The sequence below is a fragment of the Neopelma chrysocephalum genome, unplaced genomic scaffold (genome assembly GCF_003984885.1).
Source record: "Neopelma chrysocephalum unplaced genomic scaffold, ASM398488v2 Primary Assembly neopelma1_42, whole genome shotgun sequence".
Taxonomy (NCBI): domain Eukaryota; kingdom Metazoa; phylum Chordata; class Aves; order Passeriformes; family Pipridae; genus Neopelma; species Neopelma chrysocephalum.
Window position 1 is genome coordinate 11,309,511 of NW_020897700.1, and position 72,089 is coordinate 11,381,599.

General features: G+C 37.4%; 1 protein-coding gene across 4 annotated transcripts; it reads right to left on the minus strand.

Annotated features, from left to right (window-relative positions):
* Nucleotides 1–9,182: 9,182 nt before the first annotated feature.
* On the minus strand, nt 9,183–38,336 carry NEIL3 (nei like DNA glycosylase 3). Of its 4 annotated transcripts, none has more exons than XM_027676674.1 (11): nt 38,244–38,336; nt 31,916–32,031; nt 26,259–26,393; nt 25,000–25,213; nt 24,500–24,574; nt 21,828–21,994; nt 18,691–18,860; nt 16,175–16,577; nt 14,131–14,305; nt 13,138–13,294; nt 9,183–10,964 (listed from the first exon to the last, which is right to left on the minus strand). In XM_027676674.1, exons 1-11 carry the CDS (start codon nt 38,334–38,336, stop codon nt 10,948–10,950), a joined length of 1,722 nt encoding a protein of 573 aa, XP_027532475.1. In that variant the 3' UTR covers nt 9,183–10,947. The 4 variants fall into 4 exon arrangements, 3 of the variants coding, with proteins under 3 accessions (XP_027532475.1, XP_027532474.1, XP_027532477.1); XR_003533187.1 differs by lacking the exon at nt 9,183–10,964 and adding an exon at nt 13,606–13,760 and having other exon boundaries at nt 13,216–13,294; XM_027676673.1 differs by lacking the exon at nt 9,183–10,964 and having other exon boundaries at nt 12,148–13,294.
* Between the last annotated feature and the right edge of the window lie 33,753 nt (nt 38,337–72,089).

The following is a 72,089-nucleotide window of genomic DNA, read 5'->3' on the forward strand; positions in this document are numbered from 1 at the left end:
TAATATTATATGAAGCAATCATAATATAAGATTGTAATTGCAAAACTGAAGTGAGAAATATAAAATAATTTCTCTCACATAGAATTTTAGGTTCTGGATGTTTTATTGTTTGAAAGTCTGAAGAATGTTTGCCTTCATGTTAATTTTCACAGGTTCTGTTACCACATTCCTTTTGCTCATGACTTTCACTTAAATTGTGGTATATTTTCTCTGTTGTTTTGTGGGACCTTGACAAACTAGATTCTCTTCAGGACTCCTTGTTCAGTAAGTTGTTTTCATTTGTAACCCAAATTCTCCTGCATGCCTTCCTGCCCCTCACTCCTGCTGCATGCCAAAGTAATTTCATCTGTGGCTTAAATTACATTTTAGGATGACTTTTGTTGAGGGTCAGTGTTGCATACTACTGATGCCATTTCACAAAAATTTCAAAAATCAGCTCCAGACCAAATAGATACATAGCTTCCACTAGCTGCAAACTGCAGCAATTTGTATCCTCTGGTGTATCTAAAGCCTTCTTCCCTGTAAAGGCATGCTGCTTTTCCTACCTCTCTCCTCTATAATCAGAAGAATCCTAGTGGTGTTTTTCCTGTTCTGCTGCCATTAATGGTGCTTTATACTTTCTTCAAATGTGGAGTTTGTTTTCTAAATGTATTCTCTATATTAATTTTGCTTTCTTTGCTGTCAGCAGACCTGTCATAACAGCTTTCTTGACACATTCTGACTATACCCATCCAGGTTCAACAGTTGATTAATTTTCTTTCTGAAGTTTACTTCATACATGATTCATACACAGTCTACATGATGTAGACTGTGTTGTATTATTTTGTCAAGTGGCAGAGAGGATCCCAGTTCTGCATCTTTGAATTCTTAAAGGTGGGATAATTACTCAAGCAGTAGATTCCAGTATCGCCGTACTACAGATTTAGAATTACACTTAGCTGGATCATGAATGCTTATTGTTCATAAGTAGATGCTTAATGGTGTATGTGGTTACTTATTAAATACAATGTGACAGGCTATTTGAAAATAAGAATGGTTATGCTTGCTCACAATACTGCTCCTGCATAGTCTTTGTTATGAGATAAATTCCAAGACAAATTATCATAGATCATCTGTGAGAATTATGGTTGGGTTGGCAGGCTGATACATAGAGAAGTATAAAGGAACTGAAACTTCTCGTAAATTAATATATTTATCTGTAGCATTTTTCCTGAGCATTGAGAAACAATGTAGAACTGAGAGTTTCCTACTTTCCCTGTGTAACCAGTTCTTTAGTTATGTGGTTTTTTTCTGAAAGATTTACAGTAATGGATGTAGTAAAATATTATAAATTAAAAGAGTGGATGTAAAAAGTATTATAAACAAGTTTTAATTCATATGCAGTCAAGTGTGTTTTGCTAATTTGGTTGTTACTGAAGACTAATTTGTATGTTATAAAGTAGAAAATAAATTATGTTGGAGTAGCTTCAGTGTTAATGAACTGTAGCTATTTAAGTTCAATCTGTATCCTTTATTACAAATCTGTCAACACAAAACGTCCTGTGATCTCACTTCTCAGCAAGAGTTATGACAGTTTTTGTTACTGCTTTGTGACAGTGCTAGCCCCAAAATGGGTTTTTCAGGGTAACATCACTTTGTCACATGAGCTTAAGAGTTTTTATCAGCCTTTAACTGATTTCTGCAGTGCTACTTCTCCCTGTCTGCTGTGTTTCTTTCCTGGAGATTACTGTTCCGATACCAGGACTGGCAGACCAGGGTGTGCTTCATGCCAGATCCAGCAGTTTAACCTCTCTGACCTCCATCTGCACCTTGCACTGAGAATAGCAGTTGCCTGCACCCCATTCCATCAGCTCTGCTGTGGGGTTTATAACTTCTGAGCAGCAACAAACAGCTCCAAGGCAATTTGACTGTACTTGTTTGCTGGGGGAGTATGCATCAGGAGTATGTATCATACCATCCTTATTCCCATGACTTGAGTTTCAAGACTCGTAGTTACAGCAGTGGTAATAAAATCCACAGAAAGCAACTATAATGAACAAGGAACAATTAACTAATAGTGACGTGCTGAAGACAAGGTTATATTTTAAGATTGTTCATCTCTCAAGGCTGGTTTCAGCTGGATAAAGATTTTGCTGCCCCAAAAGTGTTGGTACTACTCACATCCTCCAGTATGTGTTCTCTCTTCAGTTATGCAGGTGGTTCTGGTGATTCTGCAGCTCCACAAAATGGATCAGCTTGCTGTCTGGCTGAAAACTATTATTTTTTTTCTTTTTCAGAATGCGAGTAAGCATGCTGTTCTCTTTTACCTTACAGCCACACAGCTGCTAATACCAACACAGGGTAGACTCAGGAATATGCAGTAGGGCACTGAGGAGCATGGGAAACAATCCAGCTGGTGACAGCGCATACTTAGTTTGGCAGAAGACTGTTCAAAATTTTCCTGTAGACTACAGTAAGATGCCTGTCTCTCTGCAGGTTTCATGATTTAACCCTCAGGCTAGATGCCTATTTACTATTTCTCCCCAATAAAATCGGTAAAAGACACGAGAGTCAGGGAGTATTTTTGTGAACAGGCTATTGTCATGTTCCCCATATTCTCTCTTCTGTCATGCAAATACTTAGTTATCTACTATAGGTTTCACATTTTCAGGATGGGAAAGTGCAAAGTCCCCATTCAAGTTTTTTCTGATCACCACCTCTTAAAATGTGATTTTGAATTTCTGGTGCCTGAGGAGGCTTTACAACTTAATCTTATACTTAGAGCATCTGTTACTACAATGCTTTATAAAAATGAGCACCATGAATTCAGTCTTCTTGACTGGCTATTTAATTGAAAGTCACTGTGAAATGTGCTTTTTGTTAATACCACTGTGTTTTGGACAGACTATGATATTGGACTCATGGGGATTTCTGTCACAGGGATGCCTGGTTACTGAATCACAAAGAATTTTAGGGAAGAGACAATCACCAATATACTCAGTGGAGCTAAAATAACATCTGCAGGCACATTCAAGAATAGAGCTATAACCCTGTAACTTTATTTGAAAAATCAAGACTCTTTCAGACTTGAGAATAGAAGTTTGATCTTGCATAAAGTTTTACTTTTATAACAATAATGTAGTGCCTTACTATGAGAAATGTAAGTGCTAATTCCAGATAAATATTCCAACTGTCATTTATAGTTATCATTTTTGTACTTTGGTCAGGCAGCTATTCATAGTATGCCAATCAGTGTCAACCATTACGCTCTGCTTTGTAGCTGTGATTTTTCCAGACTTCACATTTGGAAAGAACTTCAAGTGCATACTAGAATTGGAGGCAATCCGGTCATATAATAGACCATCTCATGTAAGTACCTCTAAAGTATTATTCACAGCGAATAACAAAATCACTGAACAATACAGAACTACTGATCAGTGTGCAAAGATTAGAGTACTCCATCCTTAAAAAGGAAAAAGTTGCCCTTTCTTGGGAAAATCCAGAAGAGACCTAGGTAACAGAGTCCAACATTTTAAGCTTTATGAGAACCTGTGTGCTTTGTATCAGGTGCTGCTTTCTATCTTTGTAGGTATCCCACATCTGTATGTGTTTCTGTTAGTGGCGTTGCATAAAATCAGTAGCTTCTAATGCTAGGAAGCTAACAGGCCCTCAAGCTCCAGTCGTTCTCTTCTAACCCCAGGGCCTCATTGGATGGACTTGCTGGCACGCTGAGTGCTGATCAGCAGACAGTGAGTTTGTGCATCTGAGCCTTGTTGCATTTGTTTGTTTTAATCACTGTGCTATTATATGTGAAACATGAAAATCTGTGTTCAAATAATAAACCTGCCTGATTCTCCTAGAACACTGAGGCCAAAGAATCTTTTCCTCCTTATTTTCCTTTAATAAGCAGCAATTCATTTATACAAGGTGAAACACGAGATGGTGAGGAAGATAGCTTGTGAAGATCTGCTTCACTGGGAAGATGGAAGTAAGATTCCATGAGGAAGGACACCCTGACATATGTCTTTTCCTGTCAGTACTGGTTAGGTAGCATGTGGTACCAAGCATGTGGTAAGCATTCCTTGAGTACCAGCAGAGCTGAGAAAACAGAGAAGGTTCCTGAGTGGTTCACTAACAACAAGACATTAAGGGCAACTTTCTAGTGAGTAAAAATAAATGTAGATTTCTGACATCAAGAATCTTCTATCAGTGTGGTTCCTTAAATTCCCATCTATTAAATTTTCATAGTAACAACTGTCTGTTCCAAATGATGTTATAAAGGCACATGACTTAATACTGGATGACTAACAGCGTACCTGTCTCATGCTGAACCACCACAGAATTACAAACTAGGCATTCTCTCATACCTATGAAATGAGTAAATTTTATTCTCAAACCAAAGATGTGAGATTGCCACCCTAGGCACAACCCTTCCCTTTATGCAATCGAAATGTCAGGCCTGCCATCCCCTGTGTGTGGAGAATGATACAAACCTCTTCCTCTTACACTGTTATCAAATTTCGATATTTGCAATGATGTTCTGGCAACGTTAGCAGCCTATCCATAGGAGAACAATTTAACAGTTATCATTGTAATCCGAGTAATTAATTAATGATCAGTAAATCTTTCTTACATTTGAGAATGTTTACTTTAGCCTTACATAGCAGGGTTACCAGGACCTATGTTTAGATATGATGCTCCAGGGTAAGCTATCTGGTAAAGCAGTGTTACAGCCTGAAGAGAAAAGTGGATGTACTGCACACTGGTTTAGGTGAGAGACTGTAATTGCTATGAATGGTAATCATATAATCATATGGCTAAGCACATGAAATGTATATGTTTCATATATTTTATAACTGAAAGAGCTAAATTCGTTAGTTCTTATTGCAGGGAATAAGTGGGAATTGGTTTGTTTTCTTCTGCAATCTGAGTAAATATTTTCTTGAATCCTGACTGCCTTAAACTCACACCTTATTTGGAGAGCCTTGTAAAACTTCTGGAAAAAATTTTAGCTGTTACCAGTTAAAAAAAAAAAAGAAATTAATATTAAAAAAACCCCAAAAAACAAAACCACAAACCAAAACAAAAACCTAACAAAAACAACAACAAAACAAACAAACAAAAACAAACAACTCAAAGCAAAACCCAAAAAAATTGCTGGACTTGCCCATGTGCCAGAGAAGAGAATTAGGGGCATCGGGCAGGCCCACAGAGAAATTATAGAATAAATTACTATTAGTGATAATATATTTACCATCATGGCAAAAGTTATATGTGAATGGACATAAAGGACAATTGGAGGTCATTTCTGTTGACCTTACTGTCTGGTTGCAATGCAAAAGCTTTTTATTATTTGCAACACCTAGGAAACACTATTTTCACTGGATACAAGCAGTATTCTTTTAACTTAGAAGCTTTCAGTAAAGCAAGGTAATTCTAAATACACTTGATTTTAAATAGAGGAAGTTTTACTTGAGTATACTTTCATTTTCAAAGTTGATGTAGTTGTGCTTTTTTAGCACATAACAGCTATGAATGGTCGTGACTTATTCATCATGAGCAGATATAGCCTGCTGCCAGTTGGTGACTGAGCCCACAGTTCTGCCACAGGAGTAGAAGCCAAGAGCTGCAGATTTTGTGTGTGTCCAAGTGTCATTCTTGTTCCTAGGAAACAACTCCAACCTCAGTTACAAGTTTTTCTTCTCTTATTTTTTCAATCAACCAGCCTAAACAATCTCTAAATATAGCTTGAATATAATCACCTAAGCTGTCATTAAAAGATTCATCTCAATCAGCAGAGCCTGCCAGGTGATTGTCACCAGAAACCTTGCAATTAACTCACTATTTTTGACAAAATTGCTGAGTGTGACTTGATTAATATGCTATCTCAGGAATGGTCTTTTCCAGTATTTATTACCATCAAAGCTGTCAGTTCTGCATGCTGTGTTAATTTTAAAGACTTCACAGCAGATACAGCTAAATGAATATATCTAACATAGGCTTTATCTGGCTTCTGGAGATTTAAGTAACAAAGTTCAAGTGCTTGAATTTTTTCATGTGCTTCATGTATTGGTGTAGCAAAAAATTAAATAAAGTTAATCCATCATGTGCAATGAATAAGGCTTTAAACTAAATTTGAAAGTAATGTATTCTAGATTACATGCAAGCCTAGACTGTGTAGAGCAGCGAGGAGTTAAAAAAAGTTGTTTGAAGTGCAGCTGATAATTGTTATCAGGGACTGAGTTCAGTAGTACCTAATTCATTACATTCTAATTAGCATCACACCTGAGATTCGCGAAATAAAGTTTAAGGTTAGTAATCATGCCACTTTTTCTTTTTTTGGCTTCCTTTTGTGCACTATCTTTTCATGGTTTTATTTACCCTGCCTGAATTCCACCTTCTTTGTTGTCCCATAACTGCTCTTCTCCTTTTATTTTGATATTGAACTTATTGAAATAACTTAAAATTAGAAAAATATAAATAGCTGAAACTTCTGTAGATAGTGTAGTATCTGCATACCTGAATAGGTCTATGGCAAAATTTCTTTTATGCTTATGGCTCATTCTGCATTGCTATGTATGAACATGCGAAGTCAGGCTACAGAGGGATACTTTGAATGGTTACACCTTTCTTTGATCACCCGATCTTTGTACTGCTCTCTGTGGGAATCCAAGAACCTTTAGTAGCCAGAGTCAAAATTACATGTTTAGTACACTTCCACTGCAAAAAGAAAACATTTTTTTTCTTGTGTGTTTAGGTACATTTTTTGACTTCTAATTCCTTTTTAGTAGTTTCATATCTCATAAAGATATAAAAGTTTCAAAAGTAAGTTTCCAAAACCTTCTGTCCTTACTATGAACTTCCTCTGCAACATTGTTGCTACTTTTAGCGTCTGACAGTGGATTAAGTTACTTATAGTCATCATTAGTAATTTATGGGGAAAAAAATTGCTCAATTTTTTTAATCAGAGAATTCAATTTTATTTACACACGACTTTGAGAAGTTGTGATGCTATAATCGTAAATATGTTTGTTCTGGTCTACTTGAAGTCATTTCAAGTTTTTAAGAAAAGCATTTGCTGCAAGGCTGCTTTTATATAAGGGTGGTTATTTTGTATTTGTAAAGCCTTGTGGTATTTAGACTCTTTTAGACACATTAAAAATAATAACGTTTTATTTTTCTAGTGAAGATGAAATGTACCATGAGACTTTGCATGGATTTCTAGTTGAAGTTGTATGGTATTGCAATACTAGGTAATAGCTGAACTTTGGAAAGAAGCTGAGAAGTGGCAAATGCAGTGCAAGTAACACAAGCTATCAGAGAAAGCAAGAATAAACTATATATTCTATGTGTACAGTAAGGTAAAGAAAAAACAATGGTAAGGGGTTTTTTTATTTTCTAAATTTCCTGTTTGTACAAATGGATTTTAAGATTGTTTGTGCATTCTAATGTTGAGTGTATTTTTTTACTTTTCTACAGTTCATCTACAAAGCCAACTTGTTATTTCTCATTTACAATCAAAGCAAATTACACTATTATACTCAAGACCACTTAATGTGAAAATACCATCCTTAAGAAGTTTACCAATAACTTTCCCTTGAGTGGAACTTTTGCTAAATGTTTGTTTCACTTTCATAGGCTCTGCAGTGTTGCTATAGTAATGAGTTTAACTTTTATCTTGCAAAGTTGCTCTTCAAATGTAGTCTAGATTTAAAATTGAAATTTAAATTTTAGCTTCCATTTGTACCTCGTAACTTGAGTGTTTTTCTAAAGACATTTCAAAACTTTTATTTGTATGTTTAAGATCATCCTGAAGTTCTTATTTTTTATTAGAGCCTTTGGTTTTTTGCTGGTATGGAATTATTTATGGTTTGAGAAATGTAGTCTGAATTATTTTGATGAGAGGTTATACTTTTTTTTTCTCTTGTTGTTCTTAATGGACATTGCCTTAGGTTTGAAATAATGTTAGCCCAGGCCAATGGGCCTTTTCAACAAGGTCAACTAGCTAGAGCAAAAGTGCCTTGCAAATGCTACTTAATTGGGTGAGGGTAGCAGAGCTGGTGATCCCTGTGTGTTACTGCAATGCAGTTTTTTCGATAAAGCTTAAAATACATTTCCCAGTTTTCTCTATTTCAGGTGTTTTTTTTTCCTTTTCCATACTACAGTGTCCTAGTCTCTAACAGATTAGGAAAGGTTTTCTGCATATCAAATCATTACTGTCACTGTTGTCATGATTCCTGTGATAGGAGGATTCCTGTTTGAAGGAAATAGCCACAAAGAATTTCTAAATATACCTGTTTCCTGCCAAAGGGTAGAGAAGATGATTATGTAATCATTTCTGTATTTAAAGATGTGTGAACAAATACTTCTGAGGAATATGTGATGCTCAAGCTGCTGTGGTAAGGCCCACTTCGAGTACTGTACCTTTGGAGCTGGCTGGAATCTGCCTGAAACACAGACCAGTCAGCAGCATTTACACATAGGCCAGTTTTTAGTCTAGTGAAACGTGCAGTTGGATTTACTCATAATCTGAGATTAAAGTCTGTTTAATCTGAGCACAGAGCAGTTGGATTGCAGTTAATTTGTTTAGATGATCTAAAACACAGATGGAAATAGTACAGATTGGTGTGAAAGACCACACAGACATACATCTGACTTAGGTGTCAGCTCCACCTGTAGCTGAACCAGTCAAATGGGCCTTCTCCTGCCAAACCAGAAGAACTCTTCCTTCACTTTTCCCTTCAGTGTTCCTAACTACGCAATTTTGTCCCATCTTTAAGTCGAGCTCTGCTGCTTTCAGTGCCTTCTGACAGGCCTCTTCTTACTCTGCCATTTCTCTGTTAAGGTCTCATCTGAAACTTTAGTATTAAAAGACAACCAGTGTTAGCATCTTTTCACAGTATGATCATATCACGTGACTAACAGCAGTCATGTTGTTGAAGTTGATTTTACAATAAAAAAATATTAAGCCTACAAACTCTGCAGGGATCTGCACTTTCTATAGCAACAGCAACTCAGTAAGTTAAATAACTAAAGCACTAACTATGTTTAGACCATACTGTGTACTCTTGCCATTCTACTCACACATAAGTATACTTGATGCATTTTTAATAAGTTTTTATTTGGAAAATGGTTCTCTCGTTGGGTTCTCTCCTTAGATTGGATTTTACGTTGTTCCACTAAGATAAATTATAGCATATTTCCACACTTTTCTATATGAGTTTTGAATGCATGTTTTGAATATTCAAGTAAAAATTGGACATAAGTAAAAACCTTTCAGGCATCAGAGAAATAAAAAACAGACGTACAGCATATTAAGTTACACTAGATCCTGAACTCTGGCTGTCATCAGCAAGTTGAATTGCAGAAAGGTACGAGAGACATTGAAAAGAATTTTAAATCTTCCAGGAATTTTGTTCAGAGATTTTGTTCACAGTTGCTGTGAAGTCTTTTAGAGACTTTACAATACCTTTTGATTTCATGTGAAAGATGCTTAGCCGCTAATGATGAACATTCATACAGATATTAAGGAAGGGATGGCATCTTCTGCTTCTTTCACCATCAATCTAAAAGATTCTTACTTATGTTTTCCATTCCAGAAAAACAAGTGAGAACTTGCACCCTTTTACACAGGAAGGTGGATACAGAAATAGTTGTGTAATTGTAGAGGTCTGTAGTCACAGCTGTGACATAGTAATGTCTCAAAACTTGAGTGCATATTTTCAGTGTAAATTTAGTTCTCCCTCAGTGAACTACTAATGTAAGTATTATGCTGTTCATCTATTTGCTGAATTTGCATTGACATCAAATGTTAGTTGTGCGTGTGTAGATTAAGAAACATGCATGTCCGTCTTTACAAATAGCTGGTTATAAAAGTACTTTAAATAAGGGTATGAAGACATGAAACTGGGCATTAATTCTGTTGATTCTAAACTGAATGGCACAAATAGGAAAATAAACATTAGTTTCAAACTGAAAGATATGCTCTGCCTAAACTTACTTAAACTGTAATAGTAACTGAAGTGCTACCATAAACCAGAAACTGGGCATGGCATATGGAATTAACATTTTCTGAGTTTAAAATTTTTACTTCACAACTTGTGTGACCTTGATTTGATCCTCTAAAAACTGTTTTGCATACATCTCAGCTGAGTGCAGGGGCTTTATGAAGTTACTTTTGTGGTATATAAAACCAGAAAAAGTGGTTTCAGCTTAAGGTGAGAGACAGGTTTCTGTTATGAGTCATGCTATCACTCTGTAGTGTTAATGTCTAAAAAAATCTCTCTCAAAGTTGTACATAAGAGTACTAGAAGTCAGCTTTACTGAAAGTCTCCTTTATATTACAGAACTGCCATCACGACCTCGTTTCAGAAACCATGTATTCAAAGGAGCTTATGTGAGCCCGTCAGTCCTAACAGCCTCCTGTAGACACTGGTAATAATCCCATTTCTCTTAGTTGTCTTTGGGTACAGGTCAAAGTAACAACTGTGTCAGAACCCTAAGGCCTTGAAAAAGGACTGTATTTCTTTAAAGGCAATTTACATGTGCTTTTGTTAGGAATATAAATTACAGAAAATGTTTGGGATAGACAGTTCCCTCTTTTAACTTAGATCTTGTTATTCTTTTTAGTCTTTATAGTTGATTGAGTGCAACATAAGCCATTAAAATGTGTAAGCCAGATACAAATCTGAAAGAAGTGCGTTCCATCACTTGCACTGAAATAGATGAATCAATGTGAAAAAATAAAAACACATTTGTAAACTATTGGGACAAAAGCTGAAAATCATGACTTTTATCTTGAGCAAAGAAAAGAGAGCTTTTCAAGAACTGTCTTCTTTTTTTGGCACCCTTGGTTGCAGTTTCTTTTTGAAAGGTTGAGTGGGGATCTATTCCAAGATAAGTTTTGTTGCCAGCTTTTTTTGGTTAAAACTTTTTTAACCAGCTATCAGCCATAGCTTGTTAGGCAAGTTACAAAGTGCTGTCCTCTGCAAGAGAAAGAGAAAACAAAAGCTAAAAAAAAGCCAAAAACCCCAGTATTTGCAAAAGCAGTAAGGTTTGTAGAGGCATCTAGTGAATTAGAATTCACTGTCTCTTGCTTAGTTTCCTACTTCCCTTAAGTGTAAACATGTCAAATTCCTCCAGATGCTAGTTCACTGTGATAAGCTCAGCGTATCCTTACCCTTTGTTATTTCCCTGTCTGCCTTTTCTCTCCTTGTGATGTTATACAACTAGGATATATAGCATATAGCAAAATTAGGCTGATGCAAATATACCACCACTTCCAAACAGATTTTAAAAAAAAAAAAAAAACAAACATATAACATGTTCAAGAAATACAAGAAAAGTAAAGTGATTGCAGTAGCTAATAAAGGCAGTTAATCCTTTAAAACTTGTATGTGTTATATATAAACAGATGCTCACTTCTTGTCTGGCTATTAAACTAAAATAAAAACATATAATAACCTAATTGCTATTTTTCAAGTGTCAAAGTTTGAAAAAGTCATTTAGCTTACAGCTTTAGTGAAATCTTAATATTTGTAGAAGGCAAGTGATCAAAAATGGTTGTATTTCTTTTTTATTTTTCAAGTTTAACTGAACTACTGAGGATTTATCCCTGTGCAAGACATCCAAAAGCATGTTCAATTTAAAAATAATCAAACACTTTATCAATGTAAGGAATTGTACAAATACAAGTGAGGAACTGGTTAGATAACAATTTCAAAATTTAGATGTATAAGCACAAGCTAGCAGCAACATATTATTGTAACAAGAAGCATCATATAGAAAGATGGTAATGGGAAAAAATCAGTAGTCACCATGTGCAATAGCTTGTTTTGTTCTCAGGTGGAGTTGTGTACCTCATGAAACAGATATATGGAAAGAGTCCACTGAGCAACATAAGGAGTACAGTTTCTACAATCTGATTAAAGACTTGCTTCACGTAAGGAAAGTTTTAAAAGATTTCAAAAGTATCAAAAGCTACTGAAAAGAGGAATAAAAAAGCCTCTGAATTTGTGCTGATTAGGGGAAGAATTAAAGTTTCACTTTCAACATGGAATGGAAGGGGTAAATTGGACTGAAGTTCCACAACTTTCTCAAGAGAACCAAGCAGTCCTTCCCCCATTAAAAAAAAAAAAAAAAAGGGAAACAATTCTGAAGTATTTACATAGACCATAGACTGAAGGACCATTTCCAAGGTGCTTTTAAACCTATTTCATCCAGATCATTTTTGGTGGGAAGCAATACTATTTTCCATTACTTTCTTTAAAGACTGATTGTGAATCAATAACCTATGAAGCTATGGCCATTATCTTCATTAGTCTCATTCTCCTTGTTATCTATAGTACATGCTCCAAAGATGTGAAGAATTCTGTTTCTGCTTTATTTTTCATTTGATAGCTTAGCATAATTTTTTTACTTTTCCCCTTGCTTCAGCAAATAGTGGTAAGACAAACAAACATAAACTGAGTTTTAACCACCTCAGACGTATGACTTTATTATTCATTACACATGGATGTGGGGGCAAAAATGTTCAGTAGCAACTAGAATAAAACATTCAGACCTGAATTTAGAATATGTAATTTAGAAAACAGAAGTCATGTTCTTCATTTTAAGGCAGGGTTTTGTCTTTGTTTTCCAAATCTAAGCAAGGTCAGACAATTAACTATTGTAACATTTGAAGGGTACAGTCCATTGCTGATTCATTTTAAGCTCTGAGTAAGTAAAGCATGAAGTGGTATTAATAATATATATACATAAAAATACATATATATATAAAATAATATTTTTATTCACTTCTATTAAATACATTTTTACACTTACGATAAAGTCTACCAATTTTGTAGCCCACACTACATGAAAAAAGAAAACAGTTAAATTTTTTTATTAGAAATACAACAGTATGTCACAATATATTGCAAGCTAAGTGTTTATTTCAAAATTGTAGGCAGCATACAAGCAGTGTTAAATTTTTATAGGACTATGTCAAGTTACTCTTTCCAGATCTGCTGTTCTTAATGTTGGAGCTATTTTATTTATTAACCAGTGAATAGATAGAAAGTCAAAACAAAACAGAAATCACTACAAAAATTGTATGCGCTTAAGACATCCTGAGGAGCAGGTAACTATAACATCAATATCAAGGAAGAATCTGCATACCTGGCCCATTTTTTGCCCATTGGAAGAAGCCACACTGTTTTTCCTTCCCGAGAGGGCACACAAAAAAGTTCTTTCCGTTATTGGGACCAATCTTCAACACAGTCTTCATAACACATCGCTTGCCATGGTGACAAAATGGAAAATCCAAGTCAGCCCACTGCCAAAAGAAACAGGCTTTAGGCACATGTGATGGCTATTAATTCCGTATTTTAGAACTGACAATAGAAACAGACCTACAGGGCATTCTACCGTAGAAGAAACTGTTCCTAGTAGTTAGGATAGTTTTATCTCTTGTGATCACTATTTTAGATTTTTTCTTTAACCTCAGTTGCAACGGCACACACTTTGATTGGTGCAACTTTAATTGATGTTAACACATAGTTTTCTTCAAATTAAGGCGTTATAGTCATTACTGTCTTAACTTCATCTATTAACTACCTGATAGTAAGTGACTGCCAGGTCACTTACCAGGTCAAACTCTTCTCAGACACATACATTCATAGCAAGGAGTGGTGGCCACCAATTGCAGCTAGGAAGGTCAGGTTAGGTATTGGTGCAACAGTGGGAGCAGTTGCCTAGGCAGGTTATAGAATCTTCATCCTAAAAGGCTTTCAAGATTTTGGCTAGACAGAAACATGGCTGACAATTAGATCTAGTTTGCCATAGTCCTCCTTCGAGCAAGATGCTGATCTGAACAACTTGTACAAGTCCCTTCAAACCAATATTTCTGCTATGCATATGTTTTACATCACACAGAAGCAGATTAGGAGCATTTGCACAAGCAGGTCTCTTTTCAACAGTAAGAGAAGTTAACTAAAACTCTAAGTTTATAATTACTATTATGGTCTTAGTTTCAATTCAGCGTGTGAAAGGATTTAGAATTACCTCAAACTTTAAATGCAATCTATCTGTCCACAATTACACATCACTGGGGCGAGGAGGCTGCAGGAACAACTGCTTATTATAAAACAAGCCCTTAAGTCTTATACGTACTTGAAAGTAGTCACACCGAGTTTCCCTGGGTAGAGGGCAGGAATAGAACTGCCTGCCCTTGTTTTCTCCATCCTTTCTCACCACTCGGAGGCTGCAGAGACGGTTGTGTTTACTGCAGCGAGGATGGCCCATGCTTAATGTACAAGTATCATCTGTCACATTAGCTTGAGGTGCGCTGTAATGACAAGTTACAAAATGACTCCTGCGAAAAGTTAAAGGGGTTACCAGCCAAAGAATTCTCTCCTACCATTACAATAGCTCACTCAGTGTACTTTTACACACAATGACAGCCAAAAAGCTTGCTTTTCTAATGCACCCTATTGTGTCTTTAAAGCTTAATGATTGCTAGGAGTAAAGAGACAAGACTATGTGCTTTTCTTGAGGTATTATACTAGTTCTCCCAATCACTTTTTAAATTATTCTGAAGTATTCAAATTCATCTACAAAACAAAATAAATATTACCACTGCTATTATACTCCCCAGTCCTAATTCTGACATAGTTTAAAAGAGTATGTTGCTCTCGGTGGGAAAAAGACCAATACCAAGTCATTACTCCAGGTTGAAGGCATTTGTATGCTTCACAGAGAAGACTCCCACCCTCTTTACAAAAAAGTTACAGTAATGCTCCAAATCATATTTGGACAAAAAGTAGTCCAGCTGAGGGGATGGAACAGAGTTCTCTGAATGGGATAAAGTTTCTCTCTTTCTTCCTCATGATTGAGATAGTCAGAGATTATCTGAATGCAATACACAAGGCTTCATTTAAAAACAGTAACATGAAAAAGATGAATGCTCTGAAATGTATCTTTTCAATATATTTATAGAACAGAAAAGCAGTGATGGGACCTTAGTGAAAAAAGAAAATATTAATTCATTCTGTTCAAGTTATTAGCTTAGGAATTTTATATTCTCTTCTATGTCTGGAAGATTGCAGTCCTGCAGACATCAGCAGTTTTCTTCCAATGCCTCATTAAAACACAAGAAGATAAAAACGGCCAACAGATTTTTTTGTTGGTTTTGGTTGGTTTTTTTCTGTTTGTTTTTTAATTTTGTTTAAAACATTTAAGTTGATGACTTGCTACAACTGCCATGTTTTTATGATCAATATTGTCTCATTTCTTCTTTGTACTCATCTGTAGTCTCAGTTATCCTGCCTACATCCTCAGTAGTCCTCTGCTGAGAGTGCAAGGAGAAATTATATTCATACAGTCTAGCCTGGCTAGTCAGTGAGATCCCATTTCATAATTGGTGCTTCAACAATGCAAGAAGTAATTTCTGTATTTCAGAACAGACACATGACCAGGAATTTTGTAGCATATCATCAATATTTCACATTCAGCCTGCAAAATTTACCACTGTAAGTGACATCTACCTTGCACTCCCATTACTGCTGTGTATGTGTGCCCAACTTTTCCTTGACAACCCTCATACATTCTCACATTTCTCTTAACTAGAGAATGTGTCTGAACAGGGCTGTGTAAATAAAAATTCAGGATGGGTAGAGCTTTAAAGTGGTTGTATAAAATGGGGATGGAAGTTAAGAGAAAAACAGTGATGGAAAGTTCATCAAGGCACCTGTATAGAGCTTGCTATCATGGAAAATGTTGAAAACTGGTAGTTGACAAATAACTTTAATTAGAATATATTCATTCACCTAGCTTCCTTTTGTAATCTTTTACAATGACTTCAAGATCTCTCTAAGCAGTGACAACTACAGTGCTAAGATCAAACAACTCCTTAGGTAGAACTGTGCTTGTTGACCTATTAAAGCTATACTGTACTGTTCCGTGGGAATAGCTGAACTATGAACAGCTGTTTAGCTAACAGCAGTATTGGCCAAAATTAGGACTTTTCCAGTGACAGCCTAGGTCATTCAGTGCTACTGAAATCATGTTAAATTATAGTTAGCCTAGAATAAGTTACCCTTGGCAGAAATCCAAAGACAACACTGTCTGAGCCCAACAGCCCCGTATTCCATTAATCTTTGGGGATAAAGTTCGTTTATAGGATCATAAAGACTTGTTTTTATTTTAGAATACATACCTGATTGCTATATTGTATTGGTGAACTGAGGGTATATGATCAGTTTTCTGTTTCTTCTGTATGTGTTGGAAAGAGACAGGTTGCTGACAGGAGGACAAAGCCATAGCATTTACGTGTGTTGAGCAGTCCTTGCCTGTGTTTCCCTCTGACTGATAGGCATTGCTTTGGATCTGTTTACAACTGCTTTTTGGAGCAACACACTGAGAGTGTCCATCAGATATTTGGGTATCATTTCTCAAAACAGCTTTGTTACCAAGATCTGTTAAGACAAGGGTTGTAGTTCCAAATGCAGTTCTCCTATTGATCTTTATTTCTGTGCTTGGTTTTCTGAACTCATTACAAGGGTACTTCATTAAATTTACGTCAAAGGCCGCAGAATCTTCAACATTCTCCATCTTTGGAACTAAGGAAAGAACTTATTAGTTATAACCCATCTGCATAGAGTTAGACATTATATTTCTGATCTGTATTCATAAGTCATCATGTGGAAAGTGAAAGAGTAAATTTACAATACCATCTTGAAAGATCTGTCAAGGTTAGATAGAGTACCAAATTTCTTGAAAGAAAAGCTCATGCACTTTTGGAATCACGTAAAACGTGTTTCAAGATAACATCACTATTGCTTAAACAGGACCAAATGTTAATAGTACTCTGTAAATGAAAACTACTGGACAATTAACCTTATAGAATCACAGGGATTAAAATATTTAAATTTTTAAAAATAATCTTTTATAAACGCCTGCAATGGGAGATCACAGGGTATGGTACCTCCAAGTAGCGATGCATTATACATTTTTAAAGTGTTATTTTATTATTAACATGAAAAGGAATATTCATTTGTTGGGTTGTCTAGTGTTTTCAGTTTTCCTGTCCTTCCCTTACTGTAAGAGGCTTTTATGAAGCAAGCAGTTCAGACATGTGCTTTGTGTATATTTCCTGATATGAAGAACAGTTCCTTCACAGAATCAGAGGCCTGCCTAGTGGGACTTATAGTGTGTCTCTCTCCTCTATCTTCCCTCCATACAAAAAAGAGGGAATTAAGCAGAAGAAAAATGGGTAGGTAAGGCATACAGAAGGGCACACTCTCTCCAAAGGCATTCTCACTCAAACAAAATAAGAATCTCTCCAGTTTACTCGGGACATTACTTGGTTCCAGGTTCCTTCCATTTTGCTACTGCTGCACAGTGAAACATACTGGTTTCAGTGCATTCAGACCTTTCAAGAAAGAACAGTAGCTTGGCCTTGTACTTAGCAAAGAAGCAAGGAAATTGTGATATAATGGCAATTATCTGTGTCTACAGACTGAATTATTCTGGCTGTTTGGCCAGCAGCTAATTTTACATACAAAGTACTCTGTCCTCAAAAATTGAAACATTTCTGCTGAGAGTAGTTAATTTTAGAAACAATAAAAAGACAAACGCTGAACAAAGTGAGAAGGCAAGAAATCTTAAGGTTTGAAAAAAAGAGAGGTAAGCAAACTCTTCTTAAAAAAAAATCAAATATCACTCCTATGATGCAAAAATTAATCTTTTTTTTTTTTTAATAATTTTTCCAACAGCATTCCACCAGGTCCAATGCATCTTCAAATTCCAGGCCTGTTTTCAGTAATGACATATAACTAAACAAGTTAAACTTATATAACTTATAAGTCCAGAAGAAGGAATAAGATTTTTTTCAAAGCTTAAAATAAAGCATTTGTGCATATGACATTTTAAGGTCCAGCTGACAGTATTAACTCCAGGGTAAATATTATTTGGTAAATCTGATTCGAGGAACAGATTAAAATTTTCAGGTTTCTGGTGCTGATTTTGCAGAAGAATTATGCAAGATTAGCCTGTGCTGGCAAAAACTGTCATGAAAGGCACAAAGACGTACTTTTATTGATTCGTGACCTGAGGGAATGGACTTTAGCTGGTGTGAGATAAGAATTTCACACATCACTCCATTCATAAAAGGATTAAGCAAGGAAGCAATACTTCATGTAGATAACAGCATTAGAAGCTCCAGCAAGAGACTAACAACAAGATTTAGGTAAGAAGTCCAGAATCATTTTTACTCTGAACTTGGAGGGAAAAAAACCAGCCCCTGAGAAAATTACATCCTTTTAGAAAAGGGTACCAAAATATACTGCTTTTGTTCACATGAAAGAATAATAGTTACTTTTCTGCCCACTGTTGATTTTTCATTCAGACTTATGCAGCAAACTTTGAATGATTTTAAGAAGAGTTGTAAGTATGGTGATGTGTCTCACTCCTTGCCCCAGTAAAAATAAAGGGTCACTGAAGAGACGTATTTATAGAATCCCACCTGCACATAAAGTTGGAATACACTTTTAGGGTGTAAGACAAGACAGTTTCCATGATTGCCTGTGTAAGATTTCCCCAAATCTGACTTCAAGTTAGCTAAAGTTATATAAATATGATTCACAATAAGACACTTCTACAGTTCTCAAAACTACATCAAAACCACAGTCCTCCCCCCTTTCCCAGCATAGATGCCAGACGACCCTTCAGTACCTTCAGGCCTTGAAGTCAAACAGGCATCACAAATTTCAGCAGAAGGCTTGTTTGTTAGGGTACAGCGCGTACACGTCCACTCCTCTTCAGATTTCTGAGCTACATGTTCATTAGAACATGACCTCCTGCCATATGCCCAGCCAATTAGGCTATTTCTAGTTGGCAGTTTGCTGTGAAACAAAAGAATGATGTTAGTATTTTCTGACGTTCCTTCTACAAATTGCCTTACACCACTATGTGCAGGGGGGCACAGGGCCAGAGAACAAACAGTACAGAGTGTTATGCCTGCCTATCATAGCTTGGACAGCATGTCATGGTTCAAGTTTGATTTTTTTTTTCTTTAACTCAAGGGCAAATCTTTCCAGATGCTGCACAAGTAATACAAATAAAAATATTTAAACAAGAAATTGACAGAAAGTTAATTATTAACTGATGTACTCTCCAGCACAATGCTCCAGCCTCTCAAATTCCCTACCATTTTCAAGTACTGCAGCAAAAAACTTGGTGAGAAAGGGAGACTGTTTCAGGGCTCCCTTGTACAGAACACTTACTATCAAATGCATTATTGGATGAATAACTTTTTAGAAACTGAACTGCAGAAAGTCACACAATCTAGCAAACTAATTTTTTTGCTCTCATTTAAATGCTACCTATAAGTCTTCTTTGTTATCGTAACAGCCAACAGCATTGAAAGTCTTAAAAGTTAGAAAGTCTCTTGTTTGTCACTATTTGCTAGAAAGCCTTTTAACATGTAGGAGCCTGTTCAGAATTAAGGACCCTAGCTGTGACATATGAGCCAAAGCCATACTCCAGGTACCTCTAAATATTTAGTTCTATTGATTTTCCTGTAACTTATAATAACTCCTATGTTGATACACTGATTTAGAATCATAGTTACTCTTTTATAGTCACTACATCCAAACATTGACAGCATGTTAAATGTAACTTGAACTTACCTGTTCACTAAGTTATGTACTTACATTTTTAAGTACTATGTTATCAACCAACTCATGGTTGATACGTTGTCAAGTGTTTTTCTCCATAGCTGTTGTGCAATTTTGGAGACTTCTTTTAATCCAAAGAATTTAGGCGCTTCAATTAATAATGCAAATGCTGTAGTTGGGAACATATGTGTGACACTTCCTTGACCTATCACTTTTCCCATAATTAGCACTCTCCATATCAGACTAGATTCCTAAGATAGTGGTAGAGATATCCACTACCTACCACATGTCTTCCACAACAGGAAGACTAAGGAGGATAATGAGAACTGCTGACACACCAGAGATCCTGTGCTGTCAAGAGGTAGAAGAGACATTACAGTAGCATTCACCAAAATACTGTGGCTAGATAACAAAACAGCCAAACTCTAAATGTTAAAATGGGTATTTTCACATTATTAGATCAATTGTTCTACTCAGTTATCAAAAATGCTTTACTAGACTGATATATTCAGCATGTCATGTTTTGGAGTTTAATTCCATGTTGTTCCTCTGGTCTGTCTGTCACATCATGTCATCTCCCCCACTCCCTTCCCATTTTATGAAATATGGGGGGAAAATGTATTTTTAAGACTCAAGGTACATTTGAATTTGATGAGGTAAGCTTATAAAGGGTATTTTCTTCATTTCTTCAGTTGAGCAAAATCATAAGCTACTTGACTTGACCCAAGAACCACTGGGTTAAATTCTACAGTTTATGATCTGAAGCAAGTCAGTCTGATCACATGGTGTCTTTCCAGTCTTCAAATGTGAAAAGCTTGGAATTGCACATAAATCACTTGAGGTACATACACTTTTACATGGTAATGGTTACTGCATAATTGAAAAAAGACCAGTAGAACACAAAGACCTGACCATTAGGATAAGGACAACACAAGAAACAACCTTTGTATTTTATAGCTACCATTACAATGTTTTTCACTGAAATACAGTACAGTTTAATTATTTATTTAAAAATACAATAACAAAACCCCAAATCACTACTTGTTCTAGAACAGAGAGATATTTTTTCCTTGCATCGTTTTCTCATTATCTGACTCAATGGAACATTACTGTCTTCCTATCCTTCTGCAATATATTTCTCATTATTACTTTCTAAAAATACAGCAGATTGGGGTTATCAGCATGTGAAATATTTATCTTCCATGCTGGAATTTTCTATATTTGATCTGTACTCAAAAGTGATTTTTAAGCTTTAACCAAAATCCCTTCAGCCATCTGAGTCTTAAAAGAAGCTTAGAGCTAGGAGAGGGATTTGTGTGTTCCGTAAATCTTATCTAAAAATGTATATATATATACACACACACTAATGAAGGCAAAGTTTGCAAAGTGGAGCAGTATCTTATATTAAATTGACAGAGCTCAGTATAAAAAAGGCAAAATTCTGAAGCCTCAGATGAAAATTTTCAAGAATAACATAGGTATCTAAGCCTGAATAAGATGCTTTTGGAACTTTTACCTTTTGACCCTTTGTGATATCAAATGCATTTTCTGCTTTCCTGAAATAAAAGGAGGAAAGCTGCTGCTAGCACAATTTATGTGGAACTGAAAGTGCCTCTATGGCACACCTATAGCAAAAGCTTTTTAAAACCGATAAGGAGGAAGAAAAGAAAAAATCCTAAGCCCCTACAATATTTGCTGCACTCTGAATTTACTGAAGTTTTAGTTATCCTCAGTATAACTCTAAAGCCAGAACAGCTGTGAGGGGGCTATCCTGTGAAAAGAGAGACACACAAATTCCTGCTTTATGCTATTCAACTCAGTTGTATGTAAACATCCAAGACCATTATATTGATAACACCAAGAACAAGGGGCAACTTTTCCAGTGAATTAATTTCAGTAAACAATTCTCAGTACTCTGAATTGTTTTATAATTCCTACATTTGATTAAAGTAATAGCTACTTCATGACAGATGGAGCCTTTGAAAGAAATAGTATCAAAGAATCAAAGCTTCTAACCATTTTTAAATACCAATGGCCAAAACATTTTTCTTTTGCAAGGTGTCCTGTCCTCATCTGGCATAGAGTTTATTTAGTTATAAAATGCACAGGGATCGATTCTATTTGAAAAGAGATGTCCTCTTACTGTATCAACACTTTGAGGTGCTTAAAAGTGTCACAAAGTTACCATCATACCTAAGATTGACAAGCTGGGGGTCCACCTTTTGACACTGGGAGCAGAAGTAAGTCATCCTGTTATTCTCTCCTAAACGACACGCAGTGATGTTCCCACTGCACTGACCACAGGTTGGGCGCTTGTACACTTTGTAGTGTTTGTAGAGTGGGGACCCAGTTTTGCGGCACTAAAACAGAACACATATAAATCCATGTTAGAGACTCAGTATAATTTTATGTGAGTCTGAAGCTAAAATAAAAATAACCCTACATAAACTGACAGCTCAACGACTAGATGATGATTTAAGGTGCACTCATAAGGGCTATATCTGAATTTCATATTATTTTATGTAAAAAATTGACAAATCAGGTATAACAGTGTCTATAATTCTCCACATAATGGAATAAAAGATAGATGAAAAAAAAACATACTAGCATGGTGCAAGCAAATACATGCTAGGAACTCCCTGAGTTCAGCTGGACTAGCTAGCTCTGGTTTAGCACCAGTCGTCTTTGACCTGGCACCTGTAGGAGTGTTCTTGAAGAGATAATAAGGTCCAATCAATGCAGCATAGAAAACAGAAATAAAACAAAGATAAACCACAAAACCAATACCACCTTCCCTCACCCCCAAAAGAACAAAAAACACACCACAGAGCCAGCTCAGACCTGATGCTACAATCTAGGTTAATCCACCTTCCCAAAACCTAAAGAATTGTGCAATGCAGAAATATTCCAGGAATTCTGTAAATGTTGGTTAGTGCCCAGTAAAGTTCCTCAGCTTCATCTTGGCCCTGGCCATGCCAGACAACTTGGCTCATGAAAAGCCACTTGGCAGTACGGTCCGCTCCCTAGATCCTGGCAGAAAGTCATATTAAATTAAGTACAGTACAAGCCCAAGGGCACAGTAGCCTAAAGAGTCTCCAGACAGCTGACAGGCAGGCACATCTCATGAGACAATTCATATAGCTAAAAGTGGTAAAAAACCAAACAAGAGCCCAGTAGAGATTCAGCCAACTCTTCAGAGCCACAAGAGTTTCTGCACTACAATAGCAATTTCTTTGGGCACAGTTCAAACAATACCACAGCTGGCCCAGCAGTACCAGCTCAGCTCTGGCAGGGTTCAATAGCTCTAGCTCCATAATGTATGAAGACTCTTGGAGTTCTCCCAAAGTACAGGTGTCTCTGAGCAAAGCATATTTGCTTCTGCTGTGCTTTTATTCATCAGCCTTGCTGAATGAGAATGCCCGTGCCGGTACAACCTAGTAATTCAATCAGAAGGAATTAATAATATATATTGGCATGAATATTCACAAGCAGTTTGCTTTTTTCTCAGGGTTTACAGTCAGTTTCTTATGAGTTGTTTTTTTCCCATCCAGTTATGTAAAAAATAAACTAAAGCAACAGCTTTTTATACAAACAAGATTCTTCATCTTTGCACCTGTAATGATACAGTATGATTAGGACAAACAATCTATAACAGTCTATAAAAAATTATTAAGCACTATGCCTCATATTATCATATTTTCATTATGTATTTTAAGGAGACTTAGAAGGAGAGGCTAGCTCTTAAAAGCACTTAACTGTTGAATACTTGCTAAGTGTTGATTGTAAAAGTTTTAAAAATCACTACACTGAGCAACAGAAAGTTTAACTTTTTCTTAAGACTTGTTTATTAATCAGTCTAAAAGCCTGTGACACATTTAGATTTCCTAGTATCATAGTTGTTGCAGAACTACATGCTATCTCTTTACTGGTAGACTTCACTGTGAAGTTTGGAGAAAGAAAAGATTTCCATAGCCAACAAACTAAAAGGAGTCTTCAGTGGGTTGGGGGAAAGAAAACAGTTAAGCAGACTAACTGATTAAACAAATCACATTTTTCGCCTTAATGATTGAAAGATTAGGAACATTAAGTGCTCTCCTCCTAACCTACCAAAAAAGACATGTTTTAGCAGCACTAGCTCCTTGCTTTCATGAAGACCAAGAGAAACAGACAAGAATTTCACCACTGCTGTTCATTTCTTTGCATGCAGCTTAAAGAAATAAAATGTAGAAGGATTAGGTCAAGTTCTCTCTTTTTCTATCGTGGAAAGTTAAAGAGCAATGAGGACTTATAGACTTTACAGGGGAAGAAATTAAATCCTACTGAAGTTGTGACAGTAGAGAGAAAATGTAATTTATTTCACTTTAGCAATGAAAACCATTGTTTCAGTTAGAGAAAAAAATAAGTTGTTAGCAGTTACAATCTATTTAGTCAAATAAATATACTTCCTATTTAAGTTTCATAAAGGAAGCCACATGAATTACCTTCATAATTCCCTGGGGTAATCTCTAGTTCCCAGTTTTAAAAGTGACCTTTATGTTATCTGACATATAAGTTTGTGTTTAACCTACATCAATTTTGACATGTTCAGATTGACGTTAGAGCACATTCACAGAAAAACTGAACTGGCCTTCAGGCAACATCTGTGAAACTTTTCTGGGCCAACCTGTGCATACTTTTACAATCTTGACTCCTTCACTTTTCCATCATTTGACAATTCACAATTAATAAAGAGCACGCAATTCAACATTCCTATTCATGGAAACACTTGTCCTGTTGCATCTTTTTACTGTTTTCACTGGATGATCACATACATCTAATGTGCCAGAGTCACGTTTTGGAGCCTTCTCAGAAACACGTGCCAATACCTTATAAAAAAGCAGGGTAAAATCACGTGTCATTTTCACCAAGTGACGTATACGTTCATCTGTCAGTTGGCAAACCTGTAAGAAAGACAAGAATGATTTCTAGAATATTACAATGCTAAGGGACAACATAAAAAAGACCTATTGAGGCAGGTGCACTTTGAACACTGATATGGAATTGCACTGCTTCATGTTATGATAATTCTGACTTCACATTATATGTATCATCTCAGTAAAACAGTACATGTTCACATTCTATACCACACAAACTCACTGCTTGCATACCAAACAATGTGCATTCCCTCATCCAAGGAAAAGACTTGGTAAAAATTTCAGTTGTCTTCCCCTATATTGACCAAAGAGTTAATGACCACATGAATCACATAGAGTTAACAACTCTACTTCCCTCCTAATATCTTCATGAATTATGATAGACCTAATATCAGAGGCTCTTTCTTAATACTTAGATGTCATTAAAAACCATCTTGAGACATTTCATTCACCTTAACAGCTGGATGAAGACCACTATCAAACAGTGCTTCATTTTTTATGATATTTCCCACTCCAGGTAATACTGCTTGATCCAGTAACACATCACACAACATGCGGGTTTTGTGCTGCTTAATCTCACTTTCTGCTCTTAAAAAGCTAAACTTTGGAGAACAGACATCCAAGCTTTCCATCATTCTCACTTTCCGCTCACACTCAGCTGCATTTCTGGAAGAGAAAAAATTCATTAGGATTTATTTTTATTTTAAAAATATTCCAATATAGCAGCACAGTTTTAAAAAAGAACACAATAAAGTATTATAGAACATTATATGCAGATAATAGAAACCATGAAAATATCAGTGACAGGAAGAGGCACAGAAATTACATTAGCCACCCCATCCTGTGTTTGGACCATCAAATATAACTAACTGGTGACATGGTCCAGTAATTACAACATATTATATGTGTGTGTATATATATATAATATATGGTATATATAAATATACTACAATAATGATAAATAAACTACTATATGTAATATATTTATACAGTAGTAGTTTATCACTAGTAGTTACAACATGACTATATATATTTATATTTTTAAGATACATTTTTATTTTATTAGGTTAAGCATAATCATTTAAAAATAATACAGAACAAGATGTCTCAGGCTTACATAAGCTTTTATGTTTTGTAATTTTAAACATGCATACGTAAGTTATTTGAATTTACATTTTCCTTTTCTCTCAAGAGCCTCAAACACTTTAAAATCAAGCTTGCTGTAATTTTTATTAGCAGTGTGAAGTACAGTGGTGATAGACATAAAGATCCACTTAATGTAAATTAGAACAATTATATCAATTTGGCTCAAAAAGAAATATAAAAACTCAACCTTGGGAGCATAAAAATTTGAAGCCAGTAATCATGACATGTTGTTACTCTTGCTAAGGAAGTGAGACTTTCATGGAAAGTAAAGGAGCAATGGAGTTCAGCATTCAGATCTAAGGACTGAATTAAACCAAACTTTCATTCCCAGTCTTGACACTATCTAATGGGACTACAGCATACCACTACTTTAACTGTATGTAAGCTCTGATACAAAGTAACAAAACTAAATTACCATACCAATAAACATGATATGTTTAGAAAGTTTTGTCTTGATAGTATCCAAGCACTTAACAATTTGTGTGTGATTATTCATTATGTTCTTAAAAGAATGTTATAAAAATAAATAAATCAATCTGTTCAATTTGGTTAGTTTCTGCTTTACCTATACTCTACTGTCACATCAAAAAACCAAACAGTATCCTCTGTAAGCTGTATCTCCAAAACTGGTAGTACTCCATTTCTGTCTTTGCTTCCATCAGGATTAATGCACATGGAACCGTTCATACCAAAGTGAATCCTTGGAGAGAAAGAGAGCTTTTATAGTTATTTTAAGTTAACAATGTTTCCAAGCATAACACCAGTCTATTTTTTGAATTTATGAACCTTGCCTAACCAAGTCAGTATATATGTACATTAATTCTAGTTATTACCAGTAACACAGCAACAAACTATTTGCTTACATAGTGCTCAATTACTAGAGAATAAACAACCCTCCGCAAATCAAAACCACTCCAAAACATGGCAGTTTTCCAGCAGTCTTCAGAATTCATTACACACAAGTCAGATCTGATCATTAAGTAACACACTTCTCTGGTGTGTTGGACTTAGAATTTTCTTTGCTTGACATGCTGGTCTTCCAACATAGGTTCTTAAACCTTCAGGGAGCCTGAAAGAAATGAGGCCACTTTACCAGACAATTTTCTGTTAAATCAGGCAGAATTCATCTTGTATGAAAGGAAAGATTTCAGTCCACACATTGCCAACCCTGTTATCACATCAGAACTACATCCAATAACACCATAAACAAAGTAATTAATATTTGCCATATGTTGTCTTCTGCTTCCCTTTGCTTACAGCCAAGGCAAAGGCTGCAGGTCGATTAAAAATTAATAAAAGAAATAAACCGAAAAACGCACAGATGGCAAAGTAGCAGAATAGACTCTTTCAAGCATTCATTTTACAGATCACTAATGCTTTAAGAGTCTTACATTTTATAATATATTCTACCAGGAGCTAGTATGCTTGAGCAAAGGACAAGTCTGACTATTATCTCATACATTTTACTTATTACAAATTCACCTGGTACATTCAAGTCCGAAAACCCATGTCCTACTACTACACACTGTATATCAGAAAAAGTGGATTATTTTGTAGTTACAAAAAGATTTAACAGATTAAACTACATAAATGACGAAAAAATGCAGCATACGGTGTATATTTCCTTTCAACCCCTCTTTGTTACATTTCAGGAAGGACAGGCATTTTAAATATTTACAGATGGGTTAAGACGTCATTAAACATAGTCTTAAGGGTAATTCTCTAAGTAACTTCCTCATAGCATTTTTTTTTTTCAATTTTTAAAAACCTGTGTCTTTCCAAAATGCTCTTCTTACAAGTCAGTTCAGGTGATACAGTTGTTTCAGCCACTTTTATTTTCAATCGCCATTTTCAATTCTCAAGTGCCATGAACAGTACTGCACAGGCTTAACTAGACAAACTTAGTTTTAAACTTGGACAAATTTCTTTTTAAACCAAACTCTTGCATCTTGCTACCAAATGGTAATGTACTAAATGCTTCCAGAAAGTTATTTTTAAGATATGGCATTCACATTAATAGCTGATGGTTTCATTTACCAAGCTCCAGTATACTGTTTAAAAAGAGCATTAAGAATCACAGCTATTAGCTATCTTAGTGACTTGCCAGTTCATGACTAGAAAAAATAATCGAGCCATTACTACATGTTTACATTCAAAAGCCTTAAGAAATCTATAAAATTTCACTCTGAAGTGTTTCATTACCTTTGAAGTCTTGAAATAGGGCAAAACAGAAGCCTACTAATTTTAATTACAAATAAAAAAGCCATGCTAATTAAACCTAGGGTCTGTTATTCAATGATAACTAATAGTAAGGAGTTGATGACTTTTTTGTTATTTTAAAATAAATGGTGAGACTTTAGAAATATTTAGTGCTACACAATATTGCAAGGATCTGCTTATATTTAAAACATTTTTCCTTGTAAAAATAAAAGATTTCTGGCAGCACAGACAGCCTATAACATAGAGATGCAAAAAAAGTGACAATTCACATTATCAAGTTCTAAGGGCTAAGATATAATTTCAAGTCAAGACAATGGATGTCTTTCCTTTAAGGGATTTGGAGTCAACAATTACCCGTTTCCTAAGAATATTTTAGTCCATTATCAGTTATGTAAAAACATATGTGCATTATCAATTTTCAGAAACTTTTCTAAACCATTCATCACTCCAAATTACATTAATAGCAGACCATAAGAATCTAGCTTAGAGCAAGATCTCTCACATAACTGTATCATTTCTATGGCAAAACACTCAGTTCACAAAAGTCTCTGCTGCACAACTTGCAACTATCAAAGAACCTTTTTCAATTTTCATTGATTATTTAAGTGACTTTCAAGGCAAAAAATCAAAAAGAAAAAAAATTTATTTTCTTCAGTGACTTTAATGACCCTGTTTAAATGGACATCAAAAAGCTGAAGTACTAATTTCTCCAGGTGTCCTTGCTCAACTGTACCTCTAGAAAAAAAAGGCTTCTAGTGCCTACCATGGATTACAAATATACTCAACTGGAGTTTCTAATTACTGTCCACAACATGGCAACATTTCAGAAGTATCTTCCTTGTATGCAAGTCAGGTAAGCAGTAGCCAAACTGCATAAAACAATTTAATGGCCAGGTTAACTTCTCCCACCAGGAAGTCACTCCCCACTTGAGAAAATCCAGGAGAATAAAATTAGTTAATTACCCTTCATGGCCCAGTCTTTCACAAGATGTGTCTGACATTATTCCAGCATGACTACCAGCTTTTTATAGGTAATCTTAGCAGAAGAGAAAAGCTGCTTTTGTTATGTTAAGAAACTGTGTACAGATATAGAATCTATATATCAGTAACCCTCCCCATGACAAGAAAGTTCTATATTTAAGAGTTAACTTTGATAAATAATAATACATCCTCTGAAGGTGTATTTCGTATTTCGTCTCCTGGCAGCCAATCTTAGACTGCTGTAAGACACATTTTCTGAAGCCTTCATCCACCCCCTTTAACATCTTTTAAGATCCACAAGATGCATTTTTAAAACAAGATAATTAAGATCTTCAATATCAGATAATAAGTAATTTCTGCCTTCTGCATAGAGACCTTTCCCATACATAACTTCCCATCAGTGACATGGCTAATGAGACTTCTTTAAATACAGTTTCTAGAACTAGAACAACTATTTCCTATTTGAAACAAAGCATTTTAAAGACCAATTCTCCTTTTCAGATACCTTATCATAGAGGATAATTTCCTGCTCCAGCTGGTAAATTAGCCTACCAGGGATGGGGCCCTGCTAGACCTTGTGTTTTCAAACAAAGAGGGGCTGGTGGGAGATGTGGTGGTTGGAGGCCATCTGGGGCATAGTGACCATGAAATAAGAGTTTTCAATACTCAGAGATGCAAAGAAGGCCATCAATAAAACCTCTACGCTCGACTTCCAGAGGGCAGATTTCGGCCTATTCAGAAGACTGGTTCAGAGTGTACCCTGGGAAACAACCCTTGAAAACAAAGGGGTCCAGGAGGGATGGACATGCTTCAAGAAGAAAGTCTTGAAAGCACAGGAGCAGGCTGTCCCAGTCTGCTGAAAGGCAAGTTGGCAGGGAAGATGACCGATCTGGCTGAACAGGGAGATTTTAAAGGAAATTAGGGTAAAAAAGAGAGCCTACCGATTATGGAAAAAAGGGCTGGCTACTCAGGAAGAATTTAGGAATATAGTTCGGTCATGTAGAAAGAAAATTAGAGAGACGAAGGCACAACTTGAACATAATCTCGCCACTTCTGTGAAAGAAAAAGTCCTTCTACAGATACATCAATAGCAAAAGGAGGGGCAAGGAAAACCTTCATTCTTTATTGGACATGGGCGGGAATATAGTTATCAAAGATGAGGAAAAGGCTGAGGTATTTAACACCTTCTTTACCTCAGTTTTCAACAGTAAGACAGGTTGTCCTGAGGACAGCTGGCTTCTGGGGCTAGTAGACAGAGATAAAAAGCTGAATAGCCCTCCTGTAATCCAGGAGGAAACAATTAGTGACCTGCTGAGCCACTTGGATCCCCAGTCTATGGGACCAGATGGGATCCACCCAAGGGTGATGAGGGAGCTGGTAGAAGAGCTTGCTCAGCTGCTGTCCATCATCTACCAACAGTCCTGGTTCAGATGATTGGAAGTTGGCCAATATCACGCCCATCCACAAAAAGGGCTGGAAGGAGGACCTGGCAAACTACAGGCCTGTCAGCCTGACCTCAGTGCCTGGCAAGGTTATGGAGCAGATTATCCTAAGTGCAATCACACTGCACCTACAGGATGGATCAGACCCAGCCAGCACAGATTTAGGAAGGACAGGTCCCGTCTGACCAACCTGATCTCCTTTTATGATCAGGTGACCCACCTGGTGGATGAGGGGAAGGCTGAAGTCTACCTGGACTTCAGCAAAGCCTTTGACACTGTCTCCCACAGTATACTCCTGAAAAAGCTGGCAGCCCATGGCTTGGACAGGGGCACCCTGTGCTGGGTTAGGAACTGGTTGGAGGGCCGGGCCCAGAGAGTGGTGGTGAACGGTGCTGCATCCAGTTGGTGGCCGGTCACTAGTGGTGTCCCCCAGGGATCAGTGTTGGGCCCAGTTCTGTTTAATATCTTTATCAATGATTTAGATGAGGGGATTGAGTCCACCAACAGCAAATTTGCAGCTGTCACTAAGTTGGGGGGGAGTCCCAATCAGCTGGAAGGCAGGAGGGCTCTGCAGAGGGACCTGGACAGGCTGGAGAGTTGGGTTGATTCCAACGAGATGAAGTTCAACAAGACCAAGTGCCAGGTCCTGCACTTTGGTCACAACAACCCCATGCGGCGCTACAGGCTGGGGACAGAGTGGCTGGAGAGCAGCCAGGCAGAAAGGGACCTGGGAGTTTGGATTGTCAGGAAGCTGAACATGAGCCAGCAGTGTGCACAGGCGGCCAAGAAGGCCAATGGCATCCTGGCCTGGATCAGGAACAGTGTGACCAACAGGTCCAGGGAAGTGCCTCTTCCCCTGTACTCAGCACTGGTGAGGCCACACCTGGAGTGCTGTGTCCAGTTCTGGGCCCCTAAATTCAGGAAGGATATTGAGGTGCTGGAGCAGGTCCAGAGCAGGTCCCTGGTGAAGGGACTCAAGTCCTATGAGGAGAGGCTGAGGGCGCTAGGGTTGTTTAGCCTGGACAAGAGGAGGCTCAGGGGAGACCTCATCACTCTCTACAACTACCTGAAAGGAGGTTGTAGCCAGGTGGGGGTTGGCTCTTCTCCCAGGTAGCTATGAGTAAGACAAGAGGGCATGGTCATAAGCTGTGCCAGGGGAGGTTTAGGTTAGATATTAGGAAGAAATTCTTTACAGAGAGGGTAATCAGGCATTGGAATGGGCTGCCCGGGGAAGTGGTGGATTCTCCATCCCTGGAGGTTTTTAAGATGAGACTGGATGTGGCACTTAGCGCCATGGTCTAGTAACCACAGTGGTAGTGGATCAAGGGTTGGACTTGATGGTCTCAGAGGTCCCTTCCAACCTGTCTGATTCTATGATTCTATGAAATCTTAGACTAAGAGAAAAGCAGTAAATTACCTGAACATGTGACTTTATCAGTATTTCCAGCACTGCAAAGAGGCTGATGAGAAGTTTCTGCATAATGCTTTCAAATCTTTGAAACTGACATTAGCAAAAACAAGATGACCCACCAAATACAATCAGTCTGAATGCATAGGAAGCCTTTTTCTCAGTTCTTACCTCAAGGCTTTCTGATCAAAATACAAAAAAAGTTCCTTTCCCAATGTCTCCACACCCCTGTAAATGTGTCCAACAAGGAAATCATGACCAGAGATTCTCTCCTCACTTGCAGCAGTCTGAAAAATGAGTACATACACACACGAAGATTAAAGAGAATTTATACTGTTTGATTCTAGCATCAGTACACATTCAGCAAGCAGATGTATGAACTAATTTTTCAACTCAGACAACATTAACTATTTTCTCTTTAAGCAATTCTACCAAAAACAATGGGACTATTAACCCAGGAAACAGTCACTGTTGCTAATGCTATCATGACTTAGCTCAATTTTTTTCCTAATTGAAACAATACATCTTTTTTTTTCAGGGTATTTTATGCCTTTTCCTTCAAGTCATGAATTTACAATAAGAGTCTCAGGCTGGTGTAAACTAAACAGATACAGTTTGAATATTAAAAACATATCAGAGTGTCAATTCTGCTATTTGCAGCTGTATATTCTTCTCCAAATGCTGATAATACACTTTCAGTGTTTCACATGGGAAACAGAAAACAGTGTTTCACATTTTCACAGAAAACCCTCCACTGAGCCCACAGAGATATTTCTCTCGTCCTACTAGTTTAAAGTCTAATCTCAGAAGCAGGCGAACAGCAAGAGGGACACTACTAGAGGACAAGACCCTTAGGATGATCATTTGCCAATGAATAGAGTCTGCCCTGAGGTGACTTTTACTGTACAAAGCTATGAACATGAGTCTATCTGAGGCAATGAGATTTCTTTTTCGAAACCTCAGGAACATAACTCCTTAATTTAAAAAGCTTAGTCCTGAGAGATATAAACCTATAAAGACTAATCTTTGACATACCTTAGACAGACATATCTTGAACCACATTCTTCCATAAATTGCTATTTAATTGAAGTACTATCTTACTGGAAGGATAATCGTCAGGGTAGATAGTGGGTTCTTTTAGATTGATGGGGACCCCAGCTAGGCTGGGGTCTTGAAAGGCACCCTAGCCTTGACAGGTACGGGGGCCAGAACGGTTGGTCAGTTGGTTTCTCTGTTTGTCTATTTACCTATTCACTTTTGGCTCACCTGCGGCCACCGCCCAGGTTCAGCATGTTCCGGATATATTTGCTCTGCTCTGATACATCCTGAAAGGATGGGCAGGACAAAGGGCTTCTCCTGGTTGTCTCCTTATGATGGTATATAAATAGGTGTTAGTAAAGTAGGAAATGAATGGCTTACCCAACTCGTTCTAACAGGTATGTAGCCTTTGTACCCCTATGTGGTTGCGAGCTATGCTGGCGAGGGTTCATGCCTTCGGTAGGGTCGCCCATGTCAGACAGGTCTAAACCATAGGACCACATTCTTGGGCAGGATGAGCTCGTTAGCCTTCTGGCAGTCATCCTAGGAGAAGGACAACTCTCATCCCAAACCCGGGCAGATGGAGCTCGCTTAGCCCTGTAAGGCCATCCATCTAAGAGAAGGTCACTCTAATCAAACCTACGTCTTGAGGACCTCGCTGCCACCGTCCAAGCTTGCTTGGCCCTGGCAGATGAACCTTAGGATTAAAGGGTGGGTTCAGTTCCGCGCATACTGCATCTCACCTAAAAAATCCATTGCGCAGGCCTGAAGGCTTTACCCACATGCAAAAGGTCCTGCAGCGACGGGCGAGGGTCGAAACGGTAGGTGAAAGGTGCACTGGGAGCCGCAGACTCAACCCTGCATGCAGACGGTTCAGGATATTGGTCATTTGAGACTGACGGAGATGAGAGTCTCTTGGGGCAGCACCCTGAACGACCAAGCAGCCTTCTCAAGGATAGCACTGCTTGCTCCACTCGGAGAGGGGCCTAGAAAAGGTGGCCTAAACAAAGCTCATCTCCACCTTCACCCGGTTGGTTAACCGCAGACCGACGGGCATCTTCTTCCAATGCGGTCGCACAAAGAACAAAAGTCACAGGCATGCACCTGCCTCCAAAGGTGCACCTAAATTAACTCTAGCATGTTGGAACATCAGAACCATGCTCGATTCTGCGGACAGCGGACGTCCTGTGCGTCGCTCTGCCCTAATTGCCCATGAACTGGCCCGTCTCAACATCGACATAGCCGCTCTCAGTGAGGTTCGCCTTCATGAGGAAGGCAGCCTCAGGGAACACGGTGCCAGTTACACACTCTTTTGGTCAGGTAAGTCCAGAACCGAAAAACATCTCTCAGGTGTCGGTTTCATGATCAAAAACTCTATTGTCCCTAAACTCGAAAATCTGCCGACAGGTCACTCTGACCGCATTATCTCCCTACGCCTTCCACTAAACAACAAGCATCACGTTGTCATCTTTAGTATATATGCCCCAACTCTCCAAGCTGACCCTGCTGAAAAAGATAAATTTTACACTGACCTGCGCTGCCTTACCCAAAAAGTACCAGCAGATGATAAGATCATTATCCTTGGTGATTTCAACGCCAGAGTAGGTAAAAATTTTGAAGCATGGAAAGGAATACTAGGCAAGCATGGTGTTGGAAACTGCAACGATAATGGTCAACTTCTGCTGGAATTCTGCGCGGAGCAACAGTTTACCATCACCAACACTATCTTTCAGCAGAAAGATAGTCTGAAGACAACCTGGATGCACCCCAGATCTAAGCATTGGCATCTCATTGATTATGTCTTGGTGCGTCGGAGAGATGTCCGCGATGTCCTCCACACCCGCGTGATGCCCAGCGCAGAATGCCAAACAGACCATCGGCTTGTGCGCTGTAAACTCAACTTCAATCTCAAATTCAAACCCAAAAAGGGCAATATCCCAAGGAGAAGACTCCAAGTTAACGATCTCCAATCAGCCACAGTAAGAGAAAGATTCCAGGCAAACCTTCAAACTAGGCTTGATAACCATTCCACAGATTCTGCAGATTCCTCTCCTGAAGCAATTTGGCAGCATATTAAAAGCTGCATCCTGCAATCCTCTGAAGAATCCTTAGGGTTCTCCCTCAAGAAGAACAAAGATTGGTTTGATGAAAACAATCAAGAAATCCAGGAATTGTTGAGGAAGAAGAGAACTGCCCACCAAGCACATCTTGCACTGCCATCCTGTCCCGCAAGAAAAGCAGCCTTTCGTCTTGCATGCAGCAAACTCCAACAGAAACTCCGTGACATCCAGAACAAGTGGTGGACCGATTTAGCTGCAAAAACTCAACTATGTGCAGATACAGGGGATCACAAAGGATTCTATGAGGCCCTGAAAACAGCATACGGGCCTACATACCAAGTCCATAGCCCACTACTTAGTGCAGATGGTCAAACGCTTCTGACAGATAAAACCTCCATTCTGAATAGATGGTCTGAACACTTTCAGACTCTTTTCAGTACCAACCGTGTAGTCCAAGACTCAGCAATTCAGTCCATCACACAACGACCGGTGAAAAACGAATTGGATACTGCCCCCACTTTAGGAGAAACCCTCAAGGCCATACAGCAGGTGAAAATTGGCAAGGCAGCTGGGGTTGATGGAATTCCACCTGAAATCTGGAAACATGGGGGCCTTGCACTCCATGCTAAATTTCATGAGCTTGTGGTGCGCTGTTGGGAACTAGGCGAACTACCTTCAGACCTTCGAGATGCAGTCATCATCACCTTGTATAAGAAGAAAGGTACTAAATCAGACTGCTCAAATTACCGTGGTATTACTCTGCTCTCCATTGCTGGCAAAATCTTAGCAAGAATACTCCTGAACAGACTAATACCCGCTATAGCAGAAGAAATTCTACCTGAAAGTCAGTGCGGCTTCAGAGCCAACAGGAGCACCACAGACATGATATTTGTTCTCAGACAACTGCAAGAGAAGTGTAGGGAACAGAACAAAGGTCTCTATGTAACCTTTGTCGACCTCACCAAGGCTTTCGATACTGTGAGCAGAAAAGGTCTGTGGCAGATTTTGGAACGTTTAGGTTGTCCCCCCAAGTTCCTTAAAATGATCATCTCACTTCATGAGGATCAGCACGGCCAAGTCAGATATGGCAACACACTTTCTGAGCCCTTTCTAATAAAGAATGGTGTGAAACAAGGCTGCGTTCTCGCTCCTACCTTATTCACAGTCTTTTTCAGCATGATGCTCCAAAGGGCCACGGCAGACCTCCATGATCAGGATGGTATCTACATTCGATATCGTACTGATGGAAGCCTATTCAACTTAAGGCGTCTGAAGGCCCACACTAAGACCCTAAACCATCTTGTCCGGGAGCTACTATATGCTGATGACGCCGCCCTTGTCGCCCACACAGAAGCAGCTCTGCAGCGTTTAACATCCTGCTTTGCAGATGCTGCTGAGTTCTTTGGGCTGGAAGTCAGCTTAAAGAAGACGGAAGTTCTCCATCAACCTGCACCTCAGGAAGTCCTCCATCACCCCCACATCACCATCGGCCAATCAGAACTCAAATCAGTCCAACAGTTTAATTACTTAGGCAGCCTCATCTCCTCAGATGGTAAGTTTGACGGGGAGATAGACAATAGGTTAGCGAAGGCATATAGTGCTTTTGGAAAACTCCATAAAAGAGTATGGCGTAATAAACACTTGAAGAAAAGCACCAAGATCAGTGTTTACAGAGCCATTGTGCTGTCTACCCTTTTATATGGTTCCGAATCATGGGTCATCTACCGCCACCACCTGCGTCTCCTAGAACGCTTCCATCAACGTTGCCTCCGTACAATCCTGAACATCCACTGGTCAGATTATGTGACCAACACATCTGTTCTCGAACAGGCAGCAATCACAAGTATTGAGGCCATGCTACTGAGAACGCAACTGCGATGGGCAGGGCACGTCTCCAGGATGAAGGACCACCGGCTCCCTAAGATCCTGCTCTATGGTGAACTTGCCAGTGGCTGCCGCAAGCGAGGAGCCCCGAAGAAAAGATACAAGGACTCCCTGAAGCAACAACTCAGCCTCGGGCATATTGATCACCATAACTGGTCTACTCTGGCCTCTAATCGAGAGGCCTGGAGACAGTCCATTTATAACGCTGCTGATGCTTTTGAGAAAGCACGCAGGATCACTCTTGAGGAGAAAAGACAACGCAGAAAGAATCGAGCCTTGCAGAATATACCATCTAAGGAGTCTTTCTGCTGTATCTTTTGCAACCGGACTTGCCTTTCTCGTATTGGCCTTTTTAGCCACCAACGCGCTTGCAAGAAACGTGGGTAGAGCCCTTCCTAAATCTTCGTTCGCGAAGCCTAGCCATGATGATCTTATTGTGCCTTAATCACAAATTCCTTATATACACTGAAGATGGGGGAAAATTCCCCAGCTTTCGTCTGAAGACATCCAATATACTTACTTGGGCCACAAGCAACACACAATTTTTCACAGATGAGCAAAACCAGACATGAAAAAAATAGCCTAGCTACCTCTCTAACCGAAACCAGAGGTTTGTACCTTCACAGCTTATCAGCTAAGGCCTGCTCACTGACATCCTGACATCTCCACCTACTAAAAGGTCAGTTTTATACTAGTGAATTATTTTATGCTGTCAACAAAAAGGATAAAAACTAGTAGAAAAACTATGTATTGTGTACATTGAAAGCAGATGTCACACCCTTTATTTAAATACTTGGTCTAATTAGAATTACTTTAAAAAAATTATAGAAGTAAAAGCTCCCTTTCTGCAGGTTAACATGGTGCTAATAACACCAAGGCTGTGGGTTTGAACCCCATATGGGCCATTCACTTAAGAGTTGGACTCGATGATCTCTGTGGGTCTCTTCCAACTTAGAATATTCTGTGATATCTGTGAAACATGTACTTTTCTCCCTTGTGTTTAATTCAGACTAGAATCACAGAACGTTTTGGGCTGGAAGGGGACCTTAAAGATCATCTAGCACATGCACAGACTTAAGCGATTGCAAAAAATTTAGATTAGTAATAACTTTCCTAGTATTTCAGGTTTCCTGAAGCAAAACGATATTTTGAAATTTACCTAAGAGAACAGAGCGATTCTAAAAGTTTTCACTCATAATTTCCTAAAGCTCCTGTTTCTACAGCTTCAGCACCTCTTTACATAGCCGACCTGCTAAGGCCTATTTATTTACTTTGTTGATGACAAGGATATTTTATAATTCAAAGGAAGAACAGAGACAGTATGCACGGACGACAACACCCACCACCATCCACAGATCACGGCAGCCGGGGGCCAGGCGGGGAGGCACCAACCAGCCCCCAGTGCCGCGCTCAGCCCCAAGGAGCTCCAGCGCTGTGAGTCGCTGCCCGCGGCGGCTGCCCCGGCCCGCCCTGCCCCGGCTGCCGAGCCGCTCCCCCGGCCCCGGGCCCTCACTCACGGCGCCGCTCCGGGCTCGCCGCACGGCCTGTCCCCCCCGCAGCCGTGCCCGCAGGCGCTCCCCGCAGAGGGCACAGCCCGGGCCCTCCACCATGGCCGCCCAGCCCCGCGCCGCCGCCTCCCTTCGAATCTCCCGCTCGCCAGCGGTGACGCTGCCGCGGCGGGGGCCGGGCCGCCTCCGTGCCGCGGAGATAACACCTCACATCCTGTTTATTTCCGTCAGGAGTGTGAATCTGTAGTGCTCTGAGGTACCTCATTAGCTCTTGCAGTCTTCCTAAAGCACTCTCGCGAGCCCATCTTCCTTTAAGACTTACTTGATGCACATTTAGAATTTAATTCCAGTCTTTGAAAAGTCAGTATTTAATGTGTTTTTGCAGTCAGTCCAGCTTTACGCAAGGGAAATGCTGCTTTCCCTGCTGCACTTGAAGCAAGAATAAGCTTAATGAACTCTACAAGCTCTAAGAAATTTGAGGGAACTTGAAGTATAAGGTAGAACATTAGACACCGATGCCTTGTGAGGCGTACTTATGCTGGTGAAAGCTCTCAATGTTATTTCTCATATAAACAGTCCATATCCAGTCTTCTGTCTGGGTTCAATCAAAATGTGTTTATTCCTAAAAGAATAACTTATTTTTTTACATGAAAGGAAGTGGCTAAATCAGGCTAAATTATGAAATAAAACTTAATTTACATGTTCCACTAAAGTTTAGGTATGCTGCCCTTGCTGCAAATTCCTTTTTTCTTTTTCTCAGTGGTGTTTTTGCTCTGATCATCCAAAATTAAAACAATGAGACAATTGTCAGCCAGAGAATTAAGCTTACCAGGGAGAAATCACCAATGTTCAAAAATGGTATGCAAAACACAAACTGATTTTTCTGCTACCCTTAAGTCCTGCCTCACTGTTACTTCCAAGCAGTTAGAAATTAGTACATAACTTGGGGTTTTATATCTAAGCACTTTAAAAGTACAGACAATAGGTCCTGTTACTTGGCTATCAAATATAATGTTTTTCAACATAATCATCATCATCAAATAAAAGTTTTCATTAACCTTATTTACAATTCCTTAGCAGGTAATTCCATCAATAATTGTACACACCTTATTTTGATTTCAAAAAATCCAATGTCCACAAGAACATCTCCCACAGGTAATTAAATATGCATATTTCAAGAACAAACAAGCAAATTAATCTCACTCAAGTATAAGTTTAATATCTAACTATTTTTTTACTTCCTGTCTGCCTTTACATCAAAAAAAATCAGTGTTTCTCTGTACAATGATAATTGATGTAGCAAATAAGGCAAGTTACCTGCAGTGAAAGGGAGATTCTATTTTTAAAACAGAAATTGAGTAAATCTATATCTGTTCATAGATTTGTCCCCTGTTATTGTAGCTATGTGCACAGCTGCCTCTTATTTTTCCCAATGGTGTTTGCAGGCATGATTTTTTGATTTTTTTTTGTGTATTTGCAATATTTACATTCAGATTACAGCCTACAATAGAACAGCATGCTCAGAACTGGACACACATTTTGGTATATTACTGCAGCTGTGATCTCATTAGGAAAAAAAAAAAAAAAGAAAAAAGAAAAGTACATTTTTTTTCCAAAACTGCAGGCTTTCCAGAATTATGAAAAGTAAAAAACTTTTTTTTAAATTCAATTTTCCAAAATTTATGTAGAAGACTTGATTGCCTGCCTTTTTGTATCAGTTCATGTCACAGGACATTTGGCATAAAATTGATGTGGTTATTTTGCACAAGTAGAGCTACTGACATCCAGTTGCTAAAACGTTTTTGTTTATGCACATTTTCTCCCTTGAAATAATATCTTAGTCATAGGACATTGATGCTTAGTTTAAATACCTAAGTTAAATTTGCAATTAGCAGAGCTTTGAATAAAGATATTGGCAAGGAATATTATCAGTGGCAAATATAGACCAATTTAAATGGAATATCATTTTAGATGAAATAGTAAAGTTACGTTTCTCTGAAGGCAACACAAGAGAACAACAATATGCAGAGTACAAGCACACCCTGTCCTAATCCAACAGTCTGAAGAACAACATCAGCACTGAGATTCTTGCTAAGGCACAGGGTTTTTTTCTGCTGGCTGGCTAAAGTATACAGTGAATTATAAAGATATTCCCTTTATGGCAACAAAATCTTGGATAAGAATTATTAAGCAGTGGATGACTGATATGTTTCATGGTTGCCTAGAGAGTTAATATGACCAGTTAAGCACACTTAAAATTTCTCATTATGTAATCCCAATGAAATCCTTCCTAAACCTTGCAAAAACATTCCCAAATCCTTCAAAATTAAGTCTCTTAACGCAATTAATCCAAATAGTTGCACTGTTCAGGGAATGTGTTCTGGTTATTAATTCCTGGTCTGCCAGTGATTTTTGAGGGTCATGCATAGTTGTTATGGACGCATAGTTAAATTATTTTTTTCAGTTATCTCAAAATAAATAATGTTTAGAGTGTTGGAATCCTTTTATTTGTGGAGACGTCTTGCTTTCCGTTAACAAAAAAGCCCATACTATTGTAACTTTTTTTTACAGCTTCAGTTATTGTAAAGAAAGAGAGCAAGGAGGTTCTTTGGAAATTGCAGTGAAATATCAATATAAAACTATTAACCAAGTTGCGAGTAACAGTTTTAATATGGGAGATTCTTGCATTTAATTCACTGTTGCAGCCATAGTAAAATGCTACAACTTACGTACCATTCTCACTGAACGTGAAGTATACGTTCAAAATACTTGTAATTAATGGATTCATGGTTTGAAAGTAAAATGAATAGTTGGTACTTAATAGTACTATTCTAATTTCTGCCTCTTGAAAACTGGTCAGAGATAAGCCTATTCTTAGTGTTTGAATTCATATACTAAACAAGAAATTAAATTACTTATAGAAGTTTAATAGATTGTAATTTAAGTTGCCAGAGCAGGATGTGCTTTAGAGTAAGACAGACAGAGGGTGCAAAAAGACCTTAAACCATTTAATTTTGTGTGCAATTATATTTAAAAAAATTACTGATTGACATATTGCCAAATATTGTCACAATAGTCAGGTTCACCTGTCAATGACTGGTTGGCTGGCCGTAAGCAAGACACCACTCTTTTAGAAAAATAGCTTCTTATCTCTATATTAATCTTTGATTTCCCAAGAGATGAAAAAAAGTAATCACCTTTGAATACCTTGGCTAGCTTGACATGTTAGTTTTCAACAGAGTAATTTTGCCATTTTCAATCAGTAGTTAGATATGTGTTGCTTTCCAACATTGAAGAGCATACTTCTGTTCTAAGAGACCTTCATACCGTATTAATCTCTCGTCCTTTGCTGGGAGGGGGAAAAAAAAGAAAGAAAAAGCAGAAATAATCTATCTTAAATCTGACTTTTTCTTCTGCTCAGACCAAAGGGTTAAATCCACAAGAGGAAGTTAGACTTAAAAGGAGAGTTGCAAGCTATTCACACTCCCTAATATTCAGTAATAATTGAGGTTCATCAACTATATTATATCTCTAAGGTAATGGAAACTCTGAACTCTCCATCTAATCAATGGCAAAAGGTAGGCACCTTACCAGACAGTGATTTAGAGCACAGGCCTCATTAGGTCTTTCTCTCCATTAGCCACACAGGGAACAATGCTAGTTTCTGCTATTGGATACCCTGCTGCATAACTTCAAGCAGTCACCTATTTTCCTTATGCAATGTAAGGGGAGAGTTACATCTGAGAACAGGATTCACTTGTATGCTGAGGCAGGTACTGTCTGGAAGTGCCATGAAGTTTCCTAGATGCCCCTCTGCAGTCTGGATTCATAGCCATGAAACAGTCCTTTGGTTAGATATCCGAGCAAAGTAAATTTTTTCAAAAAAGAGAATGTGGCAGCTTCTTTAAGCAGCTGTAGCAATCCATTGATACCTAGACAATCAGTGGTGCATCTTTCCCCTGGGAATTGGAAAGCAATTGATCCTAGAGCTTCTAACTCCTGAGCAAGTATGCAGTAGACTAGCAGAAACAGTGTTCTGAACTGAGACTACATTCCTCTTATCAGAATGCCTTTTCTTTGCATACTTTGTTTTTAACTAGAGCAATGACAAGTACCAAGGTCATTTAGATTAGCCTGGAATTAATTTTCAACACCTGACTCTTGAACATAGCCACCTCAGACTTCAAATTTTGTAATAGAACTATCTCTGGACTAAGGCTGTGATCTTGCCATTAATTGTAATGGGAGCTTTTGAGATTATGAATTTAATGTGGGCTTTTTGGGAGTAAATCTCTGTCTTTATGATGTAGTTATTAAGTTATGTAATTAAGTATTCAGCATCTATCTACACACTTCTTTTTTTTTTAATTGAAGGGAAGTGTCTTATTACTAAAAGATTCCTCTTCCTTTCTCCATTAGAGTACCTAATAACCCAGTGATAATGACAGTTCCTTAGGTAGCAAGAGATCAACAGTCCATATGCTGCTCCAAATCATGTGGAGTGCTTTGAACCTAGATATATTACTTCTTGGGTGACTATTTTAAGCCAGCAGGAAAGAGAGTTGCACCACTACAAGTGAGACTGCACTCCTGACCATGTTTTTGTTCAAAGTTGACCTGGTAAACCTCACAAGAAACTATCTCTCTTGGAGCACACTCTGAAAGTAAGATATGTAGAGATAGTTAAACAATTCCATCTACAAATGAGGTATAAAGAAACGCTTGTCTTCTAGTCTTGATTTGTGAGCACATTCTAGGGGCAGATAATTGGCTACAGCAGAAACTTAGCTTCCTTAGAACACTGGGATGAAGGACTACAAGGCAAATGCAGGGTCCTGCACCAGGGCAGGAATAACCCCATGCACCAGTACAGGCTGGAGGCGAACCTGCTGAAAAGCAGCTCTGTGGAGAAGAACCTGGGGATCCTAGTGGCCAACAATCTCTCCAAGAGCCAGCAGTGTGCCCTTGTGGCCAAGAAGGCCAGTGGTATCCTGGGGTGCATTAGGAAGAGCATTGCCAGCAGGTCAAGAGAGGCTCTAGTGAGGTGCATCTGGAGTGCTGTGTCCAGTTCTGGGCTCCTCAGTACAAGAGAGACATGGAGCTCCGGGAGCAGGTCCTTCTGAGGGCTACAAAGATGATTAAGGGACTGGAGCACCTCACTTATGAGGAAGGGGTGAGGGAGCTGGGCCTGTTCAGCCTTCAGAAGAGATGACTGAGAGGAGACCTCATTTATATATGGAAGTATATGAAGGGAAGGTGAGGGGATCTGAAGGGGATGGAGCCAGGCTCTTCTTGGTGGTGCCAAGCAATAGGACAAGAGGTTACAGGCAGAAACTGGTGTACAGGAAGCTCCACCTAAATAAGACAGAATTTCTTTCCTGTGTGGGTGACCGAGCACTGGAACAGATTGCCCAGAGAGGCTGTGGAATCTCCCTCACTGGAGATATTCAAGAACTATCTGGATGCAATCCTGTGCAATGCGCTCTAAGATGGCCCTGCTTAAACAGGGAGGTTGGACCAGGTGACTCACTGTGGTCCCTTCCAACCTGACCAATTCTATGATTCTGTGAATGCGATTCTGTATCTTCAAGGCTATGTAACATTGAAGTTGAATGCAGGAAACCCTATTTTTTGACTACTTATATCTGGTATCAGACATCTGAGATTGAACTATTATAAACTAAGTTTGGGGTTTTTGTGTTAGAAAGAAAAACTGGAGAAAAAGATCTGTAAATATATGGATTTCTTCAGAAATACTCAGTGCAGTACACAAATTATGGCATTTCAAAATTCTATAACCATACAAGCATATCAAATTTCTTTCCCGAATGGTTCTTTTCAAAATATTATACCAAAAGAAGAACAGATCTTTTGCAGTTCTTAAATTATAGATTAATATTGGAGAAAAATTAACTAAACCCCTGCTTAAATTCAGAAATATAATGTTTGGAAAATAATTGAAAAAAACCAAAGTTACTGTATGAGTTTGTGCTGAAAACCATAGACTCCTTAAAAGTTCTTATTCTTTTCCCAGTTAAATACTCTTGTTGCTTTTAGATACTCGAATCCATCAGGATGGATGCCTCTACCCATTCACAAAGGCATAGTCTCATTTACAGTCATAGTTCAACGTCATTTGGAGAAACAAGTAAGACAGCAATGTGCATCTGCCTCAGGGTGGGAACAACAGATCTTACTGAAGCTGGATATTCATGGGATAAGTACAGACAACCTTCTTGGCAACTTATGAACATTGCTCATAACTTTACTTCATCTTGAGACGCAGTTCAGTGCCAGTAGTTTTCCTTGTTTAGCTGATAGATATTGGCTCCTCCCAAATTAAGTAAAAGTTACTACATTTGTCTGGAGGAAAAAAGGAAACATTTAAAACTTGCAGTAGTTTGTTCAAAGAGTAAAGCCTTGAAGATCTTTAAGAAAAAGTGTCCGGCAGTGCCTCTAGGCTATCTCCATGCTAAAACAGATGAAAGAAGAAAAATGGTACCTGGAGAGAGGCAGAAACATTCTTTGTAGCCTTCTTGCCTATAATGCATTTATATATGCACTTCTCTGATGTGTATTCACTTATCCTGGATGTTTTGCATTTAAGATTAACTCCTCAGGGAAAAATGAGAGGAATTGGGAGAAGATGATTTTAGCATGAAGAACTTGCCAACTTTTCTTCAAGTTTAGGTGCTATACTTGAATGTTGTACTGAAAAAATATTAGGATATTATTTGTTCAAAAGCATAGATAGTATTAGAAGATACAGGAAGCTCCTATAACAGAACAAAATAAGTGATGTTTGCTGGGCAAAATAAATTGAGGGCCATAGCAAAAACTGTCCTAGCAGATGCAAACAGTTTTTACTTCTCTGTTACACAAACAGTATGATTCCTAGTACCTTGCTACAAGCCTTTGTCAGCTGCATGTATATATGCAGCACTCCATTTTAATTAGCCTGAAGATTCAAGGCTTAGAAGAAATAGCAGGGGGTTCTAATTACCTTCACAAACTAGTGATCTGCCCAGAAAATGAGGAATGAATAAGCATTAAGCAGTCAGAGGCCAGTATTTAATCACAGAGAGAAGCAGGAAGAGTGGAAGATAAAGAAATGCAATTTTCCCTGACTTGGCAGGGCCTTGAAAATTAGTAAAAATAATCCTTCTTTAATAAAACACACCAATTCTAGATATAGAGATTTATTATTTATTCTTATCAGTAGTGTTTGACTAGATATTTTAGGATAATTTTTTTCTCATATCTATGCCACATTTCTGATATTTTTATTTTAAATGTGTTTGTGCCTGTTTAGGCATCAGTAGAATTTCTTGGAGGACTCTTATGAAAACAGTGTTTTCCAAGCATTGCTTGTAATTTCTCTGTCCAAGTTCCAGGGAAATAAAGACTACTCTTTCCTTCCCTTGAAAAAAATTATGACATTGGGATTTAAATCATTGCTATTCACAAACTGGCCTTGACAAAAAAGGCTGAGGATTATCTCTTTAGTAACTTTTGAATCAAAGCTGCATTATTGATATGAAGCTAAAAAGGCTTTGCAGTTCATTATGTAATTAAAAGCAACTGTTATTATGGAAATTTTTCAGAACAGCTGTTGTATTGGAAGAAAGGTTACACTCTTCGCTATCAGTAATCCCTTTAAATCTCTGACATGATTCATAGCTCCTCAAACAATGCCGGTAAATTAAACAAAACTGGGTGGATTCCCTATTTATTACTTGCACCCTTATCAGCAAGAGAGAATGCAATAACAGAACTCGAATTGGCTAATGGAAGTAATGTGAATGTCCCATTTTATGAACTTTATTTCTATTTTTGTCTTCCACAGTACTAATTTCGCCCAAAAGTGTTGTCCAGCTTCCTGACTGGCCTGAAGAGCTTATAGCTACTACTTTATTCTTGAACCTTAGTCAAGGATAACAGTTTGGAAGGAAAGGATGGGTCTTGCTGGGTTTGATAAAGGCTAGAGACAGTTTTGATGTAGAAGAGCTTTAGCTCTTTATGAATTTCTGCCTTTCCTTGTGAAGAGTCAAAAAAGATTTTTCCTCCTGGCTGGAAGGAAGCAGTGTATCATTATTGCAGCTGAGGTTTTCATTTCATTCCTGGCTTTCAAGCCAGGGAGGGCTTTGGAAAGTGGAGAAGGACCAGCCAAGATTTTTTTTTTCCTCAAGGGGTAAGAAGGAAAAGGAGCAGAAGGAAGCAAAAATAGAAAACAAATGCAGTCTTTAAAGACTAGAATTGGTAAAAGACTTGCTGGGTTTCAGAGCATATAAGATGTAGTGTATTTTGTAGAGTTGAGGAAACTCAGAAACAAAGAAGCCTTGGCTTGTATAGAAGCGAGAAGATCCTTCCTTTTCAAAGCCCAGTTCCTGGGGTGGAGTAATCACATGGAACAAATGCTGGCCCAGGGGCTGATTGGCGGAGAAGCGGCGCGGCAGGACGGGCCTGCCGGCGTCCCTTGGCCACAGGGAAGCCGATCCAGCAGCGCGCCCTGGTGGCAGCGCGGGCGCACGGCAGGCGGGGCTGCAGCGGGCGGGACACGAGAGCGCTGGACTCTGCTCAGTCACACCACGGCAAGCCACAGCCAGGCGCCCGTGTGCACCTCTGGATCCCTCGGCACAGGAATACAATGACAAACTAGAGCGAGTCCAGTCGAGCTCCACCAATATATTTAGGAAGCTGGAGAACAAGATGGACGGCGAGAAGCTGAGAAAGCAGCGTTTGCTTAGCAGAAAAGAAGGGCAAGGCTTTCTACGCTTCTCTGATTTCTTCACCTGCTTAAGGAAAGGGAAGGTTGTTAAGAATGCAGAGGCTCTTCTCAGAGGCCCACAGCAAAAGACAAGAGGCAACACAACACATTCAGAAAAGGATCTGAAAAGAGGTTAAGCACAGGAGAAGGCTGTCCAGGGTGCATGTGAACTCTCCACCCTTAGAGAATACTCCTGGGAAAAGCGCTATGGAAACTGATCTCACTTTGAGTACTGCCTTGCTTTGAGTGGAGTGTTGGATTACGTGAACAGTAGAGTTCTCTTTCTGATCTGCTTGTTTTCTGTGATTCTGAGATCTACACTAGCTCGTCATCAGCCAGATTGCTCTTGCTGTGGTTCTGGATTCTATGTGAAATTCTTCATGTTACTTAAACAAATGTCAAATTTTATTGTACACGTTTTGGACATTATTTTTTTTCCCCCTTCTGATAACAAAATACTGTATCTAACAGGTGTTGGCAGAGGACTGTCAATAAAGAGTTGCTGATTAAACTGCTGCAACAGTAAGGGATGGGCTTCTGTGCAATAAAGTTTCTCATGATTTGTGAAGTGGGGAGAATGTTGCTTTGACAACAAGTTTATTTGCCAGGGTATAACTTGATAGAAGGTGATGAGGAACACATTTGACAGGAGTACTGGAAAGTTAAAAAGGACAAAACCTTGCCTTTGGATGCACTTTTTTCAGTGTAAGGATTGACAACACTGCAATACTATGAATGATTTATTCCTTTCACCTTTGGGTATTTTGAACTGTCTTTACAACATTTCACCCTTTGCCTTCAGTTCCCTCGTGCAGACTTCATAAATGGTGAGATTTTTGTAGCTAGAGTGTGGCCCATCAGAGGCAAAGGAGGGCTGCTGATAAAGTAGTTGTGGACTGTACTTGTTCTACTACCCATCTTAAGTCAGATCTAATGGAAAAAGAAGTTGCATAAACCCGTGAATAAAAGTTTAATCACTGTAAAAGGTTTTAGACACTGGAGTAACTAGGAAAATGTTAATGTTGATTACTACTAAATAGAATCTTGTGAGAAAAACTGAAAGAACTGCATAAAATAAAACAAAGACAGCCTCCCACTGGACTTCAGAAGCACACTGCATGCGGATATATAGGATTTATATCCACAAATTAGATTAATAATATCTGAATCATGAAAGTACACAGTAAGAATACCAGCTACAGTAGTCTTAGCTTTTAGCAGACTGCTGCCTTGAAGTGTAGAGCCCCTGGACACTAATTGTAATAGTGGGGAACTTCCTCTATGGCTCAAGAGAGATTATATAAAATATTTACACGAACAGAATAAAAATTGTTGAAACTCACAGTGGCCACGAAATGTCTTATTTGATTTTTTTTTTTTTCAAATGGGGAAAGACCTTGCTTTGTCCATCTGTATGCTGATTTGCCAGAAAGGAAAAGTACAAACTATGACAGAGGAAGGGATTCAACCACTAAAAAAGAGTCAGTGATACCATCTAAGTAACAACATTACTTAGATCATTATCTGGGGGGAAAATCGTCTTGAGAATCATCCATCTGTAAAAGTGTCTGTCCAAAGTAACTTAAAAACACTTCAGCTACTGCTAAATAGATTTTGCCATCAAAGATGTGAAAGAAGCTGACTTTCAGCCTAATATTCTCTGATTTGGGAGCACTTTAAGAAAAATAGGTTACTTTCTTGTAGGAGTTGAAGTTTTTGAGTCTTCATTTTTTCTTTTTTTACCTTAAGAGAGAGTTTGCATCTCTGTAGCTCAGTTAATTCAGTATGGCTTCTTTTCAGAAAGGGATTTGCTTTAATGAAGTGCATTTGCAGTGATCTTTTTGCTGAACTCTCTCAGGTGTCAGGAAACAAAAGGTTTTGGGCTCTTCTCTGGAACCTTGTCAACACTCCCGATTTTCTGGCCTGCAGCAAGAAGCAAATAAAGTCAGTGAAGTTTTCCTGTAATTGGCGTAATATGTTCCCTGTGGATAACATATCCAAACAGGTGGGCAGCATCCTCTTACATCAGCTGTATAATCCAAACAGTCTCCAAACAAAGGGTATGATGAATTATGTTGTGAAGAGACATGTCTACCAAGGCACCCTGGGATTAGTGTTAGAACTGGTCTTATTTAACATCTTCATTAATGATCTGGAAGAGGGAATAAACAGACCGTTAATTAAATTTGCAGATATTACTGAGAAATTATTCTGAGATTCCATCTAGACTAGAAACAAAGGCAGACTAAAACCAAAGACAGGTATTAAGAAAATAAGAGTAATTTGTGTAAACAGTTTCTCTTTGTCTGCAGCCACATATGGGCTATCTTACTGATTTTTATTGCATATGTGTGTATAATTCACACACTTAAACACTGTTTATTTTACAGTTAAACACTCAGTAGCTTGAGAGACCTAACAGCTGCATAGGATACAGGGTTTCCTTGTTTTTAACAGGGATAAGGGGATAAGGTAGTAGAAACAGTATGTTTTGGTTCTTAGTGGGTGAAAAGAATACACTATGGTATATCTTCAGACAAGGTCTATCCTACACATTTACCTGCCAATATCAGTATACCTTTTGTCAATATAGTCATTTTTGACCATTTCTAAAGTATTGAACAGAGCTGACTAGTGTTTGATAGACCCCTGTACGGCCACCCCAACTTGATACTTGTAACTATTTTTTTTTAATTTTTTGGATGGTTTAATTCACTTTATATTTTTACAAGTAGCTTTTAATCAAAATTGCATGTGGTCTAACAATGTCACAAAACTTGTTTTATTATAAGGTTTTCTAGAAATGGTGGGAGTTTTTTTAATTAATTATCCTTTAATTCCTTACTGAATTTACATTGTGTCAGCAGTTTCATGATTTCGATAGAGTTCTGTATCAATCTATCCATGCTGCAATCACCAATATAGTCTAATTTCACTTTTTAAATTTATTTTTAAAATAAAAATGAAACTCATTTCTTATATGCCAGTTTTATACAAGGTCTTGTAAAGTACACAAAAGAATAGCTGTGATCAGCAGCTCTAAAAATCAGGCATGTGCAAATAACACAGAATAAAAATCTGCTTGATTTTTCAGAAGTTGTGAATGTTCTTCATGTGTAATGTTCTGTATGGGCTGTGTACAAACAAGGTGTGTTCCCTACTCCTGTCAGTGAGACAGAGCTGTCTAGACCACAGTAATGTCGGCTGCGTGCATTTCACTTGAAAAAGTCGGTTGTTTCTGTAAATCATGGATAAATCTGCACAGCATGTGTTAAGCTGGAAATAAGCAGCATTTCTGTAGGACACAATATTGCAGTTTTTGTGGTGCTTGGAACTCTCTTTTAGTTCTTAGTGCAAGCACAGCAAGCAGGCTCCTGATCCAGCAGCGCTCTCAGGAGGAAGCTGGCAATATAGCAGACTCTGAATAAGTCAAAAACTAGAAAAGTATTGCTGCAAGTGCATCTGTCAAAACGGGGGATGCAGGAGAAAATGAGGTGGTGACAGGTTCGGCAGAAAGAGAAATAGCATAATATGAAGTGAGTTAATGATGCCAGCAATTTTTAGCAGTTGAGAAGGTAAGGGCTGCATAGGCAAGCTGGCACTCTATGATTTATGTGCAAGAGGTAGGCAAGGTGATATTTTTTGAAGTGTATGTTTTAAGCTGCTAGGCTAAGTTCAGATGTTTGGTTTCACTGTTGCCCTGGATAAAATTATGAAAACAGTTCTGCTAGAATAACCCAGTTAATCAGTGATTTGCTCTCTCTTATGTTCCAGTCTACATAAGATTATTTGCTACTAAGAAATATTTATTGATAAGCAAAGGGTTTGTTTTTCTTATGCCAGATATATGCTTAAAAATTTGATTTTGATTGAATTATTACTCCTAACTTACCAGTGGAAAGTAAAAAACTTTAATTGAATTAAAAATACTTATTATAAAGATTTTCTTTCTTTTTAAGAAGTCATTTGTCCTAAGATGCCTGCTACTTTCATCTCATTCATAAGAAACTATAACATATACAGCAAAAATAAATCATGACATTCCAGGTACATGAGTTGTTATTCATACCAACAGAATAAATAATAAAGGAAAGGAAATGAAAAGCATTAGAAAACTTAATTTGATCTGTGTTATTTTCTTTATGAAATCAGTGAAAATTGGTATAAACTTTGAAAAATCAGCTGCAACATAATTCTAAAAATTTTCTATTAGTATGCAAATCAAAGGATTTCTTACATGTCCTTGGCAAGGATTTGTTTTCAGTATCTGTTTGCTACATTTTGTTTCAAGGTATTTTGTTTGTATAAGTGAGTGTACTTCACTGGTGTTATATGTGCAATGTATATTTTGTGATCTGATAAAGTATTTTAGAAATGAAGTGTATGTTATAGATATAAAAATATTGTTAGATTGACCTAGATTTGAAGAATTCTATACATTAAGGAAGATGAAACAAACAAATCCGGGTATTGTGTTAAAACTGTGTTCGTTTGACTTCCCATATTTCGAGCCTTATCTAGTATCTCAAGCTTATTTTCTTGCTAATTGCAGTCAGGGTATAAGCTGGTAAAGCTTTCTCTTTAGGTGATGACTTCTTTCTCTAGAGTGAGTTTGATATCTCTCCTTGATAGCTGCCTAAACAATACTTAATGATGAAACTTCAAGCTAAGAAAAGAGATAATCCAGATGGAATATTATTCAATGAATTGTACGTTAGGGACATTTAAAAATAATAAATAACAGCTGTCAAAGGAAGCTGTCTCAGAGGACAGCAGTTGAAATTTTCAAGAAGTAAGCATGTGGTCAGGTCAACTTGTAGTACAGTAGTCACTAGTCACTATGAGGATAGTAGGCTTTAAAATGGCAAAGAAAATGGGATGTGCATTCATCAGTGTAAAACTGATGTGCTTACAGGATTCTAATTATGTCATGAACACAAGAAAGCTGTGTTCAGCTTCACCATGAGGGACTCAAGGCCATAATGTATTTTACCAGCTGCTGTTCAAAGAAAAACCTATTGAAGGAATTTGGTTTTTTATGGGACTACTGGAGTTGATCATTGAACCAAGTCATGAATTCTCAAGATCATGGTAATCAGGAGGAGATAAGTATCTTTTTGATGTGTGAAACATCTGTTAAAGAATTTATCACAAGTCTCATCAGTAGCTGGCAAGTCTCATTGCTTTAGCAATGTTTTCATTATTACTCTGTCTATAAAATGGCATAATATGTTTTGTACTACTGGTCTTTTCTGTCTTCTCAATGCAAACTAGTAGCAGATATTTTAGTTCCAGCTTCTTGTTAAAAATTATAACAACATATAACTTAAAATAATTTAGTGCTTTTCATCTGCTTAGTCCTTTATTGAAAATTTCAATTTCTGTGCTAATAGAAATCCTTGAGTATCAACATAAACTACATCCAATCTATGAGCTATACTTCTAGCTCTGTTTAGACCTACTTACATTTAAAATGAAGCAATAACTATGTCCTTTACTGTCTTAGTCTAAAAGTAGATGTACCATTGCATGTACCCTCTTTTCTTTATTCTGTACACTGAAAAGACAGGTTTCCTAATGAGCATCTGTTGAGAAGCTCATGATCACACCTACACTAATCTTAGAAGAGCAACCTACAGAAGTAATATAGGTTAGCCTGTCATAGGAATTGGTGTGCAAAGCCAAATAAATAGTCTGTTTATTTGTTATTTTAGAGGAATTGAAAGTGGCCAGCATCAAGTACTCCAACAAAGTTCAAAAAAATTGCACCGTGGTAATATCCATTCAAAAAAAAAAAAAAAAAAGAAAGCTTTTTCAGTTAGGCTGAGGCTGAAATTACCTTTTCTCATTGCCTGATATCTTTTTACAAGTGTCAGTGCTAGAATACTTAAGAACTTTAACACATTGATAATTTCTTTTTTTTTTTGTGATTTTGACATCACTGTACACCTTAAGACATTTTAAGATAATCTACAGTTTTCTACACAAACCTCACGGATAAAAGAGATGAGATGCTTTACAGTACAGCCTGTAAAGCATACCTTCTTGACTGCCAGTGCTTGGGCTGTCTGTTGAATGAGGGTTGGGCACACATACGTACACAATCTTCTTTAAAAGGGACTGTGTATTTTCATCAAACTAAAGGGAAAGGTTCATATGTATATGCTAGTGAACAAAATATTTAGCTGCTCTACGTCTGTTTCATCCAATTTGAGCAATGTTTGAAGAAAATACTTTTTTTGGAGTTTAGAACAATTGTGTATTACAGACCAAGCACCACAACATTAATTTTGTCAAAGACACCACTTTATCTTATCCATTCACTATTTACAAATCATCACCAGACTAATATACACGGCAGAATTGACTGGAAAAAACAGAGATGTACGTATTTTTCTTAAAAAAAGGAATAGAGTTGAAGGGAGAGGGAGATCTTGACTAACAGATGTCTGATAAAAGTTCAGGTTCTCAGAATTTCAGTTGTGGTTCACACTCTGATTTGTATAATACTTGTGATAACAGTGACATTTGACTAAAGAGATATAGTATGATTTTTCTTTAATTTCCTTGCTTTTTTTGGTTTGTCAAAACATCTGATCTATCTAGCAATACTCTAATTGCTTTACGTCTACTGAAATGTATTTTAATATTCTGTCTAGTAACAACATTCATTAAATGTATGCTTTTTCTTCCCGCTGCTATCATAGTTTTTTTATCTTGTGGTGGGGAGTTCAACACATTAATTATGTGCTTTATAATAATATTGTCTTTTAACTTCAAGAACATTTTTCTGAATGGATCCTTAATCTTACGTTATAAAAGAGGATAAATACATGTTCACATTCACCTCTTCAGATTCAACTTGGATTCACTGATATTCAGAAATTATGAGCAGTACTTGCCTTATTGTACTTTAGGAGCACAACTAGACCTCCAGCTTACTTGCGTGTATGTAGCTCTGATAGTTCTTTTCGTCCCTGCCCTCTGCTCGTCACCATCCTCCATTTGTCAGTAATTTGAGGGGGAGGGAGTGTTGTTTTTTTGTTTTAGGTTTTTGGTTGGTGGTTTGGTTTGGTTTTGGGGTGGTTTTTTTTGTTTATGCATTAGACTTTAGCAAACAAATACATACTATATGGAGTATCATCGACTTTATTTGTATGCTGTGTTATCTCTAATAGTATGTTTCTTTAGAACTACTTTAATCTGATTTTTGCTTCTCAAAAACAAGCCTATATAGAACATACCCAGCATCTTAATACAAGAAAGTTCAATACAGTTACACAGTGCTTGTCTTTGTTAATAACTGTACTAAAATCAGTATTACTAAGCTAGTAAATAGTATCTTCACATCTAACATGTAAGTTCTGTTGCTTCTGCAAGTAAATTACAATTGCAAGATCATTGATGCATGCAACAAACCTGGCAAATACAAGTAGTTGTCTATGTGTGGTTATGCCTGAATTCTTACAGGCGGGAAGATTACTTAGCTAAGTGCATCTGTGGTGCCAGATGTACGAGTGGAAAAGGATTGGTGCTAACATGGGAACCCTAACTCTACCATTAAAGACATATCAACTTCTCTGAAATATCTGAAGAATTTGTTCCAAAACTGGGTTAAAAAAAACTCTGGTACATGAAGGGAGTGATGAGGCTGTAGAAATTATCAATGTTATAAAAAATTATACAAATTTCAAAAAAAAAGAAAACAAAGAAGTAGACAGATGGTGGCAAATGTCATCTTTGGATCCAGGGTACTTTTATAGTCATCTGACTCATGAATTTCTCTCATTTATTACTCTCAAACAGAGGATGAAACAGCTTAGCTTCAAGGCAATACCTAAGCTCTTTACATCTAACTCCAAGCACCTGGCTCACTTCAGAAAGAAAAGCTGCTCATCTGTCAGTCTCCAGCTTGAAACTGGCAGTTCTCAGGCACTGTTTGCCAAGTACAATTACATCAGTTGGCACAAGACATTAGACTCCCTGTTAAACCATCACAGAACTAAGTTCCCAAGTTTTAAGAGTTGGTACTTTGAATTCCTTTAAATGCTGAGGTTAATACTGCAATAAGATTGATAGCAAAGGATATAATAATTTGGTGGTTGTAATGGTTGCAGTCTTCTAGAATCCATAAAAATCCATAGCAGAAAAACTTCCTCAAGACAGTTATTAATTTGTTCAGTCTGAATTTAAATGATGCCATACATTCATCAGTGGACTCCCAGGTCATGTACGGATGCATTGAGAGAGACAATGCTAGAAAAAGACAGGAAAACTTTTCTAGCTAGACAAATTAGAAAAACAACAAAGAATGAGAGTTTTACTGAATTTCATTTTAGTATGCATTACCACATCTCTGTATCTCAGATGAGGTGTAGTAGTAAACAGGTGGGAAGTAGTTCTCTCCAGCTGAGCTCTAACAGAATATTCACAGATTATTAGCGAAAGGGGAATTGTTTATAGTGTTTAACAGTACCCAACCTCTTTAAATAAAATGCTTCAATTTGTTGTCCACAGAGTACTTAATGCAGTGTGGCCAGACTCTTAAAATCAGCTCAGAGAATGAAAAAAGAGGTTAAATATATTGTTTGCAATAAATAGATCCCAAACATACCTCCTTTTACTTTGTTAGGCATACACTAGGGATGAACTTGGCTCACTCTTTCTGTGGTTACTACTAACCTCCCGTTGCTGATACCATTATTAAGTTAATTGTTTGGATCATCAATCTGTGTCAACAAAGCTTTCAGAGTGCTTGATGAGATATCAAGCATCAAGCTGCGATGCATTAAAAAGTGATGAATTTATATCCAGGTAAAACAATGCCCTTCAGCTATAATAATGAATCACTACTTTGTTTACAAGTGGGTATTCATCATGAGACATGGCATGTACAGACAGTTTTGAAGGGGAAAGGCATTAGCACAGTAAATGGTCTTTGCAAATAAAGCTGAATACACAGCAAAGTGAAAAAGGAAGGCATGTCAAATTATCTTTTCAGAAAGGAATTATGAATGCAAATTCACACTGTTGTTGCCTGACCCATATTTAAATGTTAACAAAAGATAAAATTCAGTATTAAGATGTCCTTTTCCAGTAGAGAGAAATTAACACAGTAGACTTCTTCCAAAAGTTTCATTATTGGATACAATTTCTCAGTATACACTTTTAGATCCTGGAGTAAATTCTTAATATTTTACTCAGAATTAAATGCTGCTTTCTCTAAAAGGCAGCAGATGCCAGTGGTCTACCTCCCACCATTCTGGCAGCCAAGGAAGATTCAGCTATGTTGGCTATTCCTCCCCATGCTGCTTTTGCCATTGGTTGGGAAGATTGATATCATTTTGTTAGGCCTGTCGGCCTAAATAACTGTGTGATCACATCACAGGTAAATTTAGTGTAATTAGTCTCATAAAGGCAGAGAAGATACTACTGCACAGGCTCCAGCAGCCAGAAAACAAGCACAGAGTTGCCAGAAGTTTGATACTGTGTTTGCCAGCAAATTGCTAATACTGGGCAGATTATAGTTATCAGAAGTATGCCTGCCTGTCTTGTAAACATGCCCAGATCATGGGTAAATTACATATATATTTGAAATCTAAGTTATTAGTATTACAACTCTGGAGCCATTAGTAATGTCTTAGAAAAGTAACTTCCATGCCATAATGTCTGAATTCTTATGAGACATTTCTAGTTGTCCAAAAAACGCACTACATTTGTATTTTACAGTGTGTTATTCAGATGAGCAGTTATTGAACCAATATGCAGTGCTCGGGACAAGTCAATACAAAGAGTTCCAAAAAGCTGGAGTATAAACTGGTGACACATTAATACCCCAGCAATACACTTCTGCTACGATGATGTGAATGTTTGTTAATTCTGGAAGCACCAAGCCTCTTACAACCTGTTTTCTGGGAGCAGAATATACTGTATGAAATGCAACTATGTCAAAACTTTCTAATAAAATTATCCAGGTTGTTTACCAGCACTCTTATGAATAAATTTTAAGACTCCTGAAGCAGCCTTCTTAGGATGGCCTGTGTTTGAAAGTTCTTAGAGTAGTCTTGGCTGATCTCTTCAGCAATTAGGTTGCAATTGTCTCAACAGCAGAGTTTGACAAGAAAACAGTGCTCTGGTCAAAGTGACATACTCTGATGGAAGTTTTGACAGACAGGTAGTAAGTATTTCTGCTAGATAGCCAGTGATGCTGAAGTTAAGGAAAATTTGTTCTTTCCTCAGGGTACAAGGAAGGAATTTGTGAAGTCAGTGTGCTACAAGCTTTCATTGTTCTCCTTTCTCTGTGCAAAATACTTGTCAGCCTAGCCACTGAGAAAGGGATGAAAGCTCAAAATGAACAGTAAGATTCCATGCTGTTAACATTTGAGTTACCTTTAACATTAATCACGTAGATCCCAGGCCTTATTAAATTTAAAATAGAACTGACATAAACTTCAGGATAGACACTAATTTTCCAACTTGAATTTGAAATATGCTGGCAAATGTTTTGTTTCTGAAAGGAAAGTATGGGTAAGGCAGGACTTTGTCTTATTATAGAAAGTAAAATAAAATTCGGAATAATTTTATAGAGCTCCAAGGCAGTAAGTAATATCTACAGTGACTATATTAACAGTGCTCACTACCATCATGCATTATTGATTCTTTTCCATGAAGAAAGGCGCTTTTTTCCTCCTTGGTTGCAGGGTTGGTTGTCTGCCAAAATTCTGTGAAAAATTGCAAATAGCTCTAAGAATTGTTTGCATAAAGCAGAAGAATACTTGCAAAGGTAGGCTGGAAATGTTGTAACAATTCCCATTTCTACAATAAAACACTAAAGAATCACCTTTGTGTTCAGAATTTTAATTTACAAATACAAATGATTGCAGTTAATTTGGCTAAAGCAATTACTGTTTGTCTGCCTGGCATTCATTCTCTTGGAGATTATTGCTTCTGTAGCAGGAGCAACCACACATGAAAAAGTTCTGAACATCTGACGTTTACTACCCAGGATATTAAAGTAACCCTAAGCAGCATCAGTACAATTTCTTATGGTGATCTAAGTGAGATAGCAAACCATCTGTGATGGTTAAGGAGTTGTTCCTGCTGTGGGAGCAGAAGCTTTCAACAGAGAGATAGGGAAGACAGGCAAGAATGGTAAATTCTACTGTCATCTGACTGTAGCAGTAATAATAAGCCTTCTCAGATTTTTCTTATTAGTCTGGTTTAACTTACTTTCAAGAAGAAGTGTTCACATGTTAATCTGAAATTCTAGTCTTGTACCTTCAGTGGGCCTTTACTGACAACTCATTTAGTATAACAATCTTACGTGTTTTACCCTGTAATTATTGTCTGTAATTTTACTGGAAAAAATAATTCTATCTATAGTTTTTTGAATAATTTTTTTGATTTGTAATGTGCATTATTCGCATTCACAGTAGGACTGTAAATATATAACTCGGTACAACACAGTAATGCATCCAAAGTTACACAGAGGGAGCTCTTTCTTTGTTTTTCCAATGCAGTAATGCAATATTTCTGGGCAAAGACATATTTTCTTTTATTTGTTATAGGCTAAAGCAATAGCACCCAGTGATATTGTCGCATTTGCTGACTTTCTCATTTATCTGATCTAGAATACTTAATGGTCTTTAAAATGCAGATATTTGCAGCTGCTATCTGTTTCATATAAAGAGGGTAAAAGAATAGACTTTGTGTGGCATTGAAGCTTCATGATCCCCCATTTCTCAAATAAGAAATTTCTCATTCTAGGTTGTGTAAAATATGAACAGTAACCTTACAAAATTATGTGTAGAAGAATTAATACTTGCCATGAACCTTGTGTAGTTTGGTTCCTCCTTTATCTTGGATTTGTAACCATGTATTTGGTTCCCATCATTGTTAACCTGTTATTTAATCTGCAGTTGCAGTTAAAAACCTTTCATCTGTTCTTTTTGTGTTTCTATTTTCCTTTTCCTGGAGTTGTTTGCTTTTCAGTGAATGTTTGAACTCCAGCTGCTAAACAAACACTAGAAAGAATAAGGTTTCCTTCCCTGTTACTTATATGGGAACTTTACAATTAATTTTTATCACAGATATGTGAAAGTTTTCTTTTTTAGTAGGAACTCAGAGAGGACATGCTTCATACACCCTTAGGGTGGCAGACAGAGTTCTGTGCAAGGAAAAGAGAAACTTGAACCATAATTTTAGGCTGCATGTACTAACAAAACAAATACTCCTATGGGTGTGATTTTCTAAAAGTGACTGACTTAAGTACAAATTTTCTACAGGGGATTTTATTCTTCTTATAGTTGTTTACAGTTTACAAGAGACAGAAAGTATTTTTAAAAGCTATTAGTTACACAGCAGTTTTTAAAGAAAATTACACCTACTAAATACATCATAGGTTGCGAAATGTAATATCTACAAGCTTTGACATTCTTTACAATTCAGTGTGCTGGATTTTTTGTTCAATAAGTTAGAATAGTGGTATGAACTGTCAGTCCTGAAGGGCTAAATAAGCTGGCTGCTCAGACAGAATGCTGTAGTAAATTCTGCTAGCTATGTTTTGAGGTGCAGGTGCATAGTATTCTCTCCCACTACCATTCTTGTCTGAGTTATTCCAATAAATCTGTAGATCATTAAGGTTTTAACACACATCTAGAATAAACTGGGATAATTTCATTAAGGTCAATGAAGCTCTTATTTATAGAGGAGAAAGTCTGTTGCAAAATATTTTTAAATACTTTAGAGAGCAGAATTTTTTGTCATGTTAATGGTTTTAAAACTTCTAAGAAGAAAAGTCACTACTTTACATGTTTACTTAAGTTTATAGTACAGGTGTGTGTACTTGCATCTTTAAAATATTTTGTGGGTCTGCAAGTTGCTGTTTACTCCAGTAGACCAATATGAAGCTTTAACAGGCTTGTACAGTCTGTCAGGTGATGAAGACAGCGTGCATGTGAGGCATTCTTGCACGCCTTACCATTCTTGCAGTACATGGGTCAGCTTGGAATGGGAACAGGAAACACTGTCCTGTGTGATGTAGATGTTCCAGCAGGCCAGCCCTGTGAAGACAGATACAGCACATTCAATCTCATGAAGGCTATTGGCTTCCAAGATGTAAAAGGGCCCTGAGAGGACAGTATAGATGGCTGCTAATGCTGAGGTACTGCCCTGGCCCAAGATTTTCACCACTTTTGTTATGAGACACTGGTGGGTTAAGGTAGAGCTCCTTATGCAGTACTGTACAATGAAGTTGTAGAATACCTGTGTTACAGAAAGTTTGGAACTGGAACAAATCCTAGAGGGCTTCATGTGTGAATGCAGAAAGGACACTTTATGGAGAGGTGCTTATAGCCCTAGAATAGCCCTCAGGAATGGTGTGGACAAAGTCTTTATCACCAACTAAAAGGATAAAAGGAAATATACCAGGGACAAAATTGATATGCTTCTCTATATCATATTATCCCTGAAAAATATTGTACAAAAAGTAACATGTTAAATGGTACTCTTGGAAGATATGGGATTTCTTTTTTGGCAAATTGGAAAAGTGGAAGACAAAGAGAGCAATGAAAAAAATGAAAATTTCTTGCAATTTTTCTTCTTTTGTCACCATGAGGTTTCCAGTTGGTAAAAAGTTTCACAATATTGCAACCAATGCTACAAAATGTCTGAGTCTATCTGAATCCAAACATGCTATTCTCCAATTGGAGGGGGTTTGGAGTTTACATTCTGCAATGAATTTACAGTGAGCTTCTGTATTATTGTGGACTAGGTGATATGTCAAAAAACAAAGCAAACACAAAACCCCAGCCTTTATCAAAATATCACTAAAAGAAAAATTGAAGAACTGTAGCCAGTATATTTTATAGTCCTTTTCTGATACATATAGATACTTGCTTACATGTACACATTTCTAAAATGCCAGTACTAAAATTCTTTTACTCTGGAAAAAAATACAAGGTTGTCTTTTGATTTGGTTATATACAGTAAGGTTATAGTCTGTTATTCATTTTTGCTACTGTATACTGTAAATCAACTTTCTGTGAGTGCAGTCTTTATGTATTACCATAAAGAAATAATAATAGTTTGTAGAGAATAGTACTAGTTATTCCTGGAGGGAAAAAAAGGGGGTCTCCTTGAACTTGAAGATATAAGATTATATGCCTTAGCCAATTGTCCCTGATTTGCCTGGGTAAACAGTCAAAAAACTGAAACTCTGTCCTACAGTAATGACATGTTATAATCATGCAATCCACGGTGTTTGATCCCAGGTGAGAGAAAACTCGTATTTTTCTACATACCCTTACTGATAATTCTGTCTTGAATATACACATACAGATTTATATGTATGTGTTACAATGTTTCTGCATTATCAGTGTAAACATTTAAATGCTTGTATTTAGAGTGCCTGTTTTTGAGATGATTACAGTAGCCATTGAGTTACTTTTGTGTATCTTGTCAACTCTGACTTGTCTTAGATTTTGTTCCAGCTTTTGAATGTTCCCTCTTGAATTTACTAGTTTATATAAAGAACAAAACACAAAATGCTGAATTGAGATATTTCTGATTATCCCAAGGAATAGCTTTCCTTTTGTATAAAATTCCAGTAATTTGGTAAAATTCCAGTAATATTTGGTGCATATGTACTCTTCAGAGTAGTAAAGCCCAAAAGATTTGATACAGAAAATCACACTGGGAGTGCTGAGTAAAATAAGAACATTCCTGCGTCTAGAAAAGGATAGGAAGGATCGTGCTAGAGAAATACCAGTTTTGATGCATAACTTTTAATCGCTGTTGATCAAGTTGCACTCCAGCTCTGGGTCTTGAAAAGATCAGAAGCAGCCAATGTCAAATCACACTTTCATAGAAGTTCTTGGCATGAAGCAGTCATTTCTTATTACATTTGTTCGGAATAGCCAATGAATTATGTCATTCAAACTTTGTAGATGAGAGTGATAATCTGAGCTACTCTTGTACAATTAATAAGTTAACACAGTCACATGGAAATATTGACCCTATGCTTGGATTCCATGATGTAATTGTAGAAATTCTGATTTACGTGCTGAACTTAATTTTATGTACATTTACTTTTACAGTCAGTAAAAAAATTAGGTTCATATTCACAAAATATATTATAAAAATAATCTGTTACATACCCAATGCCCTAACACTTACTTATTCAAAACTGAACAATGACTGGAATCTATCCAAATACAGACAAATGCTAAATACTGCCAGTATACTGCCAGTATAAAACCAGTCTCTCTTGCAAGTGTTCAGTGTCCCTAAGGGAATAGTGACCGTACATTGCCATCCATAATAGCTACTTTCCCAGGAACAGAGGGGAAGAGAATGTTTGTACAACCAACTTTGGTAAGTTGAATTGCTTTTTATTCGTATTTTATTTTGATTTAGTGGCAATCTATGGACCTGTAGAGAGGACTGTCTTGCTAATTGAGATTTCAGAGAGAGAGGCAGAAGAATCCATCAGAGCAAGCATTAATTCTCTATTCATCTGTTGAGCTACCTTATTTTCTAGTTTGCTTTTCTATTGTCCTTTCTGACCAGCAGTGAGTTTTTTGTTGTTCTTTTGATTTTGCTGTAACTTACAAGTCTTTGTCAACATACTTGGAATATCATTACACAGCTCTGTTTGAAAGTGGTCCTTTTGAGCACTAAAATATAAGCTCTTAACACAACTCTCCCAGAGCCAGGATTGCATAGGGGAGACAAAGAAGAGAAGGAGTCCAGGAAGTCTTAAATTAGGATTTTCCTCATCTCAAACAAGGCCTACAAGAGAAAAACACAGAGGAGGATGTTTCTGATAGCAATCATCTGGTTCAGACAAATTCTTAAATAAGGATAAGGATAAGCAACATAACTCATTAAATAAGTAGTCTTCCCCTTTGACACAAGTTCCACATTCTCTCCAGAGTTTATGACCATGGGAAAGGAAATACAAATGTTCCTAGACTTTTATGGGCCAGACAGAGAGAATCTGAGCTATTCCAGAGGAGCCTTATCTTCTTTTTCCATGTCACGGTCCTGTCCTCTAGTTCAGGAAGACAAGGAGCTATTCACAGCATGTCTAGAAAGATTCAGGACTTGAAGAAAATTCCATGCACTGTGAGAACACTGTGGAGGGGCAAGGCCTTCTTCACCATGAGCTGATAGCAGGAAAAGATTTCTTTGTCTTTAATCAATATATACGCCTGCATTCATTGATAGAGATGAATTGTAAGATTTTGCTTTAGCAGAGCAAGAATTCACTGGTGCCTCTTTTTTTTTTTCACTTGTTAATTTTTTTTCTAAAACCAGAGCACTCATCTGCATATTAGTACATGGAAAGAAAGCAGCAAAAAGTAATGTGAAACCTAGGGCTCTCAGGAAGAGAGAACACACTGTTGCACAGATGGTAAGTCATCAGATTTACAGAGACTTGCAGGTATGAAGGTTCCTTAATGAGATTTGTAGCTGAAGGCATATATCACCTCTAATGGGGGAAGCTCATTCAGTAGAAAAAGCGTGCAGCAGGCAGTGACTATGAAGGATGAAGATGATGACAAAGACAATTTTAGACCATGTTGTTCCTCTAGTACTGCATAACTTTTGTGAAGATTTGCTCTAACTCCTTACTAGTTGTTCTTGTTTCTGATGCTATTAGCAATGATTGGTAGAATGCTAATTAGATAAAAATGATGCACTCTCTGATTCATTGATGTGTTATGGAATAATGTTTACGGAATATTTAAATAACTATTATCAACTTTGTTGTGCCCTTTTTTTGTGTGTTTTGATTTTCTCTGGACAGAACTAAAATTTACACAACAAGAGGTAAGGAACAGGGAGGAAAGAAATGGTGATTCCCTTGGCAGTGGTAGTTGCTTCCTATAAGAATCTACCACAAAGCACATTTGGACACACGGACTGAATTTTCCAGTTCAGCACCCACTGAAAGGAAGGAAATTCTGTTGTCTGATCCAAGGCACAGTAAGTAGGGCAGAGGGGGAGGTTTACATGAACAGTGTACTATAGGTCTAAACTAAAATCTGAATCCAGATATACCCCATGATGAGTAGCTTGGTAGTATTACAGAGAGAGCTAAAAGTCCAAAGTGGGGGTCAGGTAGGAGGCAGAGATCTGAGAATCAAGAGTGGGACAATTGAAGTTGCAGGCTCCGATTTCCTCACTCCTGATATAAGGGCTATGACTGTGTTCCTTGTTTCTCTCCACACACATAGAGCAGTCACAGAAGAGCTTGGAAGTAGGTTACTCCTGTCAGTATGTGCTAGGTGTGATCTCAAAATGCATGCTAGATCTGGATTCTGGATTTGCACAGCACTTGTCTTCTGAATGATATCGGGTTTACATAGAAATTAGAAGTTAATCTCTGTCTAGCATATCAGCTCTGGATTTGAACTAGAGACTGCCATAGAAATTCTATGTGCACAGCTCAAGCAGGGCAGTACCCAGTGAGTCAGGCACTTCTGGTCTTTGGCAGCAACAGGTTTTTTATTGTGACTTCTGCTTTAGACATTTTGTTATTTCTGTGTACTTAAATATCTTTCTTGAGAAAAACAGAATTTGTAACTAATCCACGTATTTGATGGTTTTGTATTAGAACCGTTCCTGGTGATTATAATCATGATTAAGAAGCTGTCCTGTTAAGCCCTGTACAAAATATAATGAGGGACTGAACTTTAAATAACATTATATCAGAAAGGCAGAAGAAAAAGAGAAGTGAAATACCTTATCTTGTTTCTACAGTGGATCAAGGAACAGAACATTTTCTCATCAGTCTTATGGCACAACTCCATGTTGCTGTGCTTCCTAAGAGAATTGTTTATTCTCTTTGTTGTTGCTGTTTGATGGTATCACAGGGCATCATTTAATTGTACAACCTCTGTGTATATTGTTTGCCTTTTTTTTTTTTTTTTGCAAAGTAGCTTACTTGTTTTCAAATATACTTCATTCTTCTCACAACTTCTGGCCCTTCTTGTGCTTACCTCTTTAACAACTACAAAGTTTGCTTTCTGTGGCCAGATAGTGTAAAGTACTGAGTTCTGTTAACTACTGATCCAAGCCTTAGCTCCTTCCATGATCAAACCTTGTCTAACTGATACATAAATGATCTGGATTAAAGACTGTAATATGAAGGTTGAATTACATTTTACTGACAAATCAATCAAGTTCCATCTGTAGAAGTGTTTGGCAGTATAGAATTCCTAATCTGATTTCCAGTCTGCCCTTATGTAAGTTCATTATCTGCTTTCTGAGGTCACCTCATACATCTATTGTATTATCATTATTTGCTCAGTTTATTAATAAAGAAATTGTGTTCTCATACACCTAAGTTAAAAATGTATGAGCATGGACTGTAGATAGTGGAAAGACCTGCCAATTCATTAGTATAAGAAGTGGAGAGCAGAAAATTACCGAGAGAAAATGTTTACACAGATACTCAAAAGGAACATTTAGACACATCAGCTATATTAGCAGAGTTAATTGATAAGCATGACCCAAGTCCCTTCAGTCTAATTACACCAATTCCCAAATTCCATGAAAAAGCAGCAACTGAGCAATACACTTCTGGAAGAGAGGCTTCAAGTGCAGCTGTCTTGCTCTTTTTAACAGAGGATTAAAAAGATTCAAGAGATCATTATGATAAACAGAAACCTTTTTCTCATGTAAACTGTGGGGACAGTCTGCTTGCTCTCTGCTTTCTCATGTGTTGGGAGATAATGAGAACATGTACATCTTTTCTCCAAAACCATATGAAAGGCAAAAGCTGGCTTGTTACTGAGCATAACAATTTTGATCCTGAATGCCATATGATTCATAGCTCAGCAAATTCAGTACTGCTCTAGTGACTCTAACTGAAAGCAGAACCTATTATTTTGTCATATCAGACTAATTTTTTATTTAGATTTTTAATTTTTTTTTTTTTTAAATTACTGTTGTTGTTTCTCTTTCAAATGCTTTCTACGAATTTTGAAAATCTCTTTAAAAATGAAAAATGCTGGGTTTTTTTTGTTAAACTCATTTCAAAAATACATTTCAACTGACTTATTACATAAGACCTAGGATTAATATTTTTGAAAACATTTTTGTGGACTGATCTGGATCACATATGTATATATGTATATATATTTGATAAATTAATTTTTTAATGATATATTAATTCAGTATGACTAATTCCTGTTCATCGACATTTTTTTTCTCTATAGAAATTTATATGAATATGACAAGAAGTACCATAATAATTTTAAATATATTTAGCAAAACAAAGAATTCTGTTGCCAGGAAAAAAATTATTTCATTATTCTTCTATCTGTCAGCATTCCTTTGTTTTAAGACAAAGGAATATAGATACTATGTATCTGTAGAATATAGATACTATGTACATTGTACAGACATCCAGTACCAATAGTGCTAGTTTAAAAAGAACTGGATTTTACTCAGCAAGAGTATTAGTTAAGTCAAGGTACTAGTCAAAAAGTAACCTGGCCTTTAAAGCATCCTCAAACTTAGACCACTACAGATGTGAGTTGAATATAAGAAAATCTGTCAGAAGATTGCATGTCACCTTTGTACGATGCGAAGAATTTTCAATCCAAGCTGTCTTATTTTGTCATTTGCTTCATGTGACAGTATTTGGCAAGGAATTACAGCATCAACTGACATACAGAACAGATGCAACAGACACAGGAGTAATCCAAAGATGAAGATGAAGTACCCGTGCTCCTTTGCATATCTGACAATAATCTCACGTAAGAATATGCTGCATGTCTTTTTTTTTTTTGCTTGATCCTGCATTAGAATATGATAGCTTGTATTTAACACTAAGAGGTTTTTTTTAATCTCGCTCAGTGCAGAAATAAGATATCCTGTGTCCTTTGGGAAGATTGGCAGTCTGGCCTCTACAGCCTGGAATCCCATTGCAGTCTCCTGGGAAGTTATAGACTTAAAAATGCACCATGTCTGACATGACTTTACATCTTCCCTTGCCTGACAAGTTTTCTTGTCTGGCCTGTTCCTGCCTTTTCATATGTACTATTTTACTATGATAGTATACAGCTGTCTTCTGGGATCCTTTCTACATGGGGGTACAATGATGACATAAAAAACACAGAGAAGTTAAATTTTTAATGGAATTCTTCTGTGATTATGACATCTTATATACTGCTCTCTTACAAACCAAACTCTTTTAACTTGACTTTCATTTAATAATTGCAAAAAACCCCCACAGACTTGTTCTCTAACTAGCTGTATGTCCTACTTTCTCAAACCTTTGTAGTAAAATCTCATTCACAAATTATTAGGTCATAGTATCTTCCAGATGCAGTCATATCTGACAAAGTACTAGGTAAAATGAAAGTAGCATTGATAACATAATTTATTATAATATTCCGGGATTTTTTAAGTGGATATTTTGCAGTAATTTTGTCTTTATCTTTTGTTGTTCAACCACAGTCAAATCTGATTCACATAAAAAGATGCTTTTAACATGTTTTCTTTGTTAGGAAATGCTGAAGTTGAAGCCTACTCATTATCCTTTTCCTTTTTAAAAAATTAAATAATAATTTGGAACAAATTTAAAACCAACTAGTATGTCTCATCCATGTAAACCACTTTCAGTCTAACAATTATCTACTTTGAACTGAAGAACACAATCTGTTATTACAAATGTATCAGCAGCGTATGCAGTTTCATAACTACTCTCTGCCAATTAATAGAAAGACTCTTTCTAAAACAGGAATTCTGTCTTGTATAGAGAAAGGTAATTCCAACCAGCAGTAGAACAAGGGGCCATGGTCTTAAGCTGTGCCAGGGGAGGTTTAGGTTGGATATTAGGAAGACATTTTTTACAGAGAGAGTAATCAGACATTGGAATGGGCTGCCCAGGGACGTGGTGGATTCTCCATCCCTGGAGGTTTTTAAGATGAGACTGGATGTGACACTTAGTGCCATGGTCTAGTAACCATGGCGATGTTGGATCATGGGTTGGACTTGGTGATCTTGGAGGTCTTTTCCAACTTGATTGATTCTATGATTCTATGATTTGCCTGAGGATTCAAAGTTTGATAAACATCTAGTCCTACATGAAACTATCTAAATTATTAATAAAACCCCCAGGCCCCTCCTAGGTGACAAAAACATCAGTCATTTTAGAGTTCTGGGAGTCATACTTAAGAAATATAGGACCCAAAAGCCCAAATGCTCCCACCTTTATTTCAAATTGTGTGCTCCTGCAAATTCTTCAGAACCCTGGAAGTATTCACTCTTGTCCTTCCATGTGGCCCACAAATGAGCTTCTCTGAGCCAAGAGATTTACAAAACCTAGGGATTTTTGTGCTGAGGGCTAATGGAGAACAATTTGTATAACTTTGATTAGAAATCAGAGGTTCTGAAGAAGCATTATTCTGTCAGAAGTCTAAGTGCTTCCACCAGGTGTTTTTAATTTGATGATTTAGAAAAATCTAGGACAAATGTTTGTAGGGTTTTCTTCTGTTGAGTTCAAAGAATGGACTTTAAACTTGTATGCAAAAGGCTGTATTTGTTTCAGTTAGTGCTGACTCCCTGTTTACTCATTTGATCACATTTTAAGATATAATCTTTGTTTCAAAATTGTTTTTCTCTGATCCACCCTGTGCAAGGGGATAATGAGAAGCTTGCAGTCTGTGAGTACACCAGGAAATTAATTACAACTCAGAACCACAATCTCTCTTGTGCTTTTCCCTTCCTGTTGTGTGGGACCGTGGGACTACTCCACTGGCTTGTATGGAGCAGATTATTTGCTGTTTAAATGGCAAAGTACTTTGGCTACCAAGTATCAAAACCTCACCTGCAAGCATGTCTATGGGGAGAGAGAGGAAGAAAATAATCAATATTCAACTTGGTGAAAGATCATATCGCTAATAAGCTTATTTGTGAAAGGTAATACTCTGCTTGTGGAGACAATGAAGTTATCTGTAAAGTATTGCACCTATTGTTTCTATAAATAGAAACAGAATGTTTTGAATTATCATTCCAGTGTTTCAATATTCCAATCAAGATATACTTTATTTTGCAAAGAATGCAGCTCAACCATGAAAAACTTCTCTCTTGAAATTATTTTTTCATGCCTATGAGCTGAATGTATTGGATATGGTATCTTAGTATCTTACATGTCATGTTGTATTAGGGGGGGTTCGGAACCATACTGAATCTTGAAAACCATGACACCATTGAAAGCTCAGTAAAAACCAATATTTATTACCAAGAGGTGGCCAACAAAACAAACAAACCCAAAAGGGAGGAAGGAGGAGAGAAATAAGCCCCCAGCACGACCTCCCCAGTTACCCAGCTGTTGCCCATAAAGTTATCTTACCAACCTAGCATGCCTATAATTACCCATAGCAGAAGCTGCATCCTTGGAGAGTCAGTAAGTTCACAAACTGGCAGGCGTCCCTGCCAAAGGCAACGTTGTCCTCAAAGTAAAGCTAGCTCCCCTCCAAGAAAGCACTATCAGCTTTTATACAATTAACTGAGTGACCTCAACCTAGGCAGGAGTGGTCATCACCACCCAGCCAGAGGCTCTCCACCCCACCCCTTTGGTTATGTAAGTGCATCTCTTCTGCGCACGCGTGGCTTTCCCTGCGCCTGCGTACTGCACTCGGGGGGTCTTTTCCAAATGAGTCTGGGGCGCTACTTCATCATTATAGTCTTCACTTTCTCCTTCAAGTGACCTTGGAGGACATTTAACCAATCACAGAACACCAATTAAAACAGTTTATACAAGAAGCTCTCTCTCCAAGGATAAGGTATCTGTTTATCAGTACTTGTTTTCTTATAACTTGGCAGGGAAAGAACAAAACTTTTACAGTTGTCTGGGCTAAACACAGACCAAAAGTATCAGCATAAATTCGCCCTGATACACATGTCAGTTCTGGTTCTAAACAAAATGTTACTTTCTATGTAATTAAATTGAATATGAGAACTAACACTTTCTTACATCTCTTAAAGCATTCTCGTATCTCTATTAAGTATATATCCTTATTTTAAAATTCTTCTTATCTCCATAAGCACCGTCAGTAAAATGTCATAGCAACATATCTGTTTCTCCACTAGTACAAGGAGAAAACATTCCAGAACTGAAGTAGCAAAAAGGTATATCCTATAGAAGATAACTTTCATTTTTTGACAGGTATTTGCTGCCAATCCAAGTTGGGCAACAGGTTTAAAAAAATCCCAGATTATTCTCTGTATTCAAAGGCCATATTTCTGAATGAAGTGAAATTAGATAATCCTTTTTTTTTGTTTGTTATACGCTGAAAAACATTAAGCCAATATAAATAACTTCCGAAACATACCTGCCTTGGTGCTTGTTGCATTGGACTGGATGCAAAAAACTATACTTCATCCAGGAAAATCACCATATTAAAAGAGAACAGCTCATTTTCAGATGCTGGACTTTATTAAAAGCTTACATTAAGGGTAACCTAAAAAAGATTTAGCAAAATATACATTGAAAGAGGTAGAAAACTTTCCATTCTACTAATATATATGCTGCACCTGCAGCTGAGGTCTGTGTGAGTTACATGATTTAATAAGCACTGTTGGACCTTTCTAAGTACAATACAATATAAAATAGAGGGTCAGCAGTAAGATTTGCACTTCTAGATAAATGTAATTATTTTTACAGGAAATAATGTACATGCTTTAGACATCCAAGCATAGATTGAAACAGGTTTGTTTATCTTTATTCAGATCCTGACATATACATACTACTTTGCAACAGAAAGCAAGCTAATTGATTTCCATAGGGACAAAATGCAATTCTTTTCATTTTACAGAACAATTATGCAAGCAAAATTTGGTTTATATGACTGGTATAAGCCTAAATCAGTATCAGAATTAGTGAGGTCAAGATCACTTTCTATGCAGTGTATGCACATTCAAATATGCAGATACTTACAGATACATTTTTGAGAATGCCAAGGAAATACTAATTGAAAGCTGATTACCCATCACATGTGTAAGAGCTGATAAACTCTAGGTTTATCAGCAGTAGGTGTCGTAATACCATATTGTGGGGATCTTAACCACTCAAAGAAACACTGAGATAAGGCGATACTTCAGCCTCTTCCTTCTTTCAGTGATTAAGCACAATTGGCCTCTTATCTTCTGACTTCATTTTAATAAAATGCAAAACCAGTCTGAACTAGAAGAAAAACTCAAGGTCTAATTAACTGCCCATTTTTAGTAAAGCTTGATTAGTTCCAGTCAGTAGAATCTTTTATTGACTTTGCGAGGGCTGAGGAAGGAACTTTGACACATCCATCAGAGTTAACATGAAGAAAGAGAAACTATTACCTTTTTGGACTCAGTTTGGTTTTGGCTTTTGCTCTTGTTTCCCAAACCTTTGTTTGAGGCTCAGATGGAAGAAGAGAACTGAATTAACCGAACAAAGGGAGGCCAATATTAAATAAAGAGAAGTGTCTGGTTGCCAATGTTCTTGTGAGTTTGATTCTTGTAGGTGATGAGAGCATAACAGGACATCTGAGCAGCTACTCCCACAGAAGGAATAGTAGTTTTGGTTTTTCATTCTTCTGTCTAGGACAGGGTCTCAGAAGTGAAAACAGATTCTCTTCGAGCTCTTCAGAGAGCTCGTAGGCACACAAGGCTGCCTGTATGGATGCTTCCGTCTCACTATTTCTCTTTGACAGTATGCATATTCCTCATGGAAATATTTTTTTGGAAACTTTCTTCTAAGTATTTTATATTGCAAAAAATAGATTTTACATTATAGAAAGCACTTAAATGAACAGTCTACTTTAATTTGCTTAATAATGTTTTATTGGACTCATGAGGGCATGCTCATTGTAGTTTGCACATTGTCAGCATCCACAGTTTTCTTCAAAGCATTGACTTGTGGTTGAGAAGTGAAATCAATAATGTAACAGCCCTCTCCTTAGTTTTCATATCTGAGACTCATTTGTATACATATATACTGAATGGATATGTGGTCTGAGGCAAAACTATTAATCAGAGGATACCTCTGGATTATTTTTGAAACTGATGCAAATGAGTGGTAGAAAGAAAAACTA

Bases quoted from the DNA above. Each gene is read 5' to 3' on its own strand.
- NEIL3 (XM_027676673.1), bottom strand. From the start codon at position 38,336: ATGGTGGAGGGCCCGGGCTGTGCCCTCTGCGGGGAGCGCCTGCGGGCA. The intron at 26,394-31,915 runs GTAAGAACTGAG...TTTCTCTCCAAG, and splicing joins TTTGATCAGAAAGCCTTGAG to GATTCACTTTGGTATGAACG. The intron at 14,306-16,174 runs GTATGTATTCTA...TTGTCATTACAG, and splicing joins CAATACAATATAGCAATCAG to CGCACCTCAAGCTAATGTGA.